The 54359-nt window shown below is 33.5% G+C and overlaps 5 protein-coding genes across 6 annotated transcripts in view; 3 read left to right on the top strand and 2 right to left on the bottom strand.

Moving 5' to 3' along the window:
* The first annotated feature begins 3183 nt into the window (after positions 1–3183).
* On the top strand, positions 3184–13869 carry LOC146944133 (uncharacterized). Of its 2 annotated transcripts, none has more exons than XR_015025857.1 (2): positions 3184–4013; positions 13645–13869. XR_015025857.1 is itself a non-coding variant. In XM_085742546.1 (2 exons), exon 2 carries the CDS (start codon positions 4524–4526, stop codon positions 5331–5333), a length of 810 nt encoding a protein of 269 aa, XP_085598672.1. In that variant the 5' UTR covers positions 3951–4013; positions 4161–4523; the 3' UTR covers positions 5334–5484. The 2 variants fall into 2 exon arrangements, 1 of the variants encoding a protein (XP_085598672.1); XM_085742546.1 differs by lacking the exon at positions 13645–13869 and adding an exon at positions 4161–5484 and having other exon boundaries at positions 3951–4013.
* Positions 13870–20066: 6197 nt separating this feature from the next.
* Positions 20067–25262, top strand: LOC146944132 (uncharacterized). Its single transcript, XM_085742513.1, has 5 exons — positions 20067–20802; positions 21136–21504; positions 21832–22050; positions 22652–24649; positions 24749–25262. Exons 1-5 carry the CDS (start codon positions 20067–20069, stop codon positions 25090–25092), a joined length of 3666 nt encoding a protein of 1221 aa, XP_085598639.1. The 3' UTR covers positions 25093–25262.
* Positions 25263–35105: 9843 nt separating this feature from the next.
* LOC146944131 (uncharacterized) lies at positions 35106–40584 on the top strand. The gene is made up of 5 exons (XM_085742543.1): positions 35106–35615; positions 37039–37332; positions 37525–37746; positions 38068–39975; positions 40081–40584. The coding sequence occupies exons 1-5, from the start codon at positions 35135–35137 to the stop codon at positions 40452–40454; spliced, it is 3279 nt and encodes a 1092-aa protein (XP_085598669.1). The 5' UTR covers positions 35106–35134; the 3' UTR covers positions 40455–40584.
* Positions 40585–41146: 562 nt separating this feature from the next.
* Positions 41147–44065, bottom strand: LOC146944130 (uncharacterized). Its single transcript, XM_085742544.1, has 2 exons — positions 42908–44065; positions 41147–41799 (listed from the first exon to the last, which is right to left on the bottom strand). Exons 1-2 carry the CDS (start codon positions 43537–43539, stop codon positions 41580–41582), a joined length of 852 nt encoding a protein of 283 aa, XP_085598670.1. The 5' UTR covers positions 43540–44065; the 3' UTR covers positions 41147–41579.
* Positions 44066–50957: 6892 nt separating this feature from the next.
* Positions 50958–54359, bottom strand: part of LOC146944129 (Leucine-rich repeat protein kinase family protein) — a 4236-nt gene continuing 834 nt past the window's right edge. Inside the window, exons 3-11 of the mRNA XM_085742541.1 lie at positions 53865–53936; positions 53645–53788; positions 53464–53535; positions 53318–53377; positions 53011–53081; positions 52785–52931; positions 52362–52700; positions 51812–52203; positions 50958–51404 (exon numbers count right to left, since the gene is read on the bottom strand). Coding sequence (XP_085598667.1) covers positions 51084–51404; positions 51812–52203; positions 52362–52700; positions 52785–52931; positions 53011–53081; positions 53318–53377; positions 53464–53535; positions 53645–53788; positions 53865–53936 — 1618 coding nt within the window. The 3' untranslated portion in view covers positions 50958–51083. The remainder of the gene's footprint in view (positions 51405–51811; positions 52204–52361; positions 52701–52784; positions 52932–53010; positions 53082–53317; positions 53378–53463; positions 53536–53644; positions 53789–53864; positions 53937–54359) is intronic.

Genomic DNA, 54359 nt, shown 5'->3' with positions numbered 1-54359 from the left:
TTTAATGTTCTTAAAAATCAGTTTTGTCAAGTTGATGTTTCTTTAAAAAATTACCCACCTATTTTTCCATAAATGGTAAAGTATATGATAGGAAAAAAATCATTAATGATGCATTGATATTGTAAAATGACTTATAATAAAACACATATTTGAAAAAAATCATTAATGATGTATTGATATTGTAAAATGACTTATAATCATTGATATTGTAAAATGACTTATAATAAAACACATATTTTTTTTTTCTAAAGTGAAAGTGATATTGTAAAATGACTTATAATAAAACACATATTTTTTTTTCTAAAGTGAATGAAAGTGATATTGTAAAATGACTTATAATAAAACACATATTTTTTTTTTCTAAAGTGAAAGTAACACACTTATTTTTTTTGTGGTGTCTTTGTGGTGTCCGGGGTTCGAACCCCGGACCTTGCATATTATGCGTTGTCCTTACCAACTGAGCTAAGCTCACGTGGACTTCTAAAGTGACTTATAATGATGCAATATAGCAAACATACACCCGCTTGGCGGCTTGGGTACATGGAAAAATACGGAGGGAGTAATATAGAAAACCCGCTTGAGTATATGGAAAATGCTAACTAGTGATTCTTGTAGACTTGTTAAATAATCTGATGGTAAAAATATTTTGCAACTTGTGTAGTCAACCTCTTAAAAATGTAAAAATCTACATTTTTAATACAAAATTTATTTATTTATTTATTGTGTCCTTAACAAGTGTTACATATGCACTAGTTAGCACTCTATATACACCACTCTTGTGCCAAGAATTCAGGAGAAACTGGTTTGAGTTATATAATTCAAAGTGTATCAAGACAAAGATTGAGAAGGAATATTCAGTTTAAGAACCATATTAACTATCCTAACTCACATCCTAGTGTTTTTGGTCATCATTAGTTGTTCCCATCGTCGCTCTCAGTCGAAAATCATGCTTTAAGACTTCTTGATCGGATTGCTCCAAAACTTGTCCATAAAATCAGAAAAATGGTATTTTCAACTATGTCTTCATTTTTTGTCATTTTCAATTATGTCTTCTTAATATTATATGTCCATGTTGTTTTATAAATCTAGGTAATACCAAGGTTTCAAAATCTATGGTTCAAACTGTGTTCGGATTGTATAATCCAAATAAATGGTATTTTCGCAAAAAAAATAAAAAAATAAGGTGAAGGTGAGAAAAACACAAGAAGGGGGGTTGAATTGTGTTTTGAAAAATTCTTCAATTCTCCTAAAAACTGAACACACTGATCAGAAGCTAAGTGAGACAGCTTCTGAAGTGATAATCAGAATCTAAATGCAGCGGAATAAAACAGAGAGAGAGAGAAGAAGAAGAACGACACAAAGCAATTATACTGGTTCCTTCCACAATCCGGAAGTAGTCCAGTCCCCCTTGCACTTCCAAGGAGATTTCACTATGAGTAATATCTGATTACAAATGCTCAAGCACACAAGCAAGAGACTTCCTTTGCTCAAGCACACAAGCTAGAGACTTCCTTTGCTCAAGAACACAATCAAGAGACTTCCTGCTCAAGCACAACTGCAAGAGACTTCCTAACTAAACAAAATTACACAGAAAATTGTTTAAGGTTGAACACTTGATATACAATCAGAGGTGCTCTCAATACAAATCAGATACAGACTCAATGGACTTAAGAATTTCTAAGATATGACTTTTAGACACAGAAATTCTAAGTGAATGCAGAACAATTTCAGCAGAGATTTGGCACTTGTAAAAATGTTATGAGTCTTTCGTTTAGCGTTCTTGCATTACCAAATTTCTAGGTCTTCACTCCTTTATATAGAGGTGTGAAAGAGACGTTGTGAAATTGCCAGCACACCAAAGAGTCGTTGTTGAAGCTTGATCTTTCACCAATGATCTTTTGCCTGATTTGGTTGTTGTCCTATGAAGAACCAATTTGAAATCCATTCCTTATCCAAAGGAACATATATGCAGGCGAGACCGTATTCTGGAGCTGTTTTCTTGTCTTGAAGCGTGGACACAAAACAGAGTAGTGGAGAACGTGGCTGTACAATTCGTACAATAGTACAATGTCAACGCTTTCGTCCAAATTGCAAGCACATGCCTTCAAACACCTTTGAAATGACCGTTGCAATGTTCCACTAATTTTCTGCTCTGTTTTCGAATCCAATAGACAGCTTTTGCAATGTAGATCCTTCAATCTTTGAATGTTTTGCAAATCCAGTTGATCTTCAGCTTCTGGTGAAATGACTTCTGATGAGGCAGCTTCTGATGAAGCAGCTTCTGCAGCTTCTGATGGTGCAGCTTCTTCAGCTTCTGATGATGTGGCTTCTGGACCTCTTGTCTTCAGAAACACTATTCTTCAGGAGCAGTATTTCTTCAGGAGCAGCTTGACTTCAGGAGCGCTTTGCCTTCAGAATCATCTAAGCTTCATTTCCTTTTGCTCTTTATTTGCTCATTCAGAACCAACCAATGATGTAACTTTTTAACTGTGGTCCTGTACACTTGAACAAATATTAGCTAGTCCAATTTACAATTTTTAATACCTTGTTATCATCAAAACTCTTTAAGGTTCATTGTTAAACACATTTTGTTCCAACATAAGGCACGTGAGAAAAACATAGGTTCAAAAAGTAATGGGTTAATTATGTTTCTAGTCCCTATAAAATAGCGACCTTGTAAGTTTAGTCCCTACTTAATTTTAATAGCATTTTTAGTCCCTATAAAAAAAAATTACTTATAATTTTAGTCCCTGCTAAAACAAAGTTTGATTAATTATCCTTAAACTCTTAAATTTTTGAACGATTTTTTTGAGACAAGATTAGAACACTATGAAAGGTTCGTTTACTAAAATTTAGAATTTTCTGACATGAAATGAATTAAATATGAATTTTTTAAAACGAAAAAAGTTAAAGATAAAAAGTAATAAAATCTGGATGTAGAAATCAAATTTTGCAATAATTTTTTGCGGACGAACTTTTAGTAATGTTCTAAACATGTCTGCAAAAAATTGCTCAAAAATTTAAGAGTTTAAGCATAAATTAAACAAATTTGAATTGAGTAGGGACTAATACTCAGTACAGAAAAACAAAATTAGGGACTAAAAATGCTATTAAAATTAAGTAGGGACTAAACTTACAAGGTCACTATTTTATAGGGACTAGAAACATAATTAACCCAAAAGTAATAGTCATAAATGAATGGTTCAAATGGTGTGTAAAATTGAATTTAAATTCTCTATGACACACACCTACACTTCATGCAATACAGAGCCGTTAGATCGAACTGAGGAAAAAAATTTGGAATTTGTCTCACTTTGATTAACGACTTTATGGTTTGCTGTACAGTACACAGGAAAGTAACCACACGTGCAAAACCTAAACTAACAAATAAAATTAAATAAACTCAATCATGCATGTTATTATCCAATGGTGTGAGTATATCTTACCTGATAAGGAGTTATTTAATAAATAAATTTCTTCAAGTAAAGACATGTTGGAAATTGTTGTTGGTATGATTCCAGACAGCATGTTGTTACTAATATCCAAAATCCTCAACCGATCAAGTTGACCAATAGCATGTGGAATAGTTTCTTTGATGAGATTTGAACTCAAATCTAGATACCGTAACATTGACAAGTCGGATATAGATTGAGGAATAGCTCCAACAATATTATTATAGGAAAGATCCAAATGATGAAGTTTTGCTAAGTCCCCTATCCTTGAAGGAATTTCTCCAACAAAATAATTGTCGCTCAAATCCAACCATTTCAATCTCTTCAACTCAAGTAACTCATGTGGTAACTCACCATAGAAACTATTGCCTTGTAAATCAAGAACTGCAAGGAAAGAAAGATTTCCCAATTGAGGAGAAATTGTACCTTCAAGGTCCATGTTATTAAGATCCAATGCATTTACTCTTCCATGATGTTCATCACAAGTAACACCAACCCAATTGCATGAAGAGAAAGAAGAAGTAGAAGAGGATATTGACCAATTACTAAGCATATGATAAGGTGATAAGTGTTTAAAAGTGATATATTTCATATAGGAGTTTAGGCATTTTAGTGACTTGTTTTGCAAGATTCTCCATGGAAAACTCCAAATATTATGCAAATATGTCATATATGCTTTTGAGCCTTATTCTACCCTTTTTGGTGCAGGAAAATACAAGCAAGGAGCAAGAAGCGTCAAAGTTCAAGTTCCTATGCCATTAGCGTGTCCTACGCTATTAGCGTGATGAAGAAATGCTCAAGGTCAGAGAGATACGCCAATAGCTTGCCTGTGGCGTGATTCTGGGCAGATGGAAAGATACACGCTATTAGCGTGAGCTACGCTATTAGCGTATTTTGTCCAGAGAGGTACGCTAATAGTGTACCTGGAGCGTAGAAGCAGAAGCCAGTTATGAAGAACTACGCTATTAGCGTAATATACGCTGTTAGCGTAAATGCTCCAGGGAATGCTTGTGTCCTTGAGCCATCTCCTGATCCAACCATACCTCCCCTGTGTACTTATGCTAGGACATCATGCTGAAGGGTAGGTATTTTGTGAGGAAAGACAACAATGAGGTTAGGCATGCACTAACAAAAGAGATGACCGCAGAAGCATGTTTAGCTTTTCAGTTTCTTGTCCATAATGCCTTACCTAGAGCCCACACTTCTGATGCCCCAAAGGCTGTCATCCCACTTATTTGGTGTATCATCAAAGGAGTGCAGGTCGACATTGCTCGGATAATAGCTAATGAGTTGAAGCAGGTGGCTGTGAAGTGTGCTACAGGTGCCAAGAAGGTTGCTTTGTTCTATCCCGGACTGATCATGGGTTTGCTAAGGGCCAATGGTGTGACCATTTCTGGGCCCTTTGATGAAGACATTGAGAGCTCCATCAATGACTCTTCCATTCATACCTGGGAGAAGCGAGAGCAAAGGGCAGCCCAGTATCACTTTTCTGATGATGAGGGTGGCCCATCTGAGGGAGCTGGTTCTTTTGATTTTTCAGGTTTGCAGACCTTCATGCTGGAGCAACAAATGCATAACCAATATGTGAGGGACCAGAACAGCTTCTTGATGGATCAGAACGAGGCAATTTATAGGAGCAACTTGGGTATTCATCAAGACCTCTACAATGCTCACATGTATCCGAGAAATGCTGATTACCCGGTCATGACACCTGACCAGTACCAGAGCTATGTTCACTGGCCTGAGGGCAGGCCAGGTCCTTATGTGGGGGTGGCAGATGCTGTTGATGATGAGGCTACACCTGAGCCTGAAAATGCTGGAGGTGAAGATGATGACGTGGAGGAGGATCTTGAGATGGATGATGCTGATGATGATCAGTGATATCATGGATTTTTAGTGATGTTTTTATTTTTGCTTTCGAACTTATGTTTCTTTATTTCATGTTGGAACTTATTTAATTTGGTTGTTTTTGTACTCTTCGAGCATTGTGGTTTTTAGTGCTCGACCTGATACTTTAGTACTTTATATTATTGTGGCTTAATAACTTAGCTTTTTGGTTTTTAACTTATGCTTTGGATGAATTTTTTGTTTACATCTTGCTTGTGTCTCTCAAAAGAAAATTGCTCATGAACAATAAATTTTAAAGTGCTCCATGGAGCCATGTTTGAGCAAAAGCAGGTGAGTGATAATGATATTACTTGTGAGAAAGCGTAAGGCCAAGGTATTGGTTTCCTGTTATTCTAGGTTTTTACTAAGAATTTGAAACTTGTACTTTGCACAAAATGTATCTCATTTAATTCTTGTCATAAACATAAATATTTATGAACCACTTAGTACTTAACCTAAATGTGAGGTAACTTCAAACTGTTGTATATATATGCTGGAGACCGATAATCACCGTCTAACTTGTTTTAGTTATGTTAAATCTGATAATCATTTTGAATTGTTTGAAAGCATGGAAAGGATCAAGGCACTTTTTGAATTGAGAGTAACCTACTTGACCACATAAAGCCTACCTGTGAGAAGAGCGAATATCTGATACCCCAATCTGAGCCAAATGAATCAAGTCCTCAAACATGAACTGTCAATATTCATAAGCACAATGCTTGTTGAATTTGCCTGAAATTTTTCAAAAATCCAGTTCATGGTTGAATCTTATAGGACTTTGATAATTTTAATTTGTTGAACCCTTAACCTCTTTGTACTTTGTCCCTTGCCTTAGGATAGGGGAACATTCAATTAGAGTTTTGTTGTATTCAAGTTGGGGAGAAAAAGAGACATTATATGTCAAGTTTATGGTGAAATTGTTAAAATAACCTGACAACATTGAATCAAAGAAAAAAATTGTACATTTGAAAAAGAAAAAGAAAAGAAAAAGAAGGAAAAGAAAAAAAATAGAATAAGTTGTCAAGGTTATTGGTTTGTTTGATAATCACCAAAGGTTGTAATTATTGGTAGGGAAGATATTGGATTTCAAGTTGTGATACAAAAAAATGTTCCTCTTTGATAGGCTTTCTGATCAATTGCCCCACATATGACATTTCTTGTGTAGCCCGGCCAAGTTATAACCTTTTCAAGACCTTTTGATCCATGCTTTTATGCTTTTTAAGACGATATTTGGATGGACACCTAACTTAAATAGGATGTTAGCATGATTGTTGGATGTGTGTTCATTACCTTACTTATTATTATCATAGTATTTCATTTACTTTTAAAGAAGTGTGTTAGGTGTGGTTCATAGATAGTTATGTTTATGTTTTGAAGTTTATGATGTATAGTTTGTGCTTAGGACATATTTCGCATTCTTAGTTTGTACCTAGAGTAGCGGAGGTCTTCATGCTTGCCAGCGCGATCATATTTGAATCACCATTTGTTTAAATTTTTGTTTTGAATTGTTTGACACCATGTTAAAAACCTTGTCCAAAGCCTTGTTAGTTTCCTGTTCAATTGATTTGTTTGAGGACAAACAAAAAGCCAAGTTGGGGAGAGTTTGATAAGTGTTTAAAAGTGATATATTTCATATAGGAGTTTAGGCATTTTAGTGACTTGTTTTGCAAGATTCTCCATGGAAAACTCCAAATATTATGCAAATATGTCATATATGCTTTTGAGCCTTATTCTACCCTTTTTGGTGCAGGAAAATACAAGCAAGGAGCAAGAAGCGTCAAAGTTCAAGTTCCTACGCCATTAGCGTGTCCTACGCTATTAGCGTGATGAAGAAATGCTCAAGGTCAGAGAGATACGCCAATAGCTTACCTGTGGCGTGATTCTGGGCAGATGGAAAGATACACGCTATTAGCGTATTTTGTCCAGAGAGGTACGCTAATAGCGTACCTGGAGCGTAGAAGCAGAAGCCAGTTATGAAGAACTACGCTATTAGCGTAATATACGCTGTTAGCGTAAATGCTCCAGGGAGCCACGCCATTAGCGTAGCTGGAGCGTAGAAGCAGGGCAAGGCCAACGTGGCACAAGCCCATTGGCTAGATTATAGGCCGACATACCACGCTATTAGCGTAATCTGCGCTATTAGCGTAGGTACAAAAACACAGGCCCTTTAAATAGCATTTTTACCTCTCTTTTAGGTCATTCACTATTCCATTGATATTTTCATACATTCTAAGAGAGAGGTCAGAGCTATTTCCAAGAGAGAAACACAAAGCAAGTGATTAAGGAGTAGATTCAACCTAGATTCATTGAGACATCAAGGATCTTGGCATGGAATCTTCATCTTTCCTTCATTCCTTGCATTAGTTTACATGTCTATGTATAGCTATCACCTTCTTTGTAGTATTGAGGTAACAACCAAGCTATTATGTAATCTTTTGATCTTTTAATATATAAGGTTCTAGCTTAATGATTCAATATTGTTGTTATTCTTGCTTTTAATGCTTTCAAAGAGATTCAAGATGATTTGGACACAAACTCTTGAATCTAGAAATAGAATAACAATCTGTACTTGCGAAAAGTACGGTCAGGGATACTAGGGTTAAGTATCGTATATTAGGGTTTAGACTCATTATTGGATGCCTCGAGAATGCTCTCAAAAGTAGTATTTATAGCCTGCTATGGGCTTGGGTTTCGGTTGCTTGGTTCCCAAGCAACAGGGGTATTTGTGTATTTTAGGCGGTTTCTAGAGGTTTCTAGAAGCTTAGATGGGCGATGCCTTAAGGCGAGCACGCCGGAGTCTCAGGAGCCCTTTTGGAGGGCGCATGAGCCCTTCTGGAGGTCTTAGAGCCTTTCTGGAGGGCTTCTAAGCATTTAGGAATATTTATGACGGTTCACAGCCCCCCAAGCACGAGTCTTGGGACAAGGCGAAGTGATGACAACATGGGATTGGACTTTTCTGGAAGTCATTAAGTCTTTAGGAAGGTTTTGGTGGTTCACAGCCCCCCAAGCACGAGTCTTGGGACAAGGCGAAGTGTTTGAATTGCTCAATGCTCTGTTTATAGTATGTATGTGCCTTTGGGCGCTGTCGTCCGAACTTGGAGAAACCCCCTAGGGTGATTTTACGTTTTCTTCGAAGACCCCCATGGAGTATGTATTCAAATTGTATGTATTCAAATTGCTTTATAGGTCGACCACTCACAGCCCCCCAAGCACGAGTCTTGGGACAAGGCGAAGTGGTTTGTATCGTCGTGACGAGTTGAATTCTTTATGGTGATTCCTCATTAAATTTGCGCCGGTTTTGTTTGCTGAGTTCGTTTTGGAGATTTACATAAACAATTTTATTACTTTTGATGCTTTGGCGATTTTTGACGATTTGAATTGTTGAGCTTATTTTCTTATATGCTCCGGTGACTGTGTCAGCTCAGATTCTCAGCATTTAGCGTTGATATTCCAGCGACTTTTGAGGTTGTGGCGCCTTTAACATTTATTTTGCCGGACAATCAGCGACTTATTTAGTCGAACTCGTTTAGGGAGGTCGCATAACTTTATTTCTTTCGGCGGCTTATTTAGTCGAACCCTTTTAGGGTGGCCGCCTATTTGTTGCTGGCGACTTATTTAGTCGAACCCTCTACAGGGTGGTCGCATAATCTTTATTTCTTTCGGCGGCTTATTTAGTCGAACCCTTTTAGGGTGGCCACCTATTTGTTGCTGGCGACTTATTTAGTCGAACCCTCTACAGGGTGGTCGCATAATCTTTATTTCTTTCGGCGGCTTATTTAGTCGAACCCTTTTAGGGTGGCCGCCTATTTGTTGTTGGCGACTTATTTAGTCGAACCCTCTACAGGGTGGTCGCATCATCTTTATTTCTTTCGGCGGCTTATTTAGTCGAACCCTTTTAGGGTGGCCGCCTATTTGTTGTTGGCGACTTATTTAGTCGAACCCTCTACAGGGTGGTCGCATAATCTTTATTTCTTTCGGCAGCTTATTTAGTCGAACCCTTTTAGGGTGGCCGCCTATTTGTTGCTGGCGACTTATTTAGTCGAACCCTCTACAGGGTGGTCGCATAATCTTTATTTCTTTCGGCGGCTTATTTAGTCGAACCCTTTTAGGGTGGCCGCCTATTTGTTGCTGGCGACTTATTTAGTGGAACCCTCTACAGGGTGGTCGCATAATCTTTATTTCTTTTGGCGGCTTATTTAGTCGAACCCTTTTAGGGTGGCCACCTATTTGTTGCTGGCAACTTATTTAGTCGAACCCTCTACAGGGTGGTCGCATAATTTGTAGATTCCGTTGATGTCGTAGTAGCAGCACCTGGACAAAACAAACAGAAAATAGCAAAGTATTTTTTAGAAAGTAGGGTGCCTTGTTAGAAACCTGCAAAACAAATCTCAAAGGTCGAGAAAGGTTAGAATAACTCCGTGTTTCATCTTCAAGCTCTAAATGGTGGGATCATTGCTTTTTTCATTTTGGCGTGTTTATTTGGCGATTTCTTCTTGTTTGTTTAATCTCGCCCATGGCGGGCTTGTTTGCCTTCCAAACTTTTCATCTGAAATATAACGTTACTTCCGAACTTCCAAAATAAATAAAAGAGTTTTAATCATCCTCAATCATATTCAAAGGGAACTATTTAATCTCTATCTACCTCCTATTTAGCTTGCCTGTACTTTCTACTCTTCTTCCTCTCTTCTTCGTCCTTCTACTTAAATTGGGAATAAATATCTTATTCAATTTTACTCTTTTTGGTTCTCTTACTAATTCGGGACTATCTCGCCCATTAACATATCATTCTCTTATTAAATCCAAACTAACTCGCTCACTCTATTACTCTCTATGTATATATTTCCTCCTATGAAGTTAGGACTAAGTCTTCTGCCTAATTTTGTTCTTCTATGTGGGTCTGGTGCTAATTAAACTATTTATTTATGTTTTTTCTAAACAGTTAGCTCAGTTCGTGAAGTAAATGGTACATGAAAGGGGTTCCTAGGAAAGAGAGGTGGGTCACTTGGACCCCTTAAATACCAAGACTTTCCTAGCCAGAATCCCTCATATGTGACATTTTAACAATACTACACTTCACTTCTGTCATGAGGTACCTAAAGTAGTTAAATAATTTTCCTAATAATAGAATTTGTTTTACAAATCCAACTTAATAAATATAATTACAGCTATATTTCCTGTTAGATTGAAACTAATTTTTCCGCTAAGTTATGTTATGCTCCACTCGTCCTTTACTATATCTCTTCCATCCCGTAGGTATAATTGTCTCTAAGAATTTCTCTGCTCACCCGATTTCGAATGGAACTATGAAGGAAACAAGGCCATGCATGTCTTTCAACAAGTGACTATCAAATGATATTGAAGGAGATCACAGAAAAAAGATTCACAGAGTTTGCCAAAGTTATATGTCACCAATAAAAATTGAAACAAAGCACGCCAAAGTATATCAAAATGAGAGGGATATTTAAAATAAAACCGTTCTTCATTGGCGTTGTTGGTATCAAAGGAAACATTAATGGATTCTTCTTTGCATGATCGTAACGGCGACGATGGTGCTGAAGAGTCGAGCTTGTCGGTTGCTATGGATATATCATTTCAATATGGCGCTCTTTTCCTCTTTCCTTTGGTTGTTCTTTACCTTGTCATTCTCAGTCTTTGTTTTGCTGAACACTTCTCGCCGGATTCAAATGCTGTCAAACATGACGCACAATTTCCTAATTATTTTTTAAATCTTCAATCACGGGCCTACTTGCTGTAGTACACTATATTGTCAAGCTACTTCATGCCAACAAAGATTGAGAAGTACTTAAGCAAAGATTGAAAAGCTACTTCATGAGTGTAAAAGATCTATCAAAAATCATTATCTTTGATGGACTTGGTTAAAAAAGCAAAGCTTTCATGCATTATAATTACTCTTGTGGATTAGCCGTTAACGACTTGTATATATCTACGAAGTCAAGCACATAGCACTATATAGTATGACTATAAAATAATTCCTCATGTGGTTCAATCAAGTTGTATATGTAACCAGCTAATTTTCTCTAAACAAAACATTAATATTACGTTAACATATCTTCTCAAATATATATTTTCTCAAAATATATTCGGCAATAAATTCTCTTCAAATCAGAAAGCGTAAACAGATCGTCTCAAAATATGTTGAGCAAAAATTTATTCCAAATCAAAAGTGTAAATGTGTTGAGAAATAATATTCTTATCTGATATGGATGGGGTGAGTATTCCTCGCCAAGTCAATTGCTTATCAAACCTCCCGCCGCTTTCGTTGAAGTCCTCGTCGGACCTTGTTCTGTATAAATAACGTCATCTTTCTCGGTTTTTGTTTCGCTGATTAGATTGACTATCTGGAACAATAAAACGCTTCAAGGAAAATATGTGGTTTAAAACAATCCGATAAGATATAAACCGACGTAATCAAAAGCTAAAAAGAGCATAATAACCTCATGGGCGATCAAAAGGACATATAAGTCCTCATCTGAATTTCGATAATGCAATTTTCAAAACACAAAATATCAAAATTCTGTTAAATAATGGAATAAAGGAAGCACATGACTAATGAAAGAGTGATGGGCGAACGTGGATTTATCCGAATAAAAGAAACCGCCACCAGGATTGATAAAGAAGTCGAAATTACACAACTAACACATTGTGAGATTAAAAAGAACCAAAAACAAGCACATTAGGATTTAAATTCAAAAGAACCAAAAACACTTACTTATAAGGTATAGGAGATAGTCAATTGGAATCTAAAGCGCCTATGGATTGGATTAAAATTGATGAGAACACTCACATACCAGATTATCATGATATCCACTAAAATTATGCATTTTAACACAAACTGATTCTTTCACTTAAAATATTACAATTTAGATTTTTCAAACGGCAATACTCACACCTGTTAATCCATCATGTGTTTGTATGTACACAAAGTTTAACACATAGAGGACATCCGTTTAGAATGGAACAGACTCATCACACCTTGCGATTAATTATGAAAAACAATTCCACCGATTTAAGAAAACTCGCGATTGAAAAGCTCATCAATACTCACTAATTTTAAGAAAAACAATTCTACTGTCCCTAAAGAGAGTATGACATAGGAACCAATTATTTATTTACCTTTTAGTTAATCGATTTCATATAACATACTACAAGTCAAGAATTTAAGAGCGTTATGGTCTTTAAGATAAATACGATCCGCTTATCTTGGTTTGTTCATAGTGATGATGGCATGAGTGATGACCGCTGAAGATCTTGATACGGCCGTGAGGCAACGCCGTGATGATGAGGGTCTCGCCTTACAGGGTGTAGCCATGGCGATGAGAAAATTGGATTCAAATCACGATGAGAGGTGTGATCAAGAATTTTAGGTTTAGGGTTTCCAAATCACGATTTGCGATTAAAAACGTGGTCAAGGTTAGTTTTACCTCTTCCCACAGACGGCGCCAACTGTACTTGCGAAAAGTACGGTCAGGGATACTAGGGTTAAGTATCGTATATTAGGGTTTAGACTCATTATTGGATGCCTCGAGAATGCTCTCAAGAGTAGTATTTATAGCCTGCTATGGGCTTGGGTTTCGGTTGCTTGGTTCCCAAGCAACAGGGGTATTTGTGTATTTTAGGCGGTTTCTAGAGGTTTCTAGAAGCTTAGATGGGCGATGCCTTAAGGCGAGCACGCCGGAGTCTCAGGAGCCCTTTTGGAGGGCGCATGAGCCCTTCTGGAGGTCTTAGAGCCTTTCTGGAGGGCTTCTAAGCATTTAGGAATATTTATGACGGTTCACAATCTATCTTATGTTATATCACTCTTGACAAGTTTGTAAACCTTTGATAATTACTTTTAATCAAGATTTTAATGCTTTCGGATACTTAATCAGGCTGGACACGGTCGATTAAGTTATCTGATCGACTCTGTTATCGTTTAAGGGATTTGGACACGAATGTTTAAACGCTAACTTAGAAATAACGATGTCGCTTTGGACACGAAGGATGTTGTAGAAATGATTGTAATAATATTGGTTATAAAGCTAGAATCTGTTAATCGATCGAGAGATTGCTGCTGTTATGCTTGCTCGTTATCTTATACCGCAAGCGAAATAGTTCGATCTCCTCTCGTTTTTACTTTATTGTCATCTATGGATATAGTGTTACAAACAAACATATTTATAAATGATACCTTAATGTGAAAGATTGTGAAAACGCTTATGATATAACGCAACTCCCTGTAGAAAACGATCCTATATATACTCACGTGTACATAGTTATATGACATGCAGAAAAACTACATCATAAGGGTCTAAGGTAATTGAGGATTTGAATCCAAGAAGTGATAATTCTTCGATAGTTATGTTTTTTTCACTACTCACAACTAAGCAAGTGAAGAAATAATAATAGAGTAAGGTAGAGAGAATACAGAGCCAAGAGTGAAAAGAGTATAACTTGGCCATTTTCAATAGGATGCATGAGAGTCTAAGCACCAAGGAGAATATTTATACCAATATATACATGCATATTTTATTTTTTTTCCTTAATAATTAGCGAGAGTCGTTTGTCTCTTAAGTATATACTCCCTCCGTTTCACAATACTTGTCCATTTTGGAGAATTATTTTGTTTCATTTTACTTGTCCCTTTCAAGTTTCAATGCAACATTAATTATTGGTTTATCAATAATACCCTTACTTATTTATTGTAGAGAGAGAAATAATAGAATGAAATAATAAATGAGTAAGGGTATTATAGAAAAAACACAAATAATTTCATCAAAAATGACAACATTTATTTGATTCCTTGGTATGTGTAATTTCTTCAAAATGGACAAGTATTGTGAAACGGAGGGAGTAGTTTAGACGGTACGACTATATACACCCTCCGGTCACTGTTATAAGCAAAAATATACTTTTTAGGTTCATTCAATAAATGATGTATGTGGCCCATTAAATAGACCACATACATCATTTAATGAATGAACCTAAAAAATGAAATTTTGCTTATAATAGTGACCGGAGGGTGTACACATTTAATATCTTGGGATGTGAGTTTGATCTCACAATGTTTCATTTCTCCGCATTTAATTTGCGTGAGTTTCAACGGAAGACTCTTTGAAGCAAAAACAAAGAGTGTCGTTTAATGTTCCATCAAATAGATTAAGAAAAACAATAAATGAATTAACAAGTGTAATAATTTTAACAAATTCTTACCATTAATATTGGTTGTTAGCAATTGTCATAGATGTACTTCCCGTCATCACTGTTATAAGCAAAAAAAAAATTTTAGATTTATTAAATAAGTAATATGTTTGATTTATTGACGAGATATATCACTTATTCAATTAATCTAAAAAATAATGACCGAAGGGTGTATAATGTGATACAGTTGACTTGGTGTTGATAAGCCTGTCAAATGGGTGGCTAAACCAAAGTTTTTTGGGCGCTGGTGGCCACATATAACAAGTCGGCGAGAACAAACAAAAAACAGTGACAATGAAATTGGTGGTATGTGATTAAAGAGTGGGAATGCGTAGAGTCATATAGAAACTAACCGAAGATTGGGAAGCGATTTTGTATCAATCATTTTTTTTTTTTGGTTACATTGTATCATTCATTTTAAACAAGTATATTATATATTCCCTTCAAAAAAGTATATTATACTCATTTTACATAATACAGTGTACTTACGATTTTACATATTTTTTTATTAAGATTGTAAAATGTATTTTAATGAAAAATAATAATGGATTACAATTTTTTTCTTTCAAAAAAAAAAATAATGGATTACAATTTTTTATTGTAAACATATGCAGCTAGCCTCTTGTTAATTTGCATGTCTCTTGTAAACATATCGTAATCAAACCACGTTAATTAGATATTCAAACTTCCCTGGTCGACAAAATGTGCAATCTCTCTTTTGAATAGGATAAACTACATGAAGCTAAACATATGAACAATTGAATTGTGGTCGACCGTCGACATATTAAAACTTTCCTAGTCCACAAAATTCTGTCTTCTTCGGTGGGGTCTATAAGGGACCGCATCTTTTATATGCAGCTAGCCTCTTGTTTCTTTGCATGTCTTATTGATTAATGTTGATTATTATGCATATTTTGATTGGTACTTCAATATAAGGGTATCACTATTTATGAAAGTGAATACTCCCTCCGGTCCTAAATATAAGCAAATTTGACTTTTTACATTCATTCAATTAATGATGTATGTGGTCCATAATATGAACCACATACATCATTAATTGAATGAACCTAAAAAGTGAAATTTGCTTATATTTAAGACCGGAGGGAGTAACTCAGAAACAACAATAAGTGCTTAACTCGGTACTTGTAGTGTATTGATTTAGCAATGAAAGGGTGTTTGTAACCAATCGATTTAGAAACTTTATTTTACATATTTCTTTTTCCTCAAGTACCTACTTCTCTTGTTTAAACTAACTGCAAAACATTTCAATACAAACAGTTACTTCTCAAAGTTTCATATTGTTGACTTGAGGCCTAAATTATTCTAAACCATCAACTGCTTCTGTAAGCATGTCACATTGTCACTTCCCCCACGTTTGCCTCATTTGCCATAAAAAAACCATTATGTCATGGTATAGATCGCGGCCGGGTACCTTGATTCAAAACCGTAGTCATATAATACTCTTATTCATATTTGTCTAAATTTGTCATGGGTAGGTTGCTTCAGTCTTCTCAATGATAGCATTGGTTTACAGTAGAATTTTCCTTAAGGAAAGTGCACCTATGAGACTGCCATTGTTAAAAGAGGGGTCAGTCTATTATCTCTACAATGTAACCAACGTTACCATATATAATATTGGCACGATTAGCTAAAGGTCCGTTTGGTTCAACGGAGGGGAGGGGAGATATTTTAATTAAAAATGTGTTTGGTTCACAAGGGCATATGATGAATTTTAAAATTAATTTACTATTTTATCCTTAAACATAATTAAATATACTGAAATGCTTGTTTTTACGATTTCATAGACGGGCGAAACAACAACGATGTAGTCGATAACAACATGATGTAGACGATGAGATAATGGATTACTCACAGTTCACTTTGAGGAGGTCTGAAGCAGCGGTCGGCGGCAACAAAGTAGTAGCAGGGTTGAAAAAGTGGTTTTTACATGTAACAAATAAGTGTGATAGATAAGATAATAATAAAAGTTGTTACAATCTTTAAAAAAAAGTTGTTATAAGGATGATGTATCTAATAATAATAAAAGTTTTACAAGGATAGTTTTTTTTTTTTTAATAATATTGTTCCAAGGATAATATAACTTAATAATAATAATTAGGAGAATCAGAGAGTTTAATATTGAGTTGTTAGGTAAGTGGTGTTGGAGGTTGGCGGTGGAGAGAGAGGGCTTATGGTTTAGAGTCTTGGTTGCTAGATATGGGGCTGTTGGGGGTCGGTTGCAGGAGGGTGGTAGGGATGGTTCAATCTGGTGGAGGGACATAGCGGATATCCACGATGGTGTTGGAGTGGTGGCGGGTGGCTGGTTTGCTGACAATTTGCGTCGTAATGTTGGTAACGATGCTACTACTTTGTTCTGGTTGGATAGGTGGGTGTGTGAGGTCCTTCTTCGGGATAGGTTTCGTCGGTTATTTGAGCTCTCTGATACCAATATGTCGTCGGAAGCTCAAATGTTTGCTTTAGGTTGGGGCGAGGACGGTGAGGCTTGGAAGTGAAGGAGACGATCGTATGTGTGGGAAGAGGAGATGTTAGAGGAGTGTATGGTTTTACTTCTGACTATTTCCTTGCAGGTGATACTCTTGATGCTTGGTCTTGGGTTCCGGACCTAACTGTGGGGTATTCGGTCAGCGGTGCTTGCCGCCTTCTCTCTAATCGGATACCTCCTCATGATTTCGTTCCCTCGGATCTATTGTGACGGAAAGATGTTCTGTTGAAGGTGTCAGTGTTTGTTTGGCGGCTTTTTCAAAATAGATTGCCAACTAAGGGGAATTTATTTTGAAGAGGTATTCTTCCTCAAGAGTCCCAATTGTGTGTTGGAGGCTCCAGCGTGGTGGAAACAGTGAATCATTTATTTCTGGGTTGCATCTTTTTTGGTTTTATTTGGCATCTTGTTCGACATTGGCTTGGTGCCTATTCAGCGGATCCATCACGGATTATGGACCATTTTTTACGGTTAGACAACTTACCAGGTTATACTAAATCTAAGTGTTCGTTCATGTTATTGATTTGGTTTGTGACTTCTTGGGTGATCTGGAAGGAAAGAAATGATAGGATTTTCCATGGAAAAGAAAATACTCCTATTCATCTTTTGGAGAAGATTAAGCTTCTTTTCTTTTGGTGGTTTAAAGCTAATTATGTAGTTTTCCCGTATCAATTTTACACTTGGTGCCAAAACCCTTTTCTTTGTTTGGACATTGGTAATTGATTTATGGTTTGTTGAACTTTTGTTGTATTTATTCAGCTCTCTTCCCTGGCACATCTTGTGTTGGGAAGTTAGCCTGTTCGTCGTAATATATTTCATTTTTATCTCTTCAAAAAAATAACGTAATAATAATAAAAAGTTGCTACAAGGTTAATATTGAGATTTTAAATTAATTTATGGATAATTATGGCAATGTAATAAAATTTTAAAGAGATTTGCTCCCCTCCCCTCCCCTCCTACAAATTGAACCAAGCACATCAAATTTAAAATATTTTTTCCCCTCCCCTCTAAATCTCTCGAACCAAACGGACCTTAAGGTGAATTGCAACGGTACAAATTCATTTTAAGAGTTAACTAGTTAAAGAATTAATTTTCATTTTAAGAGTTAACTCGTTAAAGAATTAATTTAAGAGTTATAATCGTAAACTCTTTTACATGTCGGACCTAGAATCGTAAACTCGTAAGAGTTAATAACTCGAGAGTTAAAAACCTTCGATACTAAGGTGAAAGAGATAAGAAAATATATATATGCTACTTTTTTTAATACGAATGACGCAAGCATAGGAAAAGATTAGTCAAGCCAGTTGTTATACTCGCAAGAAATCATATGTACATCACAAGTATATGTATGAGTCAAAGAAGAAAATAAAGTAGAGATAGTGCAAATGACAAAAATTAAAAGGAGGACGTCAACTCTCTAGAGAATGATAATTTTTTTTTGAACAAATCCTCTAGAGAATGATAATTGATAACTCTAGTAAGAATTCATCAAGATCAGACCATCCATATTTCATTGCAGTTTTTAATTTGTTTTAAAATAAAATAAAAATACGAAGACTAAATTTGAATCATTTGTCCTCGTGAGCTTAGCTCAGTTGTTATGGATGATGCATATAAATATGCAAGGTCGGGGGTTCGAACCCGACCACCACCAAAAAAAATTGAATCGTTCGACATAAATCAAACGGTCGAGAATGTACTGAATGCGGTAAATTTGTGACTGCAGTGAAAACTTTATAGTGTGTTTTGAATATACAAAGCACAATCACTTACCACTTAATATTATCATGATAGGCTGTGGTAAAAAAAAGTTATAGCGAAAACTAGGAAGAAATGTCATCACACCAAATGTGAATGCATGAAAACTTTGAAAATCCAATTTTGAATCTTGATGTGAATGCATGAAGTACGTAATTGACTTGTATTCAAATGTGTGGTCTTCGACTTGAATAATTGGTTGTACTCCACTTTATCGTATAGTTGATTTTCCTCTCTTAGCATGTGAATGAATCTTTTCCTACAACTAACGAGACAGTGTGAAGAGGAAAGTGTGTTAGGTTAGATCGAAAATATACAAGCCAAGCTTATCTTACTTGAAAGGGTACCAACTCCTAGTCTAGTATAGAGTGAGAGATTAAAATTGTCTCATTATTTTGGGATAAATTTGACCAACTGGCCTAATTAACACCTTATATTATGGCTGGCGAATCTCGTAGCTACTTCCCTAGTAATGAATATTACTAATTCATTAGGTGCAGACGGATGCAAATTTTGTCATAACTAATTCATATATTCTCTCTCAAATTGAGAATGAGTTTTCAGTGTACTAAGAATACTTGTTACTAAATCCAAAAGTTAAATTTTTATATTGAAAAATAAATTAATTAAATTTTTTAAATACTTGTATGTACGATAAGGCACAATAGGGCACATGTTGCGTAGACAAAAAAAAAAATCGGATATTTAATCTGACATCGTATAAAATACAACTCAAATGTGTGGTGATGTTGGAACAGATGAGATAGAAAACAGTAGATATCAGAAATTATATAGTATGGTGTTGATTTTCGACTTTGTGTGTTCGAAACATTTAGGAATAATTAAAGGAAAATGCTACTTCTCAAGAAAAATAGCTTCAAGAATTTTTCAAGAAATAATTGGCAAATTTTAATTGGATGATTTATTTGTCCACTTCCTATTTTTCAGCCACACCTCCTTGAATTGTGGCAAATAGTGCATTGTGATTGGCTATTCTTTATTCTTGAAGAATTCTTGATGTTATTTTTCTAGAGATATAGCATTGCTCATAATTAAAATCCAACATCATTACATTATATAGCAACTTTAGTTGACTATGTTTTCTTGTACAACAAGGTGGGAAGACACTTAGTCACGCATAGTTAAAATGTCAAATACTCTTGATTCTTGTAAATAGAAAAAGAATAAAAAATATATAGTTTTAATTGTGGAAGAAAAAAAAAACATAAGCCTGTGTATATTAATATTATATATCATCGGTGCTTAGACTCATGCATCTCGTATTGAAAATGGCCAAACTGTACACTTGTGACTCATGTCTCTGCATTCTCTCTCTCTCACTCTACTATTACTTCTTCACTTGCTTAGCTAGGAGTACTAAAAACATTACCACTGATGAGTTTGCACTTCTTGCATTCAAATCCTCAATTACCTTAGACCCTTATCATATTCTTAGTAATTGGTCAATTTCCTCTTCTACTTCTTCTTTCTCTTCATGCAATTGGGTTGGTGTTACTTGTGATGAACACCATGGAAGAGTAAATGCATTGAATCTTAGTAACATGAACCTTGAAGGTACAATTTCTCCTCAATTGGGAAATCTCTCTTTCCTTGTATTTCTTGATCTACAAGGCAATAGTTTCCATGGTGAGTTACCACATGAGTTACTTGAGTTGAAGAGATTGAAATTGTTGGATTTGAGCAACAATGATTTTGTTGGAGAAATTCCTTCAAGGATAGGGGACTTATCAAAACTTCAACACTTGGATCTTGGCTATAATAACATTGTTGGAGCTATTCCTCAATCTATATCCAACTTGTCAATGTTAGAGTATCTAGATTGGAAATCAAATTTCATCAAAGGAACCATTCCACATGTTATTGGTCAACTTCCTATGTTAAGGGTTTTGGATATTAGAAATAACAAGCTCTCTGGAATGATACCATTAACAATTTCCAACATGTCTTTACTTGAAGAAATTCATTTATCAAATAACTCCTTATCTGGTATGATATACTCACACCATTAGTTAGTTTACGTTTTATACTTATGTCAATACATTGTCGCGGCTGCACCGTGTAGCAAAGTATAAAGTCATTGGATCTAATAAAGAACAATTCTAATTTTCTCTCTTTTCGATCGAACGACTCTATATCTTAATGCACGGTGCAGCTGCCGTAAAACATCTAAATTCAAATTTAGACACTGTGTGAACTATTCATTTATATCATGAAGAAGGATGGCCACTAATCTAGCCATTCTTTAGAGCCACCTTATTAAAAGACATTCATTATTTATATCATTCTTAATGTCTTTTCTTTGTCTATGTTGAACTAAAGGTGAAATTCCCAAAGGAATCGGTGATCTTACACAACTGAGAACGGTGAACCTTCAACGCAATTTTCTCTCAGGCAACATATTATCGACATTAATGTTCAACAGCTCATCGTTGCAAAATTTGGCACTTGGTTTTAATAATCTGACTGGCATTCTTCCATCAAATGTTTGTCAAGGACTTCCAAACCTTAGATTGCTCTATCTTTATGTTAATGATCTTTCTGGTGAGATGCCAAATGTTTGGCATTATTGTAAAAAGTTGGAAGAATTGATACTATCTTTCAATAATTTTGACAAAGGACATATGCCAGCTGACATTGGAAACTTGCCAAAGCTTCAATCTTTGTATCTTATTAGCAACAACTTGGAGGGTAAGATATCTTTGCCGACATGTTATTTAAGAGCTTATTTATTGTTTCTTCAAAACCATTACATTGCCTATAAAGAGTTACCACCTCTATCAATAATATAAATTCTTTTTGATAAATCATTGTTCTTAAATATAAGTCTCACATTAGTGCTTTATGTTTAAAAATGTCAACAATGTTGGACCAAACTTCATTTTTACCAAAACTTTTCTAAAGATAAAAGACTAATTTAAAACGAAACTAAAAAGGAATAGTCTCAAACTTCAGATTAAGTTAAACATTATGGCAGCATGTCCTAAATAATAATTTCATATTTAATGTTACAAACAGGTGAAATTCCTTTGTCCCTCTTGAACATCTCTTCTTTGAGAGAGATCAGCCTTGATGGTAACAATTTAAATGGAACTCTTCCAGACGAGATGTGTCGTCAACTTCCTCAACTTGAAATATTTACTCTACTCGGTAATCATTTTGAAGGAGCCATTCCACGATCGATTGGCAACTGCACATTGTTACAAACGTTAACTTTACAGGATAACTTTTTTTCAGGTATACCCTCAACTCAACTTTCTATTTAAATATTTTTCTATAAATGTGAATGCAGAAACAAATTTATTATCATAAACAGAGTTGAATTATTGTGTCTTGTTGGTTCAGCAATATAGAAAAGGCGGTATATGATAGTTTATTTTATTCTTTCTATGGTATATTGTGAGTAAAAAAAATTACAATATCACCATCAAACGGACTTTTATAGTACTGATATCTGCAATCAAAGAAAAACGCAACTAGCAAGTAGCAACGTGATCTCTAAAACATATTTCTCGACGCACTCTCTTATTGGTTGAAATTTATGTGAATACTTCTCAAGTCATGTTGAACCCACATAACATAACTTAGGATTTCATTTATGTGAATACTTCAACAAATAAAAAAATTGTGTTTAAAAACATGTGTTAGAGGGTGTATTTTGGGATTCCTACTTAGTGAAACATCTCATGATATTTGTTTATGACTATGGTTGTGTTTGGAATATACTTTTTGCTTTAAGCCAAATATGCTTAAGCATTTCATGCATCATTACTGCCATGCATCATCTTATACATATGGCTTTGTTTATTTGTTGTTTCTCGATGATATGTGATTTTAGGTTCGATACCGATGGAGATTGGCAGTCTCAATCAACTTCAGCTTCTACAAATGGGGAATAACAGCTTGAGTGGACCTATTCCTTCAAAAATCTTCAACATTTCAACATTGGAATATTTGCATCTTGAACTAAATTCTTTCTCAGGCATGCTTCCATCAAATTTGGGATTTGGCCTTCCTAACCTACAACAACTACACATGTATGGAAACAAGTTTGTTGGAAAAATTCCAAATAGTATATCCAATGCTTCAAATCTCGTCATAATTGACTTGAGTTCAAATCAATTTAGCGGAATCATACCCAACTCATTTGGAGATTTAACATTCCTCGAATCACTCGTCCTAGGTGGCAATAATTTGACAACAGATGATTCTCTTGAATTCAACTTCCTAACTTCACTGACAAGTTGCAGATATTTGAAACATCTTGAAGTATCAGAGATGATCAAATTACAATTAAAACTTCCCAAGTCCATTGGAAACTTAACTTTAGAACACTTCTGGGCAAATTCTTGTGGAATTAATGGAAATATTCCACTAGAAATAGGAAACATGAGCAACCTGATTCGATTATCTCTGAGTAGGAACAATATAAATGGATCGATCCCAAAGACTGTTAAAGGGTTACAAAAACTTCAGTCTTTGGATCTTGACTACAATGACCTGCAAGGATCCATCGTTGATGAGCTTTGTGAAATTAGGAGTTTGAGTGAGTTGAATTTAACAAGCAATAAGCTTATAGGAGTGTTACCAACATGTTTGGGAAATATGACTTCTCTTAGAAAGTTTCACATAGGATCTAATAGGTTAACCTCTGAGATACCTTCCTCATTTTGGAACCTCAATGATATCTTAGAGGTAAACTTGTCCTCCAATGCTTTAACTGGAATTATTCCACCTGAGATTAAGAATTTGAGAGCTCTTGTACTATTAGATTTGTCAAGAAATCAAATTTCAAGCAACATTCCAGCAACCATAAGTTTCTTGAGAACTTTAGAAACTCTGTCCTTGGCAGATAACAAATTGAAAGGGCTTATTCCAGAATCACTTGGTGAAATGGTAAGCTTGAGTTTCTTGGACTTGTCTCACAATCTTCTTACTGGTGTGATCCCAAAATCCTTAGAGTCACTTTCTTATCTTAAATACATTAACTTTTCATACAACAGATTGCAAGGAGAGATTCCTAATGAAGGGCCATTCAAAAAATTCACATCTGAATCTTTCATGAATAATGAAGCACTTTGTGGTAGTCCTCAGTTACAAGTTCCTCCTTGTGATAAGCAAATTAGGAAAAAATCAAAGACAAAGATGTTGTTAATTGTATGCATATCATCCATAATTGTTGTGTTAGGCATTTTGGCTATTGCATGCATAATACTTCAAATGCACAAAAAGAAAGAAGTTGAAAATCCACTTAAAAGGGATTTATCAACAAATTTAGGGCTTTTAAAAAGGATTTCCTATTCTGAACTTGTGCAAGCAACTAATGGATTTAGTGAGACTAATTTACTTGGAAAGGGTGGCTTTGGATCTGTGTATCAAGGAATGCTTTCTAGTGGGAAGATGGTAGCAATTAAAGTACTTGACTTGAAATTGGAAGCAACAACAAAAAGCTTTAATGCAGAATGCAATGCTATGCGCAATCTTCGGCATCGAAATCTTGTTGAGATCATCACTAGTTGTTCAAATGTTAATTTCAGATCGTTGGTAATGGAGTTAATGTCAAATGGAAGCTTGGAAAAATGGTTATACACTGATAACTATTTTTTAGGTTTCTTGCAAAGGTTGAACATAATGATAGATGTGGCATCTGCATTGGAGTATCTCCATCATGGTTCTTCGATACCGGTAGTTCATTGTGATTTGAAGCCTAGTAATGTACTACTGGATGAAAATATGGTTGCACATGTTAGTGATTTTGGGATTTCTAAGCTTTTGGATGATGGACAATCTAAAGCTCATACTCAGACTTTAGCTACTATTGGTTATGTTGCACCAGGTATAATTTCTTCTCTTCTAAGTTATATTAGATTTAATCAATCTTAGGTTAATTATGTTTGAGAATATTTACTAATTAGTTATTAATGTTGACATATAGAGTATGGATCTAAGGGAGTCATTTCTGTTAAAGGAGATGTGTACAGCTTTGGAATAATGCTAATGGAAATTTTCACTGGAAAGAAGCCAACAAGTGAAATGTTTACAGAAGAATTAACCTTGAAAACTTGGATTAGTGAATCAATGCACAATTCAGTAGTTTTGGAAGTTGTGGATTCCAATTTAGTCTCACAGCATGGGAAAGAAATTCATGAACTTTTAACTCATGTATCATCTATTTTTGTTTTAGCATTGAGGTGTTGTGAAGATTTACCTGAGGCAAGACTTAGTATGAAAGAAGTAACTGCATCATTAATCAAAATCAAGACTTTATTCACTCAATGAGGAAAAAAATCAAGAAATAAAAGTATATAGTGATTTATAAATCTCACATTACCTTGTACTTTGAAGACTCTCTTTGTTTCTGTATATTCCCAATGATTTTTGAATCTATATGTAATACAAAATATTTTTCAATCCCATATTGTATGGAACTGTTATTCTCTACTTCATTCATTTCACTTTTTCTCTTTTCTTAACAACTATCCAATGATTTGTGATAGAATTTATATTTAACATCACAGCTTATTGTTGTGTTGCAATTTTCATAGTAGTGTATGCTAGTGTTGACATCAATGTGGTTGATGTTAACTATATTTCTTATCATGAAATGTTAGAAAATGGGAAAGAGTCATAGTAAGACAGGTTATGCAGAATTGACACAGCTAATTATGTGCAAGATTTCAAGTTTTGAACTATGTAGTCTTCTGCTAAGTTATTTTTCACTTGTATTAATATAGTTCATTACTTTGTGAAAATCAATCGTATTATTAGAAATGAATGAAAGAATGAATAAATATGAAGTCATAATGGGTGCATTAGTGAATTGGGGAGGTACAAACACAAAGGAGAAAAGTTAAGGGGTTTTGATGTTCTAAGTTATGTGAACAAAGCCCGCATCATCTAGCGCAGGAGTGTAAGCATGATGCGTGTGCTGTATAATAGAAGAACTCCTTGAAGTACAAACTAAGTGTATTTTTTATTATACTTTCACAATAATTGATTTTTAGTGAATTGATTCATAAAATTGATTCTGAATAAAAATGAGTTGTAGATAAAGTGGTTTGTCTTTGGATACATTTATGTAAAAGTGATTAGAATTATAAATTTATATATTATAATTAATTTTAAAATCAAAAGCTACAAATAGTAGCTTAGAATTGCTTTTAGTTTTCTTTTGTCAAAAAAAAAAATTGCTTTTAGTTTCCACAATTGATTTCTCAAAGAAAAATAAAAATTATAGAGTTAGAATTGGTTTGACCACTTGAAAACATCTACTCCCTCCGTTTCAAAATGAGTGTCGCTTTAGCCAAAAAAATTTGTTTCAAAATGAGTGTCGCTTTCAGTTTCCAATGCAATAATAACTTTTTCTTTTCAATTGTACCCTTCAATTAATATTCTGCACACTACTTCCAAAGTATTACTTTTAAAACTAACCAATAGTTAATAAGGATAATTTGGTAAAATAACCATTCTCTTTCTCTTAATCATTGCATTTCTTAATATGTGTGTAAACATCTAAAACGACACTCATTTTGAAACGGAGGGAGTAGAAATGAAACGAAACACTTCATAAATAATCATTAGTGTAAGCAATAAATGTGGGATATCCTTCTTCTCACTCGTTTGCACATTAGAGAAAAATGTGTTATTCTAACCGTTAGTTTTGCCTCTTACATTTATTTTAGGTAGCACATTATTCGACCTATCAGCTTTGTAGACTTTCCTTCAAAAAAAAAAAAAGCTTTGTAGACTTTTTTTATAACACAAGTCTGGCCTATTTACTTAAATAGACTTTTTAAAAAACTTAAGCCACTTCTTAGACATGTCAAAATATAGTTGGGAAAATAACACTTTAAGTTAAAAATGACTACTTTCTAGGCCACTTCTTAAACAACAAAAAAGGAAGATTTATGATAAAATGACCCTTTAAGTTTTTTTAATAATTGACTGTACAACTTTAAATGCAGTGTTATTATATTGGGTTAATTAAGTTTTTAGTCCCTATAAATATTCACAGTTTTGTTTTTAGTCCCTACAAAATAAAATCACACTTTTTAGTCCCTATGACATTTTCCTTAAGCATTTTAGGGATTAAAAATGCTGATGGAAAATTTTTATAGGGACTAAAAATGCTGATGGAAAATTTTATAGGGACTAAAAATGTTGATGGAAAATTTTATAGGAACTAAAAAGTGTTATTTTATTTTGTAGGGATTAAAAACAAAATTCTAAATATTTATAGGGATCATTTACTTAATTAACCCTATTATATTTTTTGGTAACGACAATATTATTATATTTGATTTTTTTTAACAAATGCAACGATGACACTTGTTAACATGATTTTTTAAGATATTTTCACACAAAAGTCCTGTGCTTTTTATCACATAATATTTGAGGATGTTCTACGGAGTGGGTCTCACAAAAAATTTTTTCCCGACAAGTTTCCATTACAAACAAAACAATGGAAAAAAATACACTTTTACTCTTCGGACTTGTACCCCTTTCCTTTTCTTCTTTTTTCTTCTAAAACAAAGAAATATGACATGTAAACACAAGTCATTGTCACATGTCTTGTGTTTGCAACATGAAAATAAACTCTTGTATAAGCGAGGGAAGAATTATGAAACTAGTTTGTGTATTTTATTTATGGGTTTTTCTATCATGTGCAAATTTGCACATGATAAGAAGTTTAAAGTAGCAACTTTGACTTGGAACTTGTGTTTTTTACAATAAATATGTAGCTTTTGAATAAATATTTGCTGGTTTTCAATGAAAAGTTACTACTCTTTATTACCTTAACATGTGCAATATTGCACATGTTAGACAAGCCCTTTATTTATTACTAATTTTAAATCCACTTTTGTGCATCGTATTAAAGACAGTAGGAATAGGAGTTGAGATCAACTTCATTTGTTTAAAATAAATGTAGAATAGCATTTAGAATATGTGCATTTATCTTAGTTGTTTGACTTCCTATTTAATTACACCTATGCTTGATGGAAGAAGAGATTCAACCATTATACAAAAAAGGTGCAGGGTTACAATTGCAACGCAACATATATGCTCATGAATGCTACAATGAAGCTCATATGGCACGAGTTGATGATGATGATCCAGTATTGTTAATGATGACATGGGGTAATTCCCCCACATAAGTTCACTTGAATATAAGTAACAGTTTAGTTTTTCCCATAAAAAATTAAGTATTTTCCTCATACGCAAGATTTTTTAAAAAGAACTTGAGGTTCTAAGAGATATATACAAGACATAAAATTAACACTGATTTTATCATTATATTTCACTTTATTTTTTCAATTTTTACGGCTTCTCTTCTTCTTCTTTTTTAGTGTTTACGGCTTCCCTTTACAGATTTGCTACGCAACAATTGGATTATGACTCTTATCAAAAAATAATTGGAGGGTTGCTACTTCAAATTCAATCACATATTGAGACCGTCTACAGGAGGAGAGCTTAGCTCCATTTATGGAGAAAAAGTAGGGGGTGTTTGTGTAGTAAGGGAGCTTTACTAAGTATGTAGAGTAAGGGAGCTCCATAAAGGCATAAACCTTGGTACCAAATAGGTACCACCATTTTTTTGGTACAAATTTTAAGATAATGAATGACGGGAAACGGCCGTTACCGAGAAAAAGGTCGCGACAAAAAAGTATAGGTAGCTGACGTTACTGTTTTCATCGTTTTTATAGAGTGAACAAAATTCACGAAGAAACACCTACAGCAACGACGAAACATCGTTACACCGCAAAAAATGCCGTTCATGATAATAGACATAGAATCCGGATTTTTTTTTCAATTGAGATAAATGAAAATCATATTTTTAATACATATTTGATCATTATTAATTGACACCGCAATTCGTACACCTATAACGGCTGAAATCGTAAAATATTATATGCGACTCTGACCATTATTTAAAAGGCTTAATTGCACTTTTGGCCCCCTATCTTTCCAAAACTTGCGGTTACAGCCCCCTAACTAATTTAAATACAAAACAGCCCCTTAAGTATTGAATCTTTGGCAGTTTTGGCCCCCCAAGGCCAAAAAAAAATTAAAAAAAATGACACGTGGCACCTCATTTAGGGTGTCACGTCAGCGTTGGGGGCCAAAACTGCCAAAGATTCAATACTTAGGGGGCTGTTTTGTATTTAAATTAGTTAGGGGACTGTAACCGCAAGTTTTGAAAAGATAGGGGGGCCAAAAGTGCAATTAAGCCTATTTAAAACCTTAGACGTGTTGCTCCTCTAAAAACAAATTGTTGCAGATGTTATATCGAGTGGATCCCACGAGTATTTATTTCCTGTATATGTTTTCATTAGAAACCAACAACGGAAAATTTCACTTTTTCATTAGTCTCCTTTCCTTTTCTTCTTTTTTTTCCTCTAAAACAAACAAATGTGACTTGTCTAGTAAACAAGTCATTGTCACATGACTTAGTCTTATAGTCGGTGGGATTTAGCATGGGAAAGGGGAGTTGTTTCCCACCATGGAAAAATCAATTTTAACCATTAGATCTACAATCTTATCATACACTCTCAACACTATATTTTTGTCACTATCTGCCACTACCATCTCTTTCATTCATCCTCCACAAACCCATAACCAGCAACTCATCAAAACCACCGTCCCAACTCTTTATTGTTAATTTAATTAATTTATTCTTCCTGATCAACAGATCTAACATACACTGAAAACAAAAATTCACCATTCTAAGATTGGAGCAAGGTTCCAACATCGAAAAAACCAAACTTAACCACAGTTGCAAGCTGAGCGGCCATTGCATCTAGAAAATTGTATCTCTAAATCTATAATTTTTAAAGAATTTTCATGATGCTGATAAAATGGAAGGCAACGAAATAAATGCATATAATTCATTGTAAAAGCATTCAATCCATTTTGGCTTATTTGAATTTATTTTTTTCAGATCCAATCAAATTTAGAATTTATGTATTATTTTCTGTAATTTGTAAACAAAAGTTGTTACTCCACACTATTGAACCTAATTCAAACTGTTCCGTCAGCCAGATGTTGAGAATATATTTTCCTCAAATCAAAGAATTTGTTCCTATATATATAGTGTCCTGCAAGGATTGATTACTTTGAATTTTCATTAATTTGAATCTGATTGGTAAAAACTATAGTTTTCATGGTGTTGCTGGTGGTGGGTTGGTGGGGATGAAGGAGAGAGATGGTAGTGGAAGATAGTAACAAAAATATAGTGTTGGGAGTGTATGATAAGATTGTAGATCTAATGGTTAAAATTGACTTTCCCATGGTGGGAAACAACTCCCCTTTCCCATGCTAAATCCCACCTGGTCTTATGTTTGCAACATGAAAATAGGCGCAGCATAAGCAAGGGCAGACCTAGGTGACTGAGAGAAGTGGAGATTTGTGATAATTACTTTGTTAGACATATAAAATAAAGGGTTAATTAAGTTTTTAGTCCCTATAAATATTCACAGTTTTGTTTTTAGTCCCTACAAAATAAAATCACACTTTTTAGTCCTTATAAAATTTTCCAACAGCATTTTTAGTCCCTATAAAATTTTTCATTAGCATTTTTAGTCCCTATAAAAATTTTCCATCAGCATTTTTGGTCCCTAAAATGCTTATGAAAAATTGCACAGGGACTAAAAAGTGTGATTTTATTTTGTAGGGACTAAAAACAAAACTATGAATATTTATAGGGACTAAAAACTTAATTAACCCTAAAATAAAATTATAAAACAGATGGATATGGATTTTGTTTTATTGAGGGAGATAGATATGGAATTAGGTGCACAACACTACACTACACCCAAAAAAAAATATGCACAACTGTACAACATATGATAGTGGGAACTACCTTGAAAAAAAAAAATTGATACTGCAAGGTCTATATAACTAAATTGATGGCTAAAAAAAATTCATCTCAAAAAAATCTCATTTTAATTTTTTTATAAATTAATTATTATTTTGTTTTTTTGAAGGAATTATTATTTTGTTTATAACTACTTAGAAGAAGAATAAACATGAACCATTATGTGGTCTTCAAAAGTTTGCTAAGATTCAATTTAAAATTTTAATGAAAAATAGTTTGATTCCTTCTGCTAAACCATTTTGAATATCTAACATATATGAAATAAATAAAAAAATATGATATCTGCAATACATATTACAAATTAAGAAATAGTTGAGGTTAAGACGATTAAGTTGAGGCTAAAAAAATATATATTTAGTTCATTGTTGAAATTGGCTTAAAATTTGATGTTGAAGGTTTGTCAAAATTGTGGCGCGATTGGTTCAACAATTTGGAGGTTCTGGTTCACATTTTTTTGCGGTTCGAGGAGGTCAAAGCATGGCGCGATTAGTGGATCAAGGTCTATATTGTAACGTATAAGAGCTCCAAAGCGTGGTGCGATATAGGAAAATCGTGGCGCAATTTTGTTTGAGTTTGAGTACTATATAAACCTTCATTCTTCAATTTTTTGGGTGGCTTCAAGAGATAGAATCTTTTCCAAACCAAACCAAACGAGAGAACTTTAGGGTTGGATGTTTTTGGGTGAGGTTCTTGGGTTGAGAAAACACTTCACAAATAGCTTGAGTAGTGAGATCTCGTTAGAGAAAGGTCAAAAAGCTTTCTTTATTTCTTTGTCTTTTAGAATTCATTGTGGGTCTGAGTGATTTGATAAATGGGTAAAAATCAGGGTTTGTTCTTTGTGTCTAAGTGACTTGACAAATAAGTAGAAATTGAGATTTGTTCTTTGTGAGCTTTGAGATATAATTTCTTGTAACCACTTTGTATCACTCTTATCATAGTGGACTGGATAGTTACTCTCTTTCCTAGATGTAGGATAAATTTGTCGAACTGGGTAAACAAATTTTTTGGTGTATTGTTTTTCTTTACTTTCTTATCTTTGTTGTTTTAGTTTTGCTTGTGATTTACTTCAAACTTAGATCTAGATTTGTTGTTACTTGTATTACTCTTTCCTTTTGATCCACGCATCTAAATTTTATTGGTGTTTTTTTTAAGCTCGAATTCACAACATTAAACATAAGTCCTATATCTAAGCCTCAATTTCCAATAGATGGGAAATGAAACTAAATCTATTAAATGTTAGTGCTATAATTTAAAATGACAAATGCTAACATGTGTCCTTAAGGAAACATATTAAAGAGTTCATTATAAATATATATATATATATATATATATATATATATATATATATATATATATATATATATATATATCTCTTAAAAGTGGTGTATTTATCTTTTTTTGTATGATTCTGGGTTTTAGTTGAATTAAATATTTATTAATTTGAATTATTTAATTATTTATCTGCTTTCTATATAAGTAGAAATGTTTGAGAGTTGTGACTTAAATTTAAAAAATTTCAATTAATTTTAAAATTTTAATTTTTGAATGAATTTTTTAGACATGTTTAAAATGTTCTTTTACAAAAAAAAATCTTTTAATATGAAATGAATTAAATATGAATATTTTTAAACACTATAAGTTTAAGATAAAAATAGTTAAAATTTGGATTTATAAATAAAATTTTGAGCTCATTTTTTGTGAAGAAACATTTTTTAATATTCTAAACATTTTTGAAAAAAATCATTCAAAAATTTAAAGGTTTACGAACAATTAAACAAATTCGAGTTTAATATTGACTAAAATTGTGTACTAAATTTTTTTACAAAGACGTAAAAATACCAAAAAAAATATTATAAACACTAAATACAAAATATCATATATTTTCAGGGAACAAAACTTATAATAGAATGAATAATTAATAGTCTTTTGTTTTAACTGAACTTTTGCTGTAATTTTCGGGTGTCTTATGTGGTACACTTTGTGCTGGGAAGATAGGTCGTTGTTCGTTATATATATCATTTTGATTTCTTTAAGAAAAAATAATTAATCGTCTTCTTGAGCATAAGTCAATTGACAAAAACATTGGATTATATATATGTTAAGATCGAGGTTCGTACTCTAAATTCTCATATATTCACTTTTAGATGATATAATTCTAATTATTGTATTACTTGATATAAACTACCCAAAAAAAAAATTAACATAAAAAAAATATTACTCCCTCCGTCCCGGAATAACTGACCTATTTTCTAAAAAAAAGTGTCTCAAAATAACTGACTCATTTCAATTTTCAATACAACTTTCATCATTCCCAATACAATATAACACTAAATAATACTACTTTTATCATTCCCAATACAATATATTCCACTTTCCCCTTTATTTATACACTTTTCTTAATCTGTGTGAAAAACCAAAGTAGGTCAATTAAACCGGGACGGAGGGAGTAATCTACAAATATGACCTTGCCACACATACGTAAAAAGGTATGACTTATTCTTGAGAAAGACTTATTCTTGAGAAGACAAAATGAAATGACTCATGTTGAAAAGAAGATAAGATTATTGTACATGTGTGGCATCCAAGTGCTCCAACGTACGTACTTACATCCGCAAGACTTGACTCCTCCTTCGACTGACTGACTTTTCAACGGTCAACATGAGTCTTACACTCTGCAACAAGATCAACACTCTCATGTTGATCAATTTTTTGTAATATTGTCAAAATTATCAAGTTATATCTAAATCTATTTTCTCTAAAAAAAAAATCTAAATCTATTTATAATCCCACGAGTTTAATTTTACGTCCAGATCAAGTTACCACAAACAAATATTACACTCATTAGAAAAGGGTAATGAATTGAAGATTTGAAAAGATAGTACATAGGGGTATTATTGTCTAACATTGGTATAATCAGAAGCTTTCTGGGTGTAACAAGAAAAAATAACATCATTTAACAAAACATTATTTAATTATATTTAATTATTTATAAGTGAATTTAATCTGATATTAGTTTATTTAATTATATTTAATTATTTATAAGTGAATTTAATCTGATATTAGTTTTTACTTTATAAGTATTGGTACCGACATTTTTTCACTGGTAACAAATACTTTTACAATATTTTTTTGGAAAAATCTTTGAGTAAATTACGCTCATTTTCTTTACTCACTTCTTTTTTTATGATAAAATATACACTACTCTTTTTTGAGGATAAGTGTATTTTTATGTTTAAAATTATATGTTAGTGATGTGAATCAAAAACAAAGAAAAAAATGCATAATAAGATTGTGTTTGTTTCAAGTTTACCAAATTCATTCCTAGGAATAATATTCCTTGGAACATAAAGATGGGAATTTTATTCCAAGGTATTTAGAAAAAAGATGTTTGTTTAACACTATAATATTCTTGGGAACCATAAAAATAGGAATTATAATAGGAAATTACTCATGAATTTATTCCCATCTCCATGGGAACTTTATTCCCACCCTTTTCTTTGGGAAAATTTTTCTATTCCAGGAACGTTTTATACCCGGGAATAAAATTTAGTAAACTTGTAACAAACATAGGCATATGTACTCCTATCGTTTTATTCCCAGGAATCTACAAATATAACTTGAAACAAACGCACATAACTTAAGAGGATATTAGAGGAATGTAATTCATGCTTCTTCTTAGGAGATGATAGATAGTGTAATTTTATAATAAGTTTTGTATAAAAGGGGACATAAAATATATATTTTAACAAAAGATAAGAAGATAATGTAAAATTTAAACACCTCTATGGAGAGAAGAATGTTTTTTTTAATAAGTTAAATTAACTCACCTAAATTAACACCGATCAGTGGAGAGAAGAATGTAAAAATTACTGAAATTGTTGAGTACCCTGGAGGTTTTTTTTAAGGATATTACCCTGGAGTTTTGTTCGGTATCAATGCTGTGTTAAAAAAATTAGTTCAAAAGTTTCAATTTAAGTTAAAATAATTAATATAAAAATTGATGTGGCATTAAATAATTTAATTATGGGTATGTACCCAATAAAACTCTATATTTCTAGAGTGTTATTCCTTTTTATAGTGTAGATATAGAAACATTTATTGTATAATACTCTCCTATAATTAACATGTCTAATTCCATGATGCATGAGGTAAATGTTCGTGTCATGCACTAGCAAGTTTTTACTATTAAATCAATAAATTATACCATTAAATAAGATATGATATGACTTATTGACCTAATGGTAAAGAGATATTTATGCATGTTGCAAGATTATTTTACTTTTTTTTAAGAAAAACCATTTTACTTGTGCATGTTAGACTTTTTTTTTAATAAAAATTGAAAATTTTATAAGAAATATAGAAAAATCCTTTTTAAACGCCTATATATATCTTCATCGGTCCCCAAACACATGACTTCATCCATGCATAGAAGTTATAAAAAAAAAAATGGCCAAACTATGCTCTTATCTCATTTTTCTCTCACTCTCACTAAATTACTACTTCTTCACTTGCTTAGCTATGAGCAGAAAAAACATGACCACAGATGAATTTTCACTTCTTGCATTCAAATCTTCCATTACTCTAAACCCTTATGATCTAATGGTTCATAACTGGTCAACCTCATCTTCTGTATGCAATTGGGTTGGTGTCACATGTGATGAACAACATGGTAGAGTCCATGCTTTGAATCTTAGTAACATGGGACTTAAAGGTACTATTTCCCCACAACTTGGGAATCTCTCCTTCCTTGTTGACCTTGATCTTCAAGGCAATGCTTTCAATGGTGAATTGCCACAATCGTTATTTCAGTTGCATCGATTGAAGTTGCTTAATTTGAGCAATAACATGCTTTCTGGAACCATACCTCAAAGGATTTCCAACTTGTCTTCACTTGAAGAAATTACTTTGGCTAATAACTCCTTGTCAGGTATGTGGCTGCGTTTTGCTTACATTTATTGCAATTATATAGGTCCGTGAACTTCACAGGTTTGTTTAGTTTCAAAAAGAAAGGGTAAAGGCACTTGTTAAAAATTCAAAATTAGAAATGATTGATGAAATTTAGGTAAAAAAATATATTTTTTGTTGTTTTATTGTGTTGAATATACAATTTTTAAGATAAAGTTTCATTTTAAACTCGTTAACAAATGTGGACACTCGTTAACATTTTCATTTTTTTTATTTGGGTCTTGCTAGAGCATTTGTTAACGATTCTAAATGCATTAATCTCAAGACAAAATTTATTCTTTGAGCTTCTTAACAAGTGCTCTAAGAACACTTGTTAGCATTTCCCTTTTTATTTTACTTTCATATGTATATGTTTTAGATTCGGTCTTTGCAAATTTAAAATTAGTTGTTTTTAATCTCTAACGTCATATGTGGTTCAATAGAATCACGTAATCTGATCCAATAAATTGACGTATCCAATAAATTGACGTTAGAGACTAATGATAATAATTTTTAAATTTATAAGGGATTGAATCCAAACAAAAAATACTTAAAAGGGTTAAAACTAAAAAAAGACTAAAATATTTATCAGATAAATAAGTATCTTTAAATAAAAATAAAATATACTAATTAATATATATCTTAATCATAAATATAAACTATTGAAATAACTAATTTTCAAAAAAATAGATTGAGCAAATTATTTAGAATTTTTAAAAACTTCAATATTTGATTTAGTTAATAATAGGGTTAAATATGTTTTTGGTCCCTATAAATATACCAACTTTTCATTTTAGTCCCTCTAAAATTTTCCTTCAACTTTTAGTTCCTATAAAATTTTCAATCACTACTTTTGGTCCCTATTTTAAAGTAAACTCATATGTAGAATTCATATTTTTGAATAAAATTTTGCAAAAAAATTCATAATATTATAAGAATCTCTCCCAAAAAAATTTAGAATTTTTTAACAAAAAATGAATTTAATATGTTTATATTTTTTATGGTTAAAAATTCATATTAAATTTATGTTTTGTTAAAAAATTCTAATTTTTTTTGGGAAATATTTTTACAATATTCTCCACATTTCTGCACAATTTCATTAAAAAATACAAAAATTAACTTTAAAATAGGGACCAAAAGTAGTGATTGAAAGTTTTATAGGGACTAAAAGTTGAAGGAAAATTTTAGAGGGACTAAAACGAAAAGTTTCTATATTTATAGGGACCAAAAACATAATTAACCCTTAATAATAATTCTCAATCAAATAATTGAATCAATTTTGCATTATACTACTTGAGTTCCTAATTATAAACCCTTTTGTCATTTTAACATAGGAGAAATTCCTAATAATAATCTCTGACTTTTCTTTCCTTTCTTTTTCTAATGGAGTTGTAATTGTACTATAGGAGAAATTCCAAAAGGGATGGGTGATCTTACTCAGCTGAGAACAATGGACATTGGTTATAATGATCTATCAGGCAATCTTCCATCAAATATTTGCAAAGGACTTCCAAAACTTAGAATACTTAATCTTTTTCATAATCATTTTTCTGGTGACATGCCTACTGTTTGGCATCAATGTGAAAATTTGGAAAGGTTAATATTATCCAACAATGGTTTCAACAAAGGACCAATTCCAGAAGACATGGGAAACTTGAACAAGCTTCAACATTTATATCTTAGTGGCAACAACTTGGAGGGTAAGTATTTTACATTAGATATATTAATATTGTTTATTACATGTTTCTATGAAGTTTTAAAACAACACTTACATTTTGAGATATTTTTCCCTTTACTAATCACAATGATGTTTTTGCACTTTCTATTTTTACTTAAAAACAATGTGACATATTGAATAATATATGTTATTTTAATCTTACATATAAATGCAGGTGGAATTCCGTTCTCCCTATACAACATTACTACTCTGAAGATTGTTAACATTAGTGGTAACAATTTAAATGGAATTCTACCAAGTGAGCTTTGTCATCCACTTCTTCCTCAACTTGAAAGATTTGTTTTGGACGGTAATCAATTTGAAGGAAGAATTCCACGATCAATTGGAAACTGTACATTGTTAAAATCCTTGAGTTTGAACGATAATCATTTCACTGGTACGCGCTCAATTTTATATCTCTACATTTAATCTACTTTTTGTGAATGTGTACATATATGTACATGCGTGTATCAAACAAATAATAATCATATTTTTTAGGTAGTTTTCATAGGCACGCATAAGGTGAGCAATCAAATCTATGAGCTCGTATGAAAACTACCTAAATGATAAGATTATTACTGATACACGCATGCATGTGAGCACACTTTGAAAAAAATGCATACATGCATGCATATTCATGTTCTTTCTATCTACTTCCAAGCATTTTCATATACATGCTTCAAGAATTCTTGCTTATTTCTTCTTCCTTTGTTGTCAGGTTCGATACCTGAGGAGATTGGCAAACTTGATCAACTTGTGAACCTGCAATTGGCAAACAATAGATTGAGTGGCCATATTACTTCAAAACTCTTCAACATTTCAACATTAAGCTACTTGTCTCTCATAAACAATTCTCTCTCAGGCACTCTTCCAATAGACATGGGGCGTGGCTGTCCTAATCTGGAAGTACTACAATTACGAAATAACATGCTTGTGGGAAACATTCCAAATGGTATAGCCAATGCTTCCATGCTCACTCAAATAGACTTACAATACAATCAATTCAGTGGAACAGTACCTGATGTTTTTGGTGGTTTAACAGACCTTGAATGTCTCCATTTAGATTTCAATAATAATTTGAAACTGGAGGATTCCTTTGGATTCAACTTCCTCACTTCATTGACAGGTTGTAGACAATTGAAATATTTGTCTGTATCAGGAACTCGTTTATCCAAACTTCCCAAATCAATTGGAAACTTAACTGTAGGATACTTTTGGGCACAATCTTCCGGAATCAATGGTAATTTGCCATTGGAAATCGGAAACATGAGCAACCTGGTTCAATTATATCTGAGTGGAAATGATATAAATGGACCAATCCCTAGTACGACTAAAGGGCTGCATAACCTTCAAACTTTGTATCTTGATGACAATGGACTGCAAGGATCCATTGATGAGCTTTGTGAAATTAAGAGTTTGAGTGATGTGTATCTATCAAACAATAAATTTTCTGGAGCATTGCCGACATGCTTAGGAAATATGACTTCTCTTAGCAAAGTTCACATAGGAGCTAATAGGTTGACTTCTGAAATACCTTCCTCATTTTGGAATCTCAAAGATATTTTAGAGGTAAACTTATCCAACAATGCTATCACTGGAAATCTTTCAATGGAGATTGGTAAACTTAGGGCAATTACGCTATTAAATCTGTCAGGAAATCAGATTTCAGGCAACATTCCTGAAATCATAGGTTTATCAAAAACTTTGAGCTTCTTGGACTTGTCCCATAATCTTCTTACTGGTGTCATTCCAAAATCCTTAGAGAACCTTGTCAGTCTTGAAAGTATCAACGTTTCATACAATATGTTACAAGGAGAGATTCCGGATGGAGGACAATTCAAAAATTTCACAGCTCAATCTTTCATGCATAATAAAGCACTCTGCGGTAATCCTCTCCTACAAGTACCTCCATGTGATAAGCATAGAAGATCAATCGCAAAGACTTTATTGATCAAATGCATGCTTCCTGTAATTGTGTCAGCCATTTTAGTTGCTGGATGCATTATACTTGTACTACACAAAAGGAAAAAAGATGAAAGTCCACATAAAAGCGATTTATCAACTATAGGAGTTCCGAAAAGAATTTCCTATTATGAACTTGTGCAAGCAACTAGTGGTTTCAGTGAGAGTAATTTACTTGGAAAGGGTGGCTTTGGATCTGTGTATCAAGGGTTGCTCTCTAGTGGGGAGATGGTTGCAGTGAAAGTAATTGATTTAAACTTCAAAGCAACATCACGGAGTTTTGATGTAGAATGCAACGCAATGCGCAATCTACGACATCGAAATCTTGTTGAAATTATTAGTAGCTGTTCAAATGTTGATTTCAAATCTTTGGTGATGAAGTTCATGTCAAATGGAAGTGTGGAAAAATGGTTATACTCATATAACTATTGTTTAGATTTCTTGCAAAGGTTGAATATAATGATAGACGTGGCATCTGCATTGGAGTATCTCCATCATGGCTCTTCAATACCAGTGGTTCATTGTGATCTGAAACCTAGTAATGTTTTACTAGACAAAAACATGGTTGCACATGTTAGCGATTTTGGCATTGCCAAGCTCTTGGATGATGGACATTCTAAAATTCATACGGAAACTTTAGCAACTCTTGGCTACGTCGCACCAGGTCATTACTTCTCTTTTACCTTTTTCAATATATATGTATTGTAATTCCTAATTTCATTATGTTTTAGAACAGTTGATTTGATATTAAACTGGTATTGACTTGCAGAGTATGGTTCTAAGGGCATTGTTTCTATTAAGGGAGATGTGTACAGCTATGGGATTATGCTTATGGAGATATTCACAAGAAAGAGGCCAACAGATGAAATGTTTGCAGCAGAATTAACTTTGAAAACTTGGATCAGTAAATCTATGCCTAATTCAGTTATGGAAGTTGTGGATTCCAAATTAGTCCAGGAACATGAAAAAATAATTAATGATATTGTGTCTCATATATCATCTATTTTGGCTTTAAGCTTGAGTTGTTGCGCGGATTCACCTGAAGAAAGAATTAACATGATAGAAGTCGCTGCGTCATTAATCAAAATCAAGACCTTATTCCTCCTAGAGAAGGGATATGAAGATGTGAAATTAGGTTTGTGAATTTGTGACTAGCACATTACCCTGTATTTTGAACATCCCTTTGTACTTTTACTTCCCAATGGTCTTTGAATTGGATTGTAACATAAATAATTTCAAAATATAAATAAGAAGTAATTAGCAAAAAATTCTCTACACTTGAGGTGCTAGCTCAATGGTAAGAGCTTAGCATTGTTACCTCATGGTACTAAGTTCAAATACCCTCAGGAACATTTGTAAATGGTCATTAGTGCCACTTGAATTAATAAAAAAAACCTCCCTATTCCCCAATTTTTTAAAAATAAATTAATAATTAGCAAATAATTCGTAATGAATATCTTATATATAACATAAGGCATGTCGTTGGCAGAACATGTTTGTTTTAATGTTTAATTTATTTAATTGACTAAGTTGTTTAGTGACAGAGTATGTTAGTGTACCTTGTTTTGTGTATTTCCAGATTAAACTTTGTGTACCATTGGGATACCTTCCAATTCTTTTTTAGCAGTTTGGTTAATATGGGGTGTATTAGCAGCTTTATGGACATAATAAAATGTGAAAAATGCTTTTCTTCACGTCAAACATGATTTAACCAAATTAATCTCGCATCACAGTTACTAAAGCTTATGCAAGCATACATTTAGCCAATCAACTTTGGCTAAACTAGAGAAAAATTGAAACTAAATTAACTACTATATGCAGAAGTCAGAACCAAATACACACATATAAACTCTGCTTGTAAATTTGAAATTTGCCAAATGACTACATAAGAAAGAAGGAAATATACAGACACTTTGATGATCACAGCTCAAGAGTTCTCTGCTTAATTCTTACATGAGTAAGATCTATCGCAAAATTTAAAATATGTTATCTGTTTGTTTTTTCAAAACAAAAATGAAAAACATATATATCAATATTTACATCAGACCATCAACTTATACATATACTCCAAATAATGGAAAGAAATAATTTGGCAATCCACTTATCAAGCTCGTAACTTCTATATATTCAAGCAGCGAATTTCAAATCTTCTCGGCAGACACTAAAATTTGATAATGTGTCACTCTTTGAACCACTCATTCACTCTTATATTAGTAGGTATGAAGAATTGAAAAGGGAAGAATTATATATAAGTGTTTGATTCCCAAGCTAGAACATATCTACATGAAAAAACCATGGCAGAATGAACGCTATTACCAGGCACGCCATTAAGAAATTACAAAATGGCTGTCCTCGCCAGCATCCACCAAACCTGCGGGATGAGTTATCGTCGTTATCCATGAATCTTCTATCATTCCACTCTTCCATAAATCCATTACTAGCAACACCCGAAACATTTTTTGCAGTCTCACCGCATATTTCACATAACCTGTTGTTAAAAAATGATAGCTAATGAATGATCTTATTTGATAATATGGACAGCCACATAATCCAAAAGAATCTTCCTCAGGACAACCACAAGAGAATGTTTGCAAATAATATGGACAAACATGAACATGAAAATTAAATGCAAAAAATTGCTAGATGTCAAACTGGAATTTTCATGGCATCATATTGATGTAACGTAATAGCTCACACACACCAGAAGCCATTTTCTAATAATGTTTGTTGGGTGTCAGCTCACACTGATAAGAGTTTGATATTGTAAGTTTGTAACCTTGAGGACGGTTGCAAAATGATTATTAGTGTCGCTTTAATTAATGATAATATCCCCCAATCCCCAACTTTTTTTTAAAAAAAAGACCATAATCCATTAATCCTACAACCATAAAAAGGGGCCATATTGGGTGTCTGGATACATTCTCCGACTATTCCTGCATAAAACTACATTCACTATTGTATCTATAAATAGTCTCATCGCTACTGATTGCAAGTTACAACTACGTCTAGGAGCATAATAATGACGATAGAAGTTCTTCAACTAACAACCTACCAGTCCAAAGCCAGTAAGATTGAGCAACACTAACCAATTTCATTAGTGATAATGGTAACAAATTCAATTTCAGAAGCTGAACTCCAAATTAAGGATAAATTCAAGCATAAGCCCAACAATGAATCTAGAAAGCATTTGAAGGTGTTAGAAATGCTCTCAACTGAAGGATAGGTGATTATAGTCATAAAAAATCCTACTTCTTAACTCTTGTTCTAATCTAATAACATTTAGTATTAAGGTAACATACACACACAGTCCAATATTATTGTTGAAGTTGTGAATGTTCCAAATTATCAAGGTAACATAACATAAAGATATAATAGACAAATGGCAAGAGGATTATTGCTTTCAGAAAATGTTCAAAATTGCATAATCAAGTAACAATAACTTATGAATCCCAACAACATTAGCACTTCAAAAATAAGTTGGCAGCATCAAGAATGTGACCAATATTGAAACCGTCAATGCAAAACCTCAAAAAACATGTCAATCTCATTGTTGACAATAAATTGAAATCAAACTGAAATTCAGCAAGACCATATACCTGTTTCCCTTAAGCTTGAACCACACCTCAGCACAGTGAACATGTGCAATGCCAAGCTCGTCTTTACACGCACAACCGAGCTGAATTAGATCTCCACTTGCAGCACTAGCATTTTCAACAGCTGTTGCATCTGATGCCTGCCCAAAAGCCAGATGACAAATCCTACAAACCCTTTCACCTTGTGAGCTCTCATAAAACCCTTTGTGGCTGCTACACTTCATATCAATCACACATGAATCTTTCTCAGTTTCAGACACCCCTTTCGGCACTTTCATCGAAACCAAACTAAGCCCTGATTCATCAGCTTTTGCTTCTAATTTCCTCGCCTCTCCATTAACACCCTCACTCTGAACATGAGCAGACTCTATTACAATCACTCTCTCAACCACTTCTTGATTCACCAAATTGCTTGAATTACAACTAGTTCCTTGATCAACCATAACCAATTCATCACACTTTTCCTGAACCTTAACTTCCTCATCCTCCACCTTATTTGATCCAGAATCATTATCAACCTCTCTTGAAGTTCCAACTTCTCCAACCCCTTCAACCAAATTACTCAAATTCTCATCAATCACTTCATCAACCGAATCCAAAACTTCAACTCTAACTTCACTCTCATCTAGACCCATTGAAAATTCCTTCAACTCTCAAACCTTTAACAAACTCCCAACAAAAATTACATAAAACAATACAAACCCCACCAAAAATCAAGCAAAAAAATTTCTTTTTTATTACATAGAAGAAACAATGTGATCAAATAAAATTGAAAAAAATGATAGTATTTTTCAATGACCCACTTCCTGATTTGAGACAAAATCTCAGATAACATTAAAAAGTTTCATTTTTTAAGGAAAAAAAAACTGAAACCTAGTATGTAACCTATAATATTGATGATGACAAGGAAAAAATAACCTGAAACATATGCAGAGAGAAAGGGTTTGACTGAAAATATTGAATTTTCCAAACAAGTTGAATTCAATGAACTTGAATCCAAGCCACGCAAGATAAAACATGCGTGGTTTGGTTTATGCAAAAAATAGAAATTGAGAATGATGATGATTGGTTAAAAAGGGTAATATAGGAGCGGGGTTCGGTGAAGAAAAGAACTAAGAAAAACAGTAAAGAATTAGAAAAGGTGTCTGAGTAATGAGTACTACAATTGAATCATTTGATGACATTATTTAGTGACAAAAACATAGGATAAAAATTAATATAAGAATTACTAAAAGGGTTTGGATTGGATTGTCGTTATTGGTCATTTTATTTTGGACAGTTATATAAACACTTTTGTGGAGAGCAAGAAAGAAAAGAAATACTCCCACATCTCTAAGTAAAAAGATAAATGTATTTTAGTTAAAATTTGGACTAAATACACATATTTTGTGTTAGAGGGATTATTCAATTTTAAGGTATAAGATAAGATTTAAATCCTTCAAAAAAGGTATAAGATTTAATTTCTTTTAAAAGGTAAGATTTATCTTTTAAAAAAAGGTAAGATTTAAATTTTTTTAATACAAGATAACCACTAATTTTTTAAAAGGTAAGATTTAAAAAATAAATAAATACACAAGATAACAACTAATGCTTGAAAAGGTAAGATTTAAATTTTGAAAACTAAAATAACCACTAATTTATTTATCTCTAAAAACTATACACACACAACATAGGACAAAAGTACTTCCTCATTTGACAATTTCATGAAAATTGAACAATCCTCATTTGACAATTTCATGAAAATTGAACAAAATAAGAAATGAAAGAAATAAAATGATTATTTTACTAAATCATTCTTATTAAATATTTGTGTACTTGTATTATCATGAACTTAAATAGAAAATAATAATTTGGGAATGGTTCACATAGTATTAATTTAGAGTGTCCTCGTGATCTTAGTTCAGTTTGTAGGGACAATACATAATATATGTAAGGTCCAGGTTCGAACCCAGTACACCACCAGAAAAAAAATAGAGTGTACAATTTAAAAAACAGTTAAAACTAAATAGAAAATTGAAAGTGACACTTTTTTAGAACATTTTTTTATAAATTAAATGTGACAATTATTAATCAACAGATGGAGTACTATTTATTACTCTCTTCATCTCATATTAAATTGTTAAAATATTATTTTGTTTAATATTATTGCTATTTTAAAATATTTATAAAAAAATTATTTGTTCACTGTTATCTCATTTATTATTAAAACTTACATTAATGATGCAATATTAGTTTATTTATCTCATATTATTTATATCTAGATTATTATTATTATTATTAATAAAAACATTAATTAATTTTTTGCACTTATATATCATTATTTATTCTATCTCAACACACCCGACTATTCAAGTACAAATAATTATAACTGAAAGTATTTTAATAAAGAAAATATTAATAAATATCCTTATGACATTGTTTAAGGAGGTAAAAGAAGTATTTTTTTATTAAAAATGTGTATTTATGACTATAACAAACGATTGATTTGTATTTACAAAGCACAATTTTTTTTCTATGGTTTTTTTAAACAATGTTTCTTGAACATTTTTTTTTTTGAAGTAATATCTTCAGAATATTTGTTAACATGCCTTTTAATAAATAATATATATGTATTATCATATATTTTTCAACAAAGCACATGTGTTATCAATAATCAATAAATTAAATACAACTAGTATTTTTTAAGGATCGTGAATAATTCAAATGAGACTACGTAATAAGACGGATGAAGTATATGTATGGTCAACAAATGTATGGTCTTAAACGACAGTTATATTAGACATTGATGAAGTATTAATTTATTTGCAGAAGTTTCAAAATTTTGTGATGCTAATGCCGCCTGCAAATGTGTATGCGTGTCTTCTTGTAACCATAACCGCCAACTATAAGATCAGCTCCAATGGCTGTGGTGAAGTTTAAGAGATTTTCATGGACCTTAAAAATTGTTTTTATTTTAAGATAACTAACAATGAAATCTTTGGATTTTAATAGTGACTACTAGGTAGGTAGTGTGTCCTACAACAGGCCACTGATATGTTAGCCACAACACTATCCATTAATTTGTTTCTTCTTCTCATTTTGTTGTATGTTGTTAATTTATTTAATAAGAAGTATGTGGTTAATTTCTTGTGTTTACTATTTATTTGTTTGTTCTTACTATTATCTTTTGTCACTTTGTGTGCATTTGCTCTTTTTGTTGTTAGACACTTAGACGTTAGTTATGCAGATTCCTATTTTATTTTTATACATACATTGACTTTTATTTTTGAAACTAATTTTCTACTCAATCCAATCTTACTTTTGTTTTGTAATTAAGTTTTTTTAGGCAAGCTATCGATCCTTTAATTGGAAATTAATAAGCTTACGTGAGCTCTACGTACCTAATTAAGAAGTTGTTACAAATAAATAAAGGGCAAAGTTAGCATTCCAAATCAGGATTAGTACTCCACAGCGAAAAGGTACAAGGAACATTCTAAAAAGTGCAATTGAAGTAAATGAATGTATGATGTTTTTTATTGTTGGACATGAATGTATCTTGCTGTAAAATGTTAAGATGTAACTCTTCTTTCAATCAAGGCATATAGAATGTATTATTGTCTTGATTACGCTTCCTACAAGGTGGAAATTCGTATTTAACATGTCTCACACGGTTATCTATCATATGAAATTTAATGGACCTAATTAGTCGATACTTAACAATGAAATAATTTACCATGAGCATTAGTATTATAAGGTCATTTTTTCTTGTCATGGCCCTTATTCTTGTTCCGTATTTTTTCGGCATCTAGTTTGTTTTTTTCCTTTTTTCTGCGAGTTTATAATGCTTCTTGCATTTCCTCAACGAGAATAAATTTGCTATTCAAAAAAAAAGTATGAATGCGAGTAGAATGTGGATGACCTTTTAGATCTCTTTGCATGGTTGTGGCACAATTTCATTCCATTATACTTGGGTAAGTATGATTGAAGAGAAACTGCATGAAACTCCTCTCTATAAGTGCTAAAAACATAATGTAATGTGTAACGAGGAGACACATACATCATGAATTGTGGTGAATAGTCAAACAAGTGGTTATGAGTAGGCATGGCAATGGGGCGGGGTGGGGACGGGTTTGTGGTGTCTCTCTTGCTTGTGCGGTTGTTCTAGCCTCGATGTGGACAGTCCCCCTGGCTCCCTCAGTGACCCAACAGTGGTATCAGAGCCCGGTTCGACGAAGGTACGATCGAGGCAACCGGTCCGTTTGCGAAGAAAGCAGCAACGGTGGTACAAGCAGTGTCGGTCCGTTTGCGGAGAAACCAGCAACGGCGATACAGGCAAAGTAAGAGCTTCCGCTTGAAGGGGAAGCATGATGAATAGATGGACTCACACTTGAGGGGGAGTGTTGTGTGCAAGTGTGAGCTATATGTCCCACATCGGATAAAAGAGTAAAAGGTTGAACACCTTATAAGTAAAAGGACCCATAAACCTAATGCCTTAAGGTTTTGGGTAAGAGTGTGGTGTCTCTCTTGCTTGTGGGTTGTTCTAGCCTCGTCGGTCCCCCTAGCTCCCTCAGTGACCCAACAGAGTTTTGCCTTCCCCATCCCCATCCCCTACTTCCATATACTTACTCGTTACCTACCCTACCCATACCTAACGGGGATGAGAAATTGAATCTCATCCCCGTCCCCAATGGGTGCGGGTATTGCAGCCCCATCCCAGTCCCCGTCCCAGCAGTGAATCAACTTACTCGTTACCCTACCCATACCTAACAGGGATGAGAAATTGAATCTCATCCCCGTCCCCAATGGGTTCGGGTATTGCAGCCCCATCCCAGTCCCCGTCCCAGCAGTGAATCAACTTACTCGTTACCCTACCCATACCTAACGGTACCTAACAGGGATGAGTTACCCTACCCATACCTAACGGTACCTAACGGGGATGAGAAATTGAATCTCATCCCCGTCCCCAATGGGTTCGGGTATTGCAGCCCCATCCCAGTCCCCGTCCCCGCAGTGAATCAATTTTTTTAATTAAAAAATAGTTTTTTTAAGCTTCAATGGTAATATTGTAATGCATTATCCAATAATTTGTGCTCATTTTAACATTTCCTTACCGAATAATTCGGTTGCTCCTTTAACCATCAATGAAAGTTCTTATATCATGATAGTTTTCAAACCAAAATAACATGACATATCATTATCAACTCCCTCAACAAAAACAAAAACATGACATTTCTACATTCGGTTAGGGTTTGAGGTATGGGTTCGGGGTGGGTACATATATCCTCGTTACCCGTCCTATACCCGTATTATGAAATCGGGGAAAACCCAAACCCATACCAAACCCAGTCAAATCGGGGAAAACCCGTCAAATCGGGGTTGGTTTGGGCGGGTACCTATGGGCATGGGTTTTGTTGTCATGCCTAGTTATGAGCTATGACATATAAATATGAGTAGTTAAATGTCTGAAATTCACCACAATCATACCATTGTATGTCGAGGTCTACCTTATGTCCCCGTTGGTCAGCCGCTTTACCGCTTATTGGACGGACAACTCCTTGACACTGAAAATGTTTTGTCCTCGATTGTGTAATGTATAAGACCCAATGCCGGTTGTTGTTTAGATTGTGTAATGTATAAGACACAATGCCAATTGTTGTTTAGGTGAATAAGAGGTTGGGTTGGGGTGTGACCAACATACTTCAGAGTAATTTAACCCAAAAAAATGTCTGTGTAGCCTCGATGTGGACTATGTAATCCATTTTGACCACTCTAGTTAAGGGTAATTTAACCCAAAAAAATGTCCGACCAAAATAAATAATCATTTTTTTAAGGAAAGTACTTAACTTTATTATTTTCTATATAATGGTATGGATTAATGTTTGGTGCTCTTTCTTTACGAAATGTTTGGTACTTCCATGTTTTGTTATTAACTAATCTCTCAAAATTTAGTGTTCACATTGTGAAGTACAAAAATTGCTCTTCATCCATACAAATTGAATAAAATATCTTCAACGTGTATATTTAACGTGGGTTAACTTACGCTTACGTTGAATGTCAGTGTGAGTTAATGCACACCAAACCTCAACGTAAGTTAACTCACGTTGGGTTCATTTTTCAAATATATGAAACTCACCGATTGCCATCCTACAAGCACGCTAATTAAGAAGGTATTTATGCATGAGAAAGGGTGTATGTGTTGAGGGAATGGTGGGACAAAGGCCACTAATTAAAAGACAAGTTCTATATTCACCAAATTCGTACGAGAATATGTGCAAGTGTTGTTTTAATAGAGTAAATTAACTTTTCCCCCATTTATTAAAGAGGAAGATGTTATTGAGAAAGAAAGTTTGCCAAATCCTTCGCAAGCAGCAGCAACTTCAGCTTTAGCATTTTCAATTGGTGCAATGGTGTCACTTCTCCCAGCATCTTTCATTAAAGATTATAAGGTAAGGGTTGTGTTTGTTTTGGGAGCAGTATCTTTCATATCCAGCATTGGAGTTCAGCGTGTGTTAACTCACGCTGATATCCGACGTAATCATGAGTTAACTCACGTTGGATATATCGAACGTGAGTTAACTTACGTTAGTGTATTTTGATCCGTTTGTATGAAAATGAGCAATTTTGTATAGGAGAAGAGCAATTTTCGTGTAGTACTCACAAAGTACAAGTCAAAGCCCCACATAAAAGGCTTCATATATCACACATAGCCCAATATAGGAAAAGTCTCATTAAATGAAGAAAAAAAAACATAATTATGAAAATGAATCAATTATGTACTTAAATCTCAATGGCTTCATTTTTTTTAGGTAGATAGACAAAATGAAAATAGTTATTGAAAACTCACACACACGAGTGGAGGAGCCATGGTATGAATCCCGATCACGACATCTGACCTAACAATTTTGATATTTTTATCAATTGAGTTACGATTTATGACGTCTTCAAGTTTTTTAAGTCAGAAGAAAATAGTGGTCAATAACTTCAAGTATAAATATTCATCTTTATTTATCATATAATACTTAAACCCCACTTAATTTATTTTTAAAAATATTTTATAGTATAAGTAATTTTAAAATGACAAGTTGTTCCCTCCTCTTCCCTCCAAAATCATCCCTCCAAACATACCCTTAGTTTCATTTACTTTTTCGTAAAAAAAACAAAAAAAAAAAAAAAAAAAAAAAAAAGGTACATGATCTCCCCTACAAAAATCAATGAGTGAGTGAATCAAAATAATTGTCACATATGGAAGAAAGTGAGGTGTACCTATATAATGATTATAAGTGTTTGGAAGGGCATGCACATTTCCAGCTATTTGTGAGGTCTAAAACAGAAAGGCTGGCACAGGCAATGCCATGTGCTAGTTGACTCTAATGCCTGCAGCCACAAACCTCTTTGCCGTGTAGTATTCTATGTGTCCATTAATTATGCACTAAATCTAGATTCATATATCTTACGAATCAAATTGATTTCTTTTGATATGCAATTGTGGAACCAAAATTGACCATTCAATAATGAAATGAGAGTCAAACTTACTGAAGAAGAAAAAACAAATGTTTATCAATGTAACGTATTGTGAGATTATAGGACTATACTTAAAAGAGAGGTAGAGAGTATAGTCATATTCATGTGGTAAAAAGTAAAAATTTACTATGATATTGATAATTGATTGATAAAGGTTCAGTTTTCAGTGTTCTTGACCCATTGTTGTGTCCTTATCTTATACTATAATTGTTGTTTGTTACATGCATTATACCTTTAAACAATCAAACAGGATATTGAACCAACAAGACATCCGAATCATGATTCAATTGATTTAAAGAGCTTGAACTAAGACGAAATTGAACCGCTCGATAATCGAACCACAAACGTTATCGGTACACAATTCAAGCTAAACAGTCAAGTTTGATTTTTAAATCAATCTAGAGGAATTCCTTTTCAAGTGTCCAAAACTTGTATAACTATAATCCTGGAAGAAACTTTAGGAATTTATATGCCCAATTTCAGACTTAGTCTAGATTCAGAAATGATAAATAAACATGCAAAAGAAGGAGGGAAAATATAATAATGCTCAATCTGAAAAGGTGTCTAAATGTTCCATTAAATATATAATTTAGAACTATATGTTATCTATATTATATGGATAAAATGCAAAATTCATGTACATGTAGACTTGACAAAATGGAAAAGACTACAACCATTGTCACCTAGGTCCAGAAAGTTCAATTGCTTCAATAATAAAAGAAGGTTCTTCATGAACATCACTATAATTTTGAGAGAAACTGCAAGTCCTTTCATCATATAGGTTACTCCCTCCTTGTGGTTCCTCTGGCCTCACTGACAATCCTATAAGACCTTCAAGAATCTTCAAAACTTCTGACATCTTTGGCCTCAAACTAGGAAGAGATTGAGTACACTGCAAAGACAACTCGACAGCTTTCTCTAACTCTACCGGATCATAACATCCCTTTAGATCCCTATCAACTAACACTTCCAGCCGCTTCTCCTCAAATAAAGTTCTGGCCTGCATGATTGACCAATATAAGCGACTTACTCAAAATCTATGGTCAATGCAAAGTTCAAGATAAAAATGTAAAAGTCATGAATTTCATGAAACTATATTTTGAACACCATACACAACAAGCTTCATTTTTTATAGGCAAATGTCGTTAGGTAGTAATATGTTAAGTTATTGGTCAGGGTTTGAACCGTAAACGTTCTTCTCAAACACTTTCGACTATTCCAGCTCAACCACTTTAGCTACGCCTTCAGGACAATTTCGACAAGCTAGTTTTTATAAAACTTTAATTAAAAAGCATCATATGGTCTCAAGTCAAAGCTTATTTATAGCCATCGTGTAAAGATCAAGAAGACAACGGAGACATTTGTGATAGAAAGGTGAGCTTTCAAACAAAATTGAAAGTTACTTACCCAATCAAGAATCATTCCCTTTTGGACCTGAACATTTCCAGCATCCAGTGCTTTTTGTCCTGTTATGAGCTCCAAGAGTAATATGCCAAATCCAAAAACATCTGTTTTTTCAGAAGACTGTCCAGTTGAGAGATACTCGGGGGCAATGTGTCCCACAGTCCCGCGTACTGCAGTAGTTACATGTGAATCCCGTTGATCTAAGAGCTTAGCAAGACCAAAATCTCCCACCACAGCTTCAAAACTTTCATCTAACAAAATGTTTGCAGCCTTAACATCCCTGTGGATTATTTTTGGATTGCACTGTTCGTGCAAATATAGAAGCCCGCGCGCAGCCCCAACAGCAATGCGCATTCGTCTGTCCCAATCCAAACATGGCTTTCCCCGGAAACTCTCTGCTCAGGAATAAGAGTTAATCAATTAAACTCTATTGACACTAGATCACAGCATAGGGAAAAATGTATTTCATAAAGAATTTGCATTAATTTGGAGGTACCAAAATATTTTTCTATAAAATAAATACTAGATAAACAGTTTAACAATTATTACAAACCTCTTAAGCGATCAGCAACACTGCCATTAGGCATGAACGGATAAACGAGTAACCTTTCATCCGGTGTCATACAAAATCCATAAAGACGCAAGAGGTTACGATGTACAGCCAAGCCAATCATCTCAACTTCGGTTTGAAACTGCACTTCTCCAGTATAATTAGGATCTTTAAGCCTCTTTACTGCCACCAACATTTTGTTTGCAAGGCATCCTTTGTATACAACACCAAAACCACCTTGTCCAACGATATTTTTTGAAGTGAAATTTCCAGTAGCAATTTGCAATTCACGGAAGGAGAATCTCTTCAAATGACCAATGCCAAATTCACAATCTTGCTCCACTTCAAATGTAAACCAGTACTTGTCAGAATATGTGCATGTTTTGAAGGGAGGAAAAAAGAAAAGAAGTTCATTTCAGGAAGTACCATAAGATGAATAGAGGATGCGTGATTTGTACCAATGCAACCAATAGACGAGTAGCATCACTGAAATTACAAATGCGCAACTAAAGCCAATAACAACTGAAAGCACCACATGGTGATGACTGCTGACTGGCTTTGATGACCCTGTATCTGCAAGTGAACCATCTTTCACTCCTACTTCAATTCACTAATTTATTAGAATTTTGATAGATGCAAGTTAAATGTATACCATTTACTGGCTTCGAACCACCCATACAAACTTCTGAGGATGATGTACAAAGGAAGTTGTTTCCTGAAATACTATGAACAAAAAAAAAAAAAAATGTCAAGCAATGCAAGAAAAAGTTAAAATTTAAAACCAACAAAGAGTGTCATGTTTAATACATTAGTTGAATACAGTACAAACCATTACAGTGATGTTAGTTTTAAGCAACCATATAACATCAAACTAGTGCATCACAATTATTTTTCCAAAGAATATTAAAATTCACATGGTAAATGTGAGGCCAAATCATATATCGTTAAATAAAACTCACCTATAGCCTTTTGCTAAAATTTTTGGAGTGGGGCCACTAAGATTGTTGAATGACAAATCCCTACAATATGTGGAAGGGTTATTATACTAAATTTGAAGTATTTAAGAGCCAAACAAACAGAAACAAAAAACTGTGACAGTGCGTACAAGAATGAAAGTCCTGTGAGATTAGCAACAAGTTGAGGGATCTGTCCAGATAGTTTATTTTTGCTGAGCCGCCTGAAATACTTGGCATGAAAAAATTAGGAAGGAAACAAGTAGAGCAAGGCTAACAAGTTATATAATAAAGAATCGTCGTCGCTGAATTTAGTTGTCAAGCAACACTCACAAGTAACTAAGATGAGTCAAAGAGCCCAACGAACTAGGAATGTTCCCAACAAGCTGGTTCTCGGAAAGATCAAGGGTTTGAAGCGCTAACAGGTTTCCTATCTCATCCGGGATAGGACCAGATAACTGATTGTTCTGCAATAGCCTAAGATAATACGATGAAAAAACTCAGTGAAAGTAAAGCTGGATAATGCGAATAAAGTCCTGAGATTGCAACTCACAATGTTCGGAGGTGACTCAAGTTTCCAATTCCGGAGGAAATTATTCCAGATAAACCTGCACTGGCCATTTCCCTGACAATCACCATCACATATCAATAACTTTACAAATTAAAAACGTAATGCCATTAATAACATTAACACCTCAAATATCAGAAGAACTGATAGTATCAGAAAAACACTAATCGTTCCTAGAGATGACAATGCTAAACTGCAAAATCTGTTGCATTCCTCACAGCCAAAAAATTTAAAAGGAATTAAGCTTAAGTGTATGTTTGGTTTCAATTTTGGAGGATCCAAAATTGATTCAAAATGTGAAGTATTAATTGACTTGTTTGAATGTTATTGAGAAGAATTGATTCTAACATGAAGCTGGAAATTGGAGTTTTAGTCTCTACAATTGATTTTTCACTCTCGAATTTATTGTTCAACTCATTCTTACATCTATTTTACATTTATAAATCACTTTACATTCAACTCACTTATAGCTTATAAGTT

The sequence above is a fragment of the Medicago sativa genome, chromosome 2 (genome assembly GCF_051527215.1).
Source record: "Medicago sativa cultivar Bolivia chromosome 2, Bolivia_mono, whole genome shotgun sequence".
NCBI lineage: Eukaryota > Viridiplantae > Streptophyta > Magnoliopsida > Fabales > Fabaceae > Medicago > Medicago sativa.
The sequence above is the reverse complement of the archived record's forward strand: the minus strand, read 5'-3'. Positions and strand labels throughout refer to the sequence as shown.

Coding starts and splice junctions, on each gene's coding strand:
- LOC146944130 (XM_085742544.1), bottom strand. CDS start 43,539: ATGGGTCTAGATGAGAGTGAAGTTAGAGTTGAAGTTTTGGATTCGGTT. Junction 41,800..42,907: donor TTCAAGCTTAAGGGAAACAG/GTATATGGTCTT, acceptor TTTTAACAACAG/GTTATGTGAAATATGCGGTG.
- LOC146944133 (XM_085742546.1), top strand. CDS start 4,524: ATGCTGAAGGGTAGGTATTTTGTGAGGAAAGACAACAATGAGGTTAGG.
- LOC146944131 (XM_085742543.1), top strand. CDS start 35,135: ATGGCCAAACTATGCTCTTATCTCATTTTTCTCTCACTCTCACTAAAT. Junction 37,333..37,524: donor TAGTGGCAACAACTTGGAGG/GTAAGTATTTTA, acceptor ATATAAATGCAG/GTGGAATTCCGTTCTCCCTA. Junction 37,747..38,067: donor GAACGATAATCATTTCACTG/GTACGCGCTCAA, acceptor CTTTGTTGTCAG/GTTCGATACCTGAGGAGATT.
- LOC146944132 (XM_085742513.1), top strand. CDS start 20,067: ATGCATCTCGTATTGAAAATGGCCAAACTGTACACTTGTGACTCATGT. Junction 20,803..21,135: donor ATCAAATAACTCCTTATCTG/GTATGATATACT, acceptor GTTGAACTAAAG/GTGAAATTCCCAAAGGAATC. Junction 24,650..24,748: donor TATTGGTTATGTTGCACCAG/GTATAATTTCTT, acceptor GTTGACATATAG/AGTATGGATCTAAGGGAGTC.